Raw genomic sequence first — 68,545 nt, 5'->3', positions numbered from 1 at the left:
TTGCACTACTTGAGCAATCCCGCTGAAAGCTGTGTAGCCTCTCGTGACGTCACAGATGGTGGAGAATACAGGCACGCTCAAGCGTTAATAGTGCATGTCAGAGGAGGATACCGAAGGTTTGATCACCCAGTTTTCCAAGTTGGCCGTAGGCTCCCCGCCGACTGAAATGGAGGACATATTGAAAGCCCTTGTTGCTGGCCAGCAAGCCCAGATGCAAGCAAACGTGGCTCTCTTGGAGGAGCAAAAGAAAGCCAACCTTCTGAAGGCAGAGGAATTGCAGTTGCAGAGACAGAGGGTGGTCCAAAATACCCGCCCAATAAAGGCAAGTGACTTTATATCTAAGATGGGAGCTACCGATGACATTGAGGCATACCTGCATGCATTTGAGGCCACGGCCACTAGGGGAAGCCTGGCCCAAGCAACAGTGGGTTGGTCTGTTAGCCCCCTTTCTAACCGGGGAATCGCTGAATGCTGTCCGGGACCTGGGCCCTGACCAGGTTACTGACTATGATGCCCTGAAGTCTGAGATCCTCAGCAGATATGGACTCACAAAGTTTGGTATGGCCCAGCGCTTTCACAGCTGGACCTTCCAACCAGACCAACCTCCTCGGGCGCAGATGCATGAACTTGTCCGAATCGCAAGGAAATGGCTGGATCCGCAGAGGAATACAGCAGCGGCGGTGGTGGAGGCCGTTGTGGTGGATCGTTACCTACGCGCCCTGCCTTATGAGGCAAAACGGTTCATCAGTCAACAGGCCTTGACCACGGCTGATCTGACCGTGGAAGCTGTGGAAAAGTACCAGGCCACAGCGGAGATGCTGAATGCTTCCCGAAAAGACCCCAGGAGTGCGGCCCCACCACAAATGGGAAGAACCCGTCCAAAGGACCCCAAGGTCTCGAACCCAGCCACGTCAGGACTTATCCCGGCTCCAGGGGGAGCCAGAAACCAGGCGGGTCCAAGAAGAGTACACCAGGAGGGGGAAACTCGACAGTGTTACCGGTGTGGGGAGATGGGACATATCTCCTGGCAGTGTGGGAAACCAGCCGAGGAACCTATGCCCACTGCGGAGTCCTCCAGCTCAGCACCCACACACCGTTTTGCCTCGCTCTTGGGAGTCGTAGATGGCGGCCCAGATCGACCCCCCCACCTGCCCGGTAACTGTGAATCACCATGATGTGGAGGCCTTACTGGATTCTGGTAGCCGGGCCACCCTGGTGCGTAAGGATTTGGTGGGCCCAACGTGTCTGACCCCCGGGAAAGTCCTCCCAGTTTCCTGTGTCCATGGGGACACCAGAGAATACCCCATTACTGAACTTACAATGACCAGCACACGGGGAACCATACACACGACGGCGGGGGTGGTTGATTCCCTCCCCGTCCCTGTCCTAATTGGACGAGACTGCCCAGCCTTTTACCCACTCTGGAGAGAGTCTCAGGAGAGGATAACCCGAGTACCTCGGAAACGGAGAGGCAAGACTCATCCTGGGAAGGCTCCGGTGCAATCCTCCGAATTACTCACTCCCGCCCGGGCTCTGATAGGGATGGCAGGTGCCCAGACCGACACAGAGACGGAGCTACAGAATCTGGACAAGGAACTGTCTGGTCTGAAGGCGACCGCTGAGAGGTATCGTTTGTTAAAGCAACAGTTAGACATGAAGACAGAAGAGTTAGATATCCTCCAGGCTAAACTCCAACAGAGCTCCTTCCATAAGCAACAGGAGGAGCTGGAGAGGCTGCGCAGGACCATCGAGGAGTGTGAGGAGACCCTGCGCAGTAGTAAGGAGGTCCAGAAGAAGGCAGAGGAGAAGTACAAGGTGTTGGAGAACAAGATGAAGAATGCGGAGGCAAAGAGAGAGAAGGAACTGAAAGCTGCTCAACAGAAGCTAAACTCTGCTAAAACCAAGGCTGATGCGTTCAGTAAGAAACTCAAGGAGAGACAACAGGAGGCTGAGTCCCTGGTCCTAGAGGTGGAGGAGTTGAAGAGAGAGCAGGCTGGCAAGCACCACGGCAATGCGGACGCCCTCTCCCGGCGTGATGCCTTCTTCGCTGCCTTTACCCGACGAGGACGTCGGTCCCGAGGAGGGGATGTGTGATGTCACGAGAGGCTGTGTCCTGGAGGGACGTTACATCCCCCTGAGGTGGCTGCAAACCCAGACAGCTATGGCTCCATCTGCTGGTATGGTCGGGAACTCCACCCCTCTATGGCCAATCTTCCCACGCAGCTGAAACAAATGAGGAGCTGATGAGCTGAAGGTTTGGGAAGTGAAGGGACACACGGAGGGAGTGTGTGGGGGTGAAGAGACACAGTCTCCAACCTGGGCTCTCTGGAGGACAAGAGTGCTGCACGTCCACTTCCATGAGGAATATAAGGATTTGGAGATACTTACCTTTGGGAAATACTCACCTTTGGATATATGCACCTGTGGAAATACGTGAGAGACATTTGGAAGGACTTTTTGCTGGGTTGGCCACTAGCTGCAACGTGGACTACAGTAAGGCTGGGGAAAAGTTATCTGAGCGAGGGAGAATCATGATTTTGGATGTGGAAGAGACATCCCTGAACTGTTAACCCTTAAAGAGCCACAAGAGAACAGAATTGTGTTATATTTTCGTTAATTTCCCAAGACCTATAATAAAATCCTTGTTTTGTTTGAACCTTGTCTCCTTGCACTACTTGAGCAATCCCGCTGAAAGCTGTGTAGCCTCTCGTGACGTCACAAACTGTATCTGCTTCTGAGAGGATTCTAGCTAGACTAGATTAGATTATAACCACATGCATGTCTTAGTCTGGCTGGCCTCAAACTGATATGTTAGACACAGCAGCTGTGGGAAGAGACTACGTGTCCACTGATATGCACCTGCTGCACTCTCTATAAAGTATTTCAGAATGCATGCATATTACATCTTTCAAACTGTGGAAAGGTTTGTGCACTTTTTCAAACATGTCCCCAACCATAAAACTGTAGTTAGCAGCACTTCACACAAATGGGTATGCTTAAATAGTTAACAAGGTGGCAGTTGCACCTTCCACAAGTTGCACTAACAGAAACCACTTAGTAGCCGCTGTTTATAAATTGGAAATTACAATAACAGGTGATGAAATTAGTTATCCTAACCATAATTGCCTTGGCCCAATCTCTGAGTGATATAGTGATACACTGAGGTGAGAACACTGATGTGTGACTAGGCACTTTCCCACAGTATCTTGAAGCCCACCCAACACCCTCCTTTGTGGAAATATTAAACAGTGAGAAGAAGGCCAGTCAGTGGGTTAACTAACAAGGAAACCACAGTGTGAAGCTGTGTGTCTTTAGAAACTCACACCAAGTTGGGGGGGAACATTGTTTCACTTGCAAGACTCATGACTCTCCACCCACAGAGTTGTGTCGGAGATACAGCAGCTGTGGGAAGAGACTAGGGGGAACATGACAGAATGGAGGGAAATAATTATTTCTCAGCTTGACCATTTCTTCAGTCAGTCAGCAAATGTTGGTAGGTTGCATGGAAAAAAGCACCATGGCAATAAACAGTCAAAAAACACACACTGAAATGAGTATATCTACATAATGCATACAAAATCTTAATGCAGAGATCCCTCTGCAGCCCGTGTCACCAAAAGAGGAATGATATGTAAATCATCACATTGGAATCCAAGCGACACCAATCTTTAAGGGTGTGAGAACTCAAGTAGTCCTCCTCACAGTGAGGGGGCAGTAGTGAGCAGGCACTTGGCATCTCTGGAGAGGAAGCAGCACCCAGGCCTCCTCTTGCCCCAGGTCTGCTGCAGCTCCTCGCGGTCCAGTTTGTTGAGGTTCTGGGAGCACAGCCACAGGTCCTGGACCTGTTCTGACAGGCCGTCCAAACTAGAGTCGTCCCAGGGGCTGGCTGCCTGACAACCTGAAGAAAGAGAGAGAGGGAACAAATTAGAGGGACTAAGAGAGAGCCTGAGAGTCAGACTGAGAACCAATAGACTACTATAGGCCTACTGTAACTTGAAGGTTGAGATAGGTCAAAGGTCGCTGGGTGGGGAGGAGGCTGTGGAGTCCCGCTTAGGTCACCGCCGGGTTCCCGGACAGGTCCACAGACACCACGGAGGGACAGACAGGCAGGACACACATAACATACAGATCTCAGTACTGGATAGTCAGGTCACATGATCCAGAGGTAGTGTACAGTGCAGACTCTTGGAAAAGACCCAGGCAGCTCAACTAGCTAAATACAGAAGGACAAGGGTGATATACATTGAGAGAAACCACAAACACACTCCTGGCAAGGGTGGCTACGCTGCCGTCCGCCATTTCCAGTCAGGCTCAGGTTGGTCAGGAGCAGTCATCCTGTGGAACACACAAAGGACCAATCAGAACCATGTTTTCTGTGCCTCCTCCTCCATTTCAGCAAGGGACCAATCAAGACCAAGATCTTATGGTATGCCCTCATCCAGGTAGTTAGTACTATGTCTATCACCCAATATGTCAGTGCTGAGTTCTCAGCTTGGCCTCCAGCTTAAACATGACTAATCAACATGAATCCTACTTACAGGGGGACCATCACTACATTCGTTCCTCTATTGAAGACCATCTTGCCATAGCTCCCCATTAAGTCAAATGGTGTATACACTTTAAGATACAATTAAGATCCTACCATTGTATCCTAATTATCATATCATCCTGAGACATAAGTGTTTGGGTTGTTTTTAAAAAATGTATATTTTATTGTAAGGGCAAAATTGTCCTCTGTAGTGGTCATTAGGACGTGAATATGAAAAACATTTACATTACAGTCAATGGGTACAGTAGGTGAAAAACATAGTTGCAGCCCCACACGTGATATCATTGAAAAGCCCAGAATGTCCTCTCAAAGGGACAAAAGGACTTAATACAGTGGCTTGTGTGGCCTCAGAGATACGGACCAAGAACTGATGTCCACTGCAGAGGACAAATATGAAATGCTAGGAGGATGTCAGCACATGCTTCTTGGCTTGAATACCAAAGGCAAAGTTGTGCAGCAGATAAGTGCATGCCATGCTGTACTTCCCTTTCAACCTGTGAAATGTTTTATAGAGCTTGCAAGGCGCCTGCCTCAGACCTGTGGTTTAGGTTTACTGGTTAGCAGACCACGGATCACAAGCGCTTTACAGAGAAATAAGAGTCATCACCAGAAACACAACCAATTGTTTTAAAAATTCAGTTAAAAACTTATTTTAATTTACAGATATATTTATTGTAATTGCAATCTTTATCGTGTACCTTCCTGGCCAAATTTCCTCTACTTAGTATATACCTAGACACTGATAGTTTGTGCAGTTATTTAGCCAAACAACCCACATAAAGAAAACTACAGTTTACTATAGAATACTACCGTACTTACTACAGAATTCTATAGTAAACTGTAGAATCCTGTACTCCACACTAGCTCAGTCATGTAGTGCTTACTATAGAATTGTGTAGTAATCAAATCAAATCGTATTGGTCGCATACACATATTTAGCAGACATTATTGCGAGTGTAGCGAAATGCTTGTGTTCCTAGCTCCAACAGCGCAGTAATATCTAACAATTCTCAACAATACACATACATCTAAAAGTATACTGGATAATTCTATACTACACACTGTAGTATCCCTTGATCGTGTAGGGCTTACTATAATATTTTGTAGTATACTATAATCCACACTATTGTATCCCTCGATTACATAGTGCTTACTTTATAATGTTTAGGTCGATTGAACTGCTAGCTAGCTTTACTGCTAGCTTTGTTGATGCTGTTTTGATTTGAACGTGCTGTCCTTGGAGAGATCATGACGGGGATTTCCTCTGACATTCCCCCTTCGATCGTGTAGTGCTTACTATAGAATTGTGTAGTATACTATACTGCACACTGCCCATATAAAAAATATATATATTATACTATGGTCTAAATACTGCATTATTACTAAATGTATATTCTATAGTATTCACTGTAGTGTTTTTGCGGATATGACATTAGTATACTGTTGTATTTACTGTAGGGCTTTTGGGACATGACTATAGCATATTATAGTAACACCTGTTGACTAGGGTTAGCCAAACTCGCCAAAACATAAGACACAGGTTCGTGACACGCCCCCTATTGAGTTGGGTCATCACTTCTGAGTAATGCAACGGCGCAGACAACACCTTACATTTCAGATATAAAGAACAATCAAAGTTCATTAAAGCTTAGAGGATTAGGTTTGACAGATAAATAACACACATTTACAAGAGTACACCAAAATAGCTTTGATCTGTTACTACCACTAGATAGCTTTTTGAAATACAACAGTGCTTTCACAGATATTCAGATGACCAAGTTCACAAGAGGACCAAAACAGTGACAAACAATACTGTATTTCTGATGGTAGAAAATAAAGAACAGTTAACCAAGACACATTTATTGGAGGTCGCTGCCAATAAACTGCCTGGACCTCAAACCAGAAAAACCTCTAAACTGAGGTTTATGGTGATGCGCATCTACTGTGGGACTCTAGTTAAAGATCAGGCGGAGGCAGAGATGCAGTCTTTCAGTGGTGGAAAAAGTACCCAATATTTGTACTTGAGTAAAAGTAAAGATACCTTAATAGAAAATGACTCAAGTAAAAGTGAATGTCACCCAGTAAAATACTACTTGAGTAAATGTCTAAAAGTATTTGGTTATAAATATACTTAAGATTAAAAAGTAAAAGTATAAATCATTTCTAAATTGTTATGTTAACCATATCAGTGTAAAGCCGCTGGTTTGCTTAATGATTGTCTGACAAACACACAAATAGTCTGCCTTTTTATGTAATCAATAAATGACTTGATCTGATCTTTTGACGGTTAAGAACGTTACTGCCATATATTATTCACAATTTACCTGTATTTCAGACAATATTTGTCAAATTACACAGACCACTAGAAGACAGCCTCACAAGTCAGTCAGACCATTTTCCAACCACAAAAACCTAGCCTGGCCTGGCCTGCACACCCACTGCTGCCTGTCAGGCTACTGCAGAAAGAGGGGGTGGTGCTGTGACCATCACTGAACAGAGGATACAAGGCCATATAGGGACACAGCACAGCCAGAGTCTTACAAGTGAGTATCATATGTCAGTGTTTCCCACAGAGTTTGTCTTGGTGGGGTGTAGATGCTTCTGAAACAACATTCATATATGCATGTATCCGTTAGAAATCAGACCTGTCTAACTCCACCTGAAAAACACCTATTATTCATATTTTATGGTGAAAATAATGCCCTTATTTGCTGTATACTTTGGAACTAACTAATTAGGCCAACGCAGTTTCAGAAGTAAATATAAATGGCGAGCTTGATCAAATGTCTCTGGAGGTGTTGGCAGAATGTTTAAACTTTTCCAGTGACAGTTTCTGAAAGAAAAAAAACTATAGAAAATTGTTGTAAACCTGTAAACAGATCATTTGAATTGAATAATATTTAGCATTTACTTTTTCCCGAACCTAAATATAATGCACTGTCTACTCCTCCCCAAAAATACAAATTTACAGTAGGCCCACTTACAGTGGTAGCCTATACACTTCAATGCAAAATATCAACTGTCTGCTCATCTGTTAAATTCTACTGTATATTAAAGCCGCTGCCTTTCGGATGCATAGAGCAAAATACTTGAAATAATAGCCTATCTAATAGGCCTGATTAAATGAGAGATGCGCATGGTAATTTGTTGTAGGCTAAAGATACTCCGGGAATATGAACCCATCATGACCAGAAAAGGTTTGAATCCTGGAGCCGACAAGGTGGAAAGTCTGCCGTTCTGCCTTTGAGCAAGGCAGTTAACCACCAACAACAACTGCTCCTCGGACGCAGATGACATCGATTAAGACAGCCCCCGCACCTCTCGGATTCAGAGGGGTTTGGGTTAAATGCTGAAGACACATTTCGGTTTATAAATGAGGCCCCAGACTTTCATAGCTTCACTTGCTTTCCAGCTGAGAGTATTTCCCCAGCAAATAATATAAACTACTTGAAATATTACACTAACTTTATACAAACTAACTAAGTAAATACAAATTACCTATAATAAGTAACCAGGAAAGCAGGTTGAGGATGCCCTTCCAAGGCGTTCGCTGCCGCCTTAAGCCCCTCCCACATTATATGATTGGAGGACACTTCCAGGTGGTGCAGCCATGGCATTGAAACGGCGACCAGCTCTGGGAAGAGGTCGTTGTGGAGACGGTTGCCAGACAGCTGGGTGAGTCTGGCCTGCAGTTTGAGGGCGTGGAGGAGAGGGAGGAGGGAGTCAAGCTGAGGCAACACACTGACAGAGGGACTGCCGTCCTGCACCTTACACAGACGAACCACATGCTTGTTCTCTACTGGACACACGACAAACACATACACAGCATGGATTAACAATGCACGTCAGGTGTTCAAATAACAGAAATAGTTCCTAAATCCACATTCAAGTCAATGATCTGTGATGGGTGAACCAGTCTAGTAATTATATTTCTATGTTAGAAATCATTCAATACCCAGTCGTTCACATACACGGCCTATTCAATTATGAAAAATACAAGAGAGCTCTAAATTGACTTTGGTGGAAAATTATTCCCTTGCGCCAGAGTCTGTGGCATATCTTTGACAGTTTGTTCACCTCTTTTGGACCATAATATGTCTTCATCTCCATACTGTCATCCCTAATATTAATCAACGTCTAAATATGAATCAAGACAGAATCTTGATGAATGATGTTCCGGTAATAGTCTAATCTGTCCTGCCACAGGAGTAATGTGACTTGACGCCGTGTCTCTCGCTCCGACCTGGGTTCAAATACTATTTGTTGTGCTTGATTGAGGTTGCCTGTTGCAATGGTATCAATAGGTCCAACAGTACAAACCCTGCTCTCCAAGCACTGTAGGCAGGCTAAAACAAATGCTCAAAGTACTTACATTTACGTCATTTAGCAGACGCTCTTATCCAGAGCGACTTACAAATTGGTGCATTCACCTTATAGCCAGTGGGATAACCACTTTAAAATATGTTATTATAATTTTTTTATTTTTATTTTTTTTTGGGGGGGGTAAGTAGAAGGATTACTTTATCCTATCCCAGGTATTCCTTAAAGAGGTGGGGTTTCAAGTGTCTCCGGAAGGTGGTGAGTGACTCCGCTGTCCTGGCGTCGTGAGGGAGCTTGTTCCACCATTGGGGTGCCAGAGCAGCGAACAGTTTTGACTGGGCTGAGCGGGAACTGTGCTTCCGCAGAGGTAGGGGGGCTAGCAGAACAGAGGTGGATGAACGCAATGCCTTCGTTTGGGTGTAGGAACTGATCAGAGCCTTAAGGTACGGAGGTGCCGTTCCCCTCACAGCTCCGTACGCAAGCACCATGGTCTTGTAGCAGATGCGAGCTTCAACTGGAAGCCAGTGGAGTGTGCGGAGGTGCGGGGTGACGTGAGAGAACTTGGGAAGGTTGAACACCAGACGGGCTGAGGCATTCTGGATGAGTTGTATGGGTTTAATGGCACAGGCAGGAAGCCCAGCCAACAGCGAGTTGCAGTAATCCAGACGGGAGATGACAAGTGCCTGGATTAGGACCTGTGCCGCTTCCTGTGTAAGGCAGGGTCGTACTCTCCGAATGTTGTAGAGCATGAACCTACAGTATCGGGTCACCGCCTTGATGTTAGCGGAGAACGACAGGGTGTTGTCCAGGGTCACGCCAAGGCTCTTCGCACTCTGGGAGGAGGACACAACGGAGTTGTCAACCGTGATGGCGAGATCATGGAACGGGCAGTCCTTCCTTGGGAGTAAGAGCAGCTCCGTCTTGCCGAGGTTCAGCTTGAGGTGGTGATCCGTCATCCACACTGATATGTCTGCCAGACATGCAGAGATGCGATTCGCCACCTGGTTATCAGAAGGGGGAAAGTAGAAGATTAGTTGTGTGTCGTCTGCGTAGCAATGATAGGAGAGGCCATGTGAGGATATGACAGAGCCAAGTGACTTGGTGTATAGCGAGAATAGGAGAGGGCCTAGAACTGAGCCCTGGGGGACACCAGTGGTGAGAGCACGTGGTGCGGAGACAGATTCTCGCCACGCCACTTGGTAGGAGCGACCGGTCAGGTAGGACGCAATCCAAGAGTGAGCCGCGCCGGAGATGCCCAACTCGGAGAGGGTGGAGAGGAGGATCTGATGGTTCACAGTATCAAAGGCAGCAGACAGGTCTAGAAGGACAAGAGCAGAGGAGAGAGAGTTAGCTTTAGCAGTGCGGAGAGCCTCCGTGACACAGAGAAGACCAGTCTCAGTTGAATGACCAGTCTTGAAACCTGACTGCTTTGGATCAAGAAGGTCATTCTGAGAGAGATAGCAAGAGAGTTGGCTAAAGACGGCACGCTCAAGAGTTTTGGAGAAAAAAGAAAGAAGGGATACTGGTCTGTAGTTGTTGACATCAGAGGGATTGAGTGTTGGTTTTTTGAGAAGGGGTGCAACTCTCGCTCTCTTGAAGACGGAAGGGACATAGCCAGCGGTCAAGGATGAGTTGATGAGCGAGGTGAGGTAAGGGAGAAGGTCACCGGAGATGGTCTGGAGAAGAGAGGACGGGATAAGGTCAAGCGGGCAGGTTGTTGGGCGGCCAGCCGTCACAAGTCGCAAGATTTCATCTGGAGAGAGAGGGGAGAAAGAAGTCAACGCATAGGGTAGGGCAGTGTGAGCAGGACCAGCAGTGTCATTTGACTTAACAAACGAGGATCGGATGTCGTCAACCTTCTTTTCAAAATGGTTGATGAAGTCATCCACAGAGAGGGAGGGGGGATTCAGCAGGGAGGAGAAGGTGGCAAAGAGCTTCCTAGGGTTAGAGGCAGATGCTTGGAATTTAGAGTGGTAGAAAGTGGCTTTAGCAGCAGAAACAGATGTAAATGTAGAGAGGAGGGAGTGAAAAGATGCCAGGTCCGCAGGGAGTCTAGTTTTCCTCCATTTCCGCTCGGCTGCCCGGAGCCCTGTTCTGTGAGCTCGCAATGAGTCATCAAGCCACGGAGCTGGAGGGGAGGACCGAGCCGGCCGGGAGGATAGGGGACATAGAGAGTCAAAGGATGCAGAAAGGGAGGAGAGGAGGGTTGAGGAGGCAGAATCAGGAGATTGGAGGGAGAAGGATTGAGCAGAGGGAAGAGATGATAGGATGTAAGAGGAGAGAGTAGCGGGAGAGAGAGCGAAGGTTGTGACGGCACATTACCATCTGAGTAGGGGCAGAGTGAGTAGTGTTGGAGGAGAGCGAGAGAGAAAAGGATACAAAGTAGTGGTCGGAGACATGGAGGGGAGTTGCAGTGAGATTAGTAGAAGAACAGCATCTAGTAAAGATGAGGTCAAGCGTATTGCCTGCCTTGTGAGTAGGGGGGGATGGCGAGAGAAATGAGTCAAAGGTAGACGTAGGGAGGTTGAAGTCACCCAGAACTGCGAGGGGTGAGCCATCCTCAGGAAAGGAACTTATCAAGGCGTCAAGCTCATTGATGAACTCTCCAAGGGAACCTGGAGGACGATAAATGACAAGGATGTTAAGCTTGAATGGGCTAGTGACTGTGACAGCATGGAATTCAAATGAGGAGATAGACAGATGGGTCAGGGGAAAAATAGAGAATGTCCACTTGGGAGAGATGAGGATTCCTGTGCCACCACCCCGCTGACCAGATGCTCTCGGGGTATGCGAGAACACATGGTCAGACGAGGAGAGAGCAGTAGGAGTAGCAGTGTTTTCAGTGGTAGTCCATGTTTCCGTCAGCGCCAAGAAGTCGAGGGACTGGAGGGTAGCATAGGCTGAGATTAACTCTGCCTTGTTGGCCGCAGAACGGCAGTTCCAGAGGCTGCCGGAGACCTGGAACTCCACGTGGGTGGTGCGTGCAGGGACCACCAGGTTAGAGAGGCAGCAGCCACGCAGTGTGAGGTGTTTGTATAGCCTGTGCGGAGAGGAGAGAACAGGGATAGACAGAGGCATAGTTGACAGGCTACAGAAAATGGCTACAATAATGCAAAGGAGATCGGAATGAAATGAACTAAACATCTGGGAAAGCGAGAGAGCGGGGCCTCTTGACAGATTTGAAATAGTATTTGAACCCAGGTCATCTCTCACTCTGTCTCTCTGACCTGCTGAGTGCTGTGGTGGGTCTGGGGTGACGTGGAAGGTCGGGGGTCGTCGTCGGTCTTCCTCAGAGAGGAACCCCTACTGGAGGACAACGACACTGCAGAACGAGAGAGAAAAAAACACACGTTGTTGTTCTACTGGCTACTAATGCCCCTTATAGTTTATAGTAACATTAAACATTAGTGACTCACTTACAAGTGCCTTTCAAGACACACATGGCAAGCAAAACGGAAACTTAAGTCACTCAGCAAAATTATATAAGAGAAAGAAAGAAGGAAATGAAAGGGTGGATCTGCTTGGGCTCCTTCTGTTGTTAGCTTCCATTTGGGTCCTACAGGGAATTACAGGGATGGTTGTATGTGTGTGTCATCAGTGCAGCTGCTACACACCTCTGCTAGCCATCTCAGTCTTGGTTGAGTGACGGTTCTGACTCCTGGCCCCTGATTACATCGTAGTCAAGTCCCAGCTTCCATCCTGCTCCTCCCCCACTCTCCCCTTCTTCTTTGGCTGAACATGTCATCCTCCAGCCAATCGTCTGTCAGATAATGCTCCTCAGGAACAAGCGCTGGCCTGCTATTGGACGACGAACTGCGGCTGCGATAGGTTCTGGGGATCTTGAAGGCAGGTCTTGGCACTGTGGTACTCCTCTCTGCTGGAGACAGAGGGCGCCGCAGCCTCTCTCACTTCAGGAACAGAAGAGCTTGTTTCCTGACTGGGGGGCACTTCCTGTGCAGTGGGGGCTGCTGGGAAACATAGGTGTGGGCGAACAGCCTGCAGAGGGCTGATGGCGCCGTCCAAGTCACTGTGGTCGGAGGAGCTGCTGTCATCCTGAGGAAGACAGACAGACAAGCAGACAGAGACAGACATACAGATTATTTGTCAATAGGTACAGTGCCTCAGTTCTAAAACTGCCTCACAACAAGTGACTCTTGATGACTTCAACAAGGAATAAAACACCTCCAGACCTGCTGCGCTTGTCTTAGTACATACTGACAGATTCTATTACAGTCTGAAAGTGTTGGGTCATTGAGAATTGGTTTGATTTGAAACCAATTACATGTGACTCGTTTCAGGAAATTAGGCTTATGTCACGCGTCACTACTTCACTGGACAGGCATTTGAACGGAAACATTTATTTTTTATCAAAATGAGTTTTTGGGGCAGAAATGCCTTCTGGAACATGCAAACTTTCATGTGCCTTCATAACAAACTTGTATGCCATCTGTAAATACAAATAAAATAGTTAAATTATGAGTATAGTTGGTTTAGCCACGGAAAAAGACAGGAACCTTCCCGCTAGTCATGATTGGCTGAGATAATGGATGGGCTGGACATTACCTTTTAATAATTTTGCAGACGCTCTTATCCAGAGCGACTTACAGTTAGTGAGTGCATACATGTTTAGTTTTTTTGTTTGTTTTTCATACTTGCCCCCCGTGGGAATCGAACACACAACCCTGGCGTTGCAAGCGCCATGGTCTACCAACTGAGCTACATGGGGCCTGCAGAGAGAGGAGTTCATAGCACGCTTCTGTCTATAACATGAGCTGCTCAGTATGTGTAGGTAATCCTTTCTAACGCTGTTATTTTGAAAGATATCACGAAGATCTGCATAATTCTTGCTAATGCACTCCACTTTCTGGAGGACCGAGTTTTGAAATCAGTGGAATGCCCGGTGGAAGCAGAGCATGACAGCTAAGGATATGTAGAAAATTCTGCCGTTTGATTGCAAATAATGCGAAGGGAGTCGAAAAGAGAACACAAAGAAGAAGGCTGTTGTGTAAAACACCTGCTTCTGACGCAGCCCACACATTTTTTTAATATGCAGATGACACCACTGTTGTGGGTTTCCTCCACCCAGACCAAGCCTCGCTTCAAGGTTGACAGAGAAACTGCAAAATTCGTCCAGTGTTGCGCAGATAACTTTCTTGAAATAAACATTAAGAAAACAAAAGAGATGGAAATTGATTTCAGAACGAACAAAACTCCACTACCTCCTACGAAGATCAATGGGGAATCAGTCGATAGAGTGCCCACATATACAGTGGGGAGAACAAGTATTTGATACACTGCCAATTTTTTAGGTTTTCCTACTTACAAAGCATGTAGAGGTCTGTAATTTTTATCATAGGTACACTTCAACAGTGAGAGACGGAATCTAAAACAAAAATCCAGAAAATCACATTGTATGATTTTTATGTAATTAATTTGCATTTTATTGCATTTACATTTAGCAGACGCTCTTATCCAGAGCGACTTACAGTTAGTGAATACATTTTTATTTTTTTTATACTGGCCCCCCGTGGGAATCGAACCCACAACCCTGGCGTTGCAAACGCCATGCTCTATCAACTGAGCTACATCCCTGCCGGCCATTCCCTCCCCTACCCTGGACGACGCTGGGCCAATTGTGCGCCGCCCATGAGTCTCCCGGTCGCGGCCGGCTGCGACAGAGCCTGGATTCGAACCAGGATCTCTAGTGGCACAGTTAGCACTGCGATGCAGTGCCTTAGACCACTGCGCCACTCAGGAGTTGCATGACATAAGTATTTGATACATCAGAAAAGCAGAACTTAATATTTGGTACAGAAACCTTTGTTTGCAATTACAGAGATCATACGTTTCCTGTAGGTCTTGACCAGGTTTGCACACACTGCAGCAGGGATTTTGGCCCACTCCTCCATACAGACCTTCTCCAGATCCTTCAGGTTTCGGGGCTGTCACTGGGCAATACAGACTTTCAGCTCCCTCCAAAGATTTTCTATTGGGTTCAGGTCTGGAGACTGGCTAGGCCACTCCAGGACCTTGAGATGCCTCTTACGGAGCCACTCCTTAGTTGCCCTAGCTGTGTGTTTCGGGTCGTTGTCATGCTGGAAGACCCAGCCACGACCCATCTTCAATGCTCTTACTGAGGGAAGGAGGTTGTTGGCCAAGATCTCACGATATATGGCCCCATCCATTCTACCCTCAATACGGTGCAGTCGTCCTGTCCCCTTTGCAGAAAAGTATCCCCAAAGAATGATGTTTCCACCTCCATGCTTCACGATTGGGATGGTGTTCTTGGGGTTGTACTCATCCTTCTTCTTCCTCCAAACACGGCGAGTGGAGTTTAGACCAAAAAGCTCTATTTTTGTCTCATCAGACCACATGACCTTCTCCTATTCCTCCTCTGGATCAACGAGATGGTCATTGGCAAACTTCAGACGGGCCTGGACATGCGCTGGCTTGAGCAGGGGGACCTTGCGTGCGCTGCAAGATTTTAATCCATGACGGCGTAGTGTGTTACTAATGGTTTTCTTTGAGACTGTGGTCCCAGCTCTCTTCAGGTCATTGACCAGGTCCTGCCGTGTAGTTCTGGGCTGATCCTCACCTTCCTCATGATCATTGATGCCCCACGAGGTGAGATCTTGCATGGAGCCCCAGACCGAGGGTGATTGACCGTCATCTTGAACTTCTTCCATTTTCTAATAATTGCGCCAACAGTTGTTGCCTTCTCAACAAGCTGCTTGCCTATTGTCCTGTAGCCCATCCCAGCCTTGTGCAGGTCTACAATTTTATCCCTGATGTCCTTACACAGCTCTCTGGTCTTGGCCATTGTGGAGAGGTTGGAGTCTGTTTGATTGAGTGTGTGGACAGGTGTCTTTTATACAGGTAACGAGTTCAAACAGGTGCAGTTAATACAGGTAATGAGTGGAGAACAGGAGGGCTTCTTAAAGAAAAACTAACAGGTCTGTGAGAGCCGGAATTCTTACTGGTTGGTAGGTGATCAAATACTTATGTAATGCAATAAAATGCAAATTAATTACTTTAAAATCATACAATGTGATTTTCTGGATTTTTGTTTTAGATTCCGTCTCACAGTTGAAGTGTACCTAAGTATGTAAGTAGGAAAACCTGCAAAATCGGCAGTGTATCAAATACTTGTTCTCCCCACTGTAACTACCTGGGAATCGAAATAGACAATAAACTGAAATTCAATGACTGTGCCATTGCAAAGATAAAGATATTGTAACAGACAATGTTTTTTTTTTTTACACAAACATAACCATTATAATGTCGATCGCCATATCTTACAGATGTTCTATAAATCTGTCCTGCAGGGTGTGCTGTTCTTTGGTCTGAAATGCTTGTTTGGAAACATACGAGTGGAAGACCAAGTCAAGCTTCAGTGCTTGATTAAGACTGCGGGAAGGATAATTGCTATAGAACAAGAATCAGCCACCAACCTGTACACAAAACTCATCCTCCTAAAACTTGAAAGCATTTTACAGGACAGTACTCCTCCCCTTCACTCAAAATTCAGTCACAACAGCAGCCGGACAAGGGGAAAGAGACTTCTTCAAAATAAAATTCAAACAGATAGATATGGAGACTATTTTATTCCAACAGCCATTAGGCTGTATAATAGATAGTCTGTTAGTCCCTCCAGTATACAGCATATTGTACTTTCTCTTTAGATGTGTAGCTATAGCACTTTGAATGAATTCTATTGTGTAGTTTCTGTGTTTTCATGTTTTATGTACATTCTTTTTAAGCACATGAATCTGAACCTGTCTCCGGATTACATCTTCAAACTAAGGGCAACCATGGCATCCATGACAGAGAGGGAGAAGCGTTCATCCGTGTATACGGGTAAGAGAGTCTAGCTAGCTACATTTTCAGATATTATATGTTTCAAATTTTGTCAGAAAGTCGTTTTCATTGCAAGTTAAAGCGTACTATTAGCTAGCTAGCTAATGATAGCTGGCTGTCTGGCTAGCTAACGTTACGTGTATGATCTGTGTAGTAATATTATTTGTATCGCCGAGCCATTTGCATTTCTAGTTATAGCCTAATGTTAGGCTATATGAACCTAATGAACCTAGCTAGTTGGTTAGCTTTAGCTACCAGCAGATTCATGCAGGGTAGTAACATTATGAGTTGGGATTATGGTTAATTATTTAGATTGCTAGCTGGCTACATGTCTAAACAAACGACTCCACTATGCAAGTAACCATATCACTATACTGTTTGCACCTTCTGTATCCTGTGCGTGTGACAAATACATTTTGAGTGTGCGTTTACCAGAGACTATAACCTGCACTAAAGTCAAATTAGGATATAACGTTAGGCCAACGAGACAGTGTTCAAATTCAAAAAATTATCCAGTAGAATGCCCTGCATTTATTTCATCACACTCACAACCATAAGCTATTTTCTGTAATTAGCTTGCTATTAACTTGTATATAATGATCTTGTAGTGAGTTTATTTTCCTGTAATAATGAACGCAAATTAGCTAAAGTTAAGATGTTGTCAGCTATATATTATGGTCATTACTTGAACTGGCTAGACAGCTAACTTAACATTAGCTAGCTAGCTATCAAGCTAGAAACGATCCAAAACATTGTTTAGAAAGTTGCTTTTAGTTGCCTGGTTTGCTAGACTGACATATACTAAATTCATTTTTAAACGGATGGATTTATTGTTGTTAAAATACACCAGTTATGCTATTTTGGCCACCAGGCTGCCATTTTTCTGTTTCTACTTTTTCATAACGACAACGACAAGTCTGATGTCGGACGACAATAGAATGTTCATGATGTCACTGCAACTGTCTACAGACATGTCAATAGCCATAGTATAAACCAGCCTTTAGTCTGGAAATCTTTGTTTAGTACACTACCATTATAGCACATGGCCTCACATGTGAATCCTTAAAGAGATGGGCGGGGCTAAGGCTTAAGAGGGTGAGAACAATGATGAATAGTTGTAGACAAAGAAGAGCTCTCCAGTAGGTGTACCAAAACATTCAAGGGCCATTTTCTCAAAAGTGGGGTTACAAGTTTATTAACTTTCAAAGCAGAATTACTTTCCCATTGTTCCTCTAGTTCTGAGTCTCTACTTTTATCCAATGTAAAAAACACAATTTCAAATGCTGCTACATGAGACCGAATCGAGCCGGTCGGTCACATATTAAACTTGAAATCCCTGCAAGCTCCTGCACGTCATTTCTAGCTGACACCTTTGCTAACAGGTATTGTGTTCATTCAAAACATGCACAAGACAGTTCACAGAATTGTCAATTTAAAGAAATGTATCCAATTTATTCATCACTACATTTCACTAACATTAAATAGTTAATCCTGAGATTCTTACCTTTGCCTTGTTTCGGCAGTCTCGTCCAGATCATCATGGCATTTGTAGTTCTTTACAATAGCCACGTTAGCAGCTAATTAGCATTTCATTTTTGGGGGGTAAATACAGGCGAATATATTGATAAGTCACCTTGTCGTAGAGAGATTTTCATGGTTATGAAAATGTCAAGCCAGGGTAAGCCTACATGAAACACAGCCCTTATTTTAAGTATTTCTAAAATTCCCTATGGGAAAAATGAATACTGGAAAAACGATTGGAACCATTTCCCTGTTTGACCACTAGGTTTTATGGGTATTATGACTTATACTGTGGTACTCTATCAAACAGCTGGCTGTCCTGTAGAGCGTCAAAGAGCGTGGGGGGGGCAGCAGGGACTGTGGAACAGAAAGAGTAGGGTCCTAATCCAGGCACTTGTCATCTCCCGTCTGGATTACTGCAACTCGCTGTTGGCTGGGCTCCCTGCCTGTGCCATTAAACCCCTACAACTCATCCAGAACGCTGCAGCCCGTCTGGTGTTCAACCTTCCCAAGTTCTCTCATGTCACCCCGCTCCTCCGCACACTCCACTGGCTTCCAGTTGAGGCTCGCAACTACTACAAGACCATGGTGCTTGCCTACAGAGCTGTGAGGGGAACGGCACCTCCTTACCTTCAGGCTCTGATCAGACCCTACACCCAAACGAGGGCACTATGTTCATCCACCTCTGGCCTGCTAGCTCCCCTACCTCTACGGAAGCACAGTTCCCGCTCAGCCCAGTCAAAGCTATTCGCTGCTCTGGCACCCCAATGGTGGAACAAGCTCCCCCATGACGCCAGGACAGCGGAGTCACTGACTACCTTCCGGAGACACTTGAAACCCTACCTCTTTAAGGAATACCTGGAATAGTATAAAGTAATCCTTCTTCCCCCACCCCCCATAAAAAATAAATAAAAAAAGTGGTTGTCCCACTGGCTATCATAAGTTGAATGCACCAATTTGTAAGTCGCTCTGGATAAGAGCGTCTGCTAAATGATGTAAATGTAAATGTAGAAACATTAACTACACAGCAGAACTGTTAATGTCCTTACAGTAACAGACATGTATATAGTGGGACACGCATTCTTTTCTGGAAATTAAGCGGATTTTACACCTCAAAAACGGTGTGTGAGTGAGGAATAAACATCAGTAAAACTACTTGAATATTCAGCAGGGTTGGGGTCAATTCCATTTTAATTCCAGTCAATTCAGGAAATACACTGACATTTCAATTCCAAAATACCCTGATATACAGGCCAAATATTCGACCCAGTTTCAAACTCAATATGATTGGCTGGACCTTGGCTATGGGTGGGGCTGGTTGCCAAGTGGGAGGGCTTATGCCCTCCAAGGCCCACCCATGGCTGCACCCCTGCCCAGTCATGTGAATTCCATAGATTAGGGTCTAATTTATTTATTTCAATTGACTGATTTCCTTCTATGAACTGTAACTCAGTAAAATCTTTGAAATTGTTGCATGTTGCGTTTTTATATTTTTGTTCAGTATATAATACCAGACAAACCATCAAAAGCAAAGCCATCATTGGCAGATTTGGCACTTACCCGACTGACTTTCTTCTGCCTCTAGAGACCATCTTGTCATACTCCTCTAGATCGTTGTCTACGGAAAGGCAAGAGAAAGCATATCAGAAATAATCTGCCAAAGCAGTGCCAATTTCCCTAACTTTATTCAGCAACATGCTGTACGCTAAGCTAAATTATTTATTAAACTGAGGCAACAGGTGTTATTCTGTCATATAACCCCCACCCCCGAGAAGCTAGCCATGTTTTCAGCACTCACCTCTGATAGAGAAAGAGAGAGAGAGAGAGAGAGAGAGAGAGAGAGAGAGAGAGCGAATGAGAGAAATAATTGAAAATGGAATAGAAAAAGTCTAGTGTAAATAACCTGTGGTTTCTGCTGTCTGTAGAATATAACATTTAATCTACATAGGCCCAGTGCTTTTCATTGTATAGACAAAACACTTAGTGGTGAATCCCTATGGTGAGCTCAGTGACAGTGGACCACTCCCTACCTGTAGTTTGGGTTGGCCAGCCCCCTCTGCACAGCGCAGGGCCATGTAGTAGCTACAGTCCACATCCTCCATGGTCCTCCCTCTCTCCTCCTGGGCCACGGCCATGTTAAGCCACGTGTTACACTCCTGACACACACACAAAATGGGATACTGTATGTGAGCGTGGATTAAAAGCAAGCTCAGCCAATGCAGATATGGATAGTGTGCACCAAAATAAACCTTTCTATGTGACAAGTCATCAGACTAAGCCCCATACTGTCCAGGCCTGAATCCCCTTTCAAGGAGCGGGACCCTAACCTTGTAAGAAATCTTATGAGATTATGCTTATAAGAAATCCCGCTATACCCTCCGACGAACCATCAAACAGGCAAAGAGTCAATACAGGACTAAGACTGAATCGTACTACACTGGCTCTGATGCTTGTCGGATGTGGCAGGGCTTGAAAACTATTACAGTTGTCACCCTCCATTTGGCAAATCTGACCATAACTCTATCCTCCTGATTCCTGCTTATAAGCAAAAACTAAAGCAGGAAGAACCAGTCGCTCGGTTAATAAAAAAGTGGTCAGATGACGCAGATGCTAAGCTACAGGACTGTTTTGCTAGCACAGACTGGAATATGTTCCGGGATACTTCAGATAGCATTGAGGAGTACACCACATCAGTCACTGGCTTCATCAATAAGTGCATCGATGACGTGGTCCCCACAGTGACCGTACGTACATACCCCAACTAGAAGCCATGGATTACAGGCAACATCCGCACTGAGCTAAAGGGTAGAGCCGCCGCTTTCAAGGAGCGGGACCCTAACCCGAATGCTTATAAGAAATCCCGCTATACCCTCCGACGAACCATCAAACAGGCAAAGAGTCAATACAGGACTAAGACTGAATCGTACTACACTGGCTCTGATGCTTGTCGGATGTGGCAGGGCTTGAAAACTATTACAGACTACAAAGGGAAGCACAGCCGCGAACTGCCCAGTGACACAAGCCTACCAGACGAGCTAAATCACTTCTATGCTCGCTACGAGGCAAGCAACACTGAAGTATGCATGAGAGCATCAGCTGTTCCGGATGACTATGTGATCACGCTCTCCGTAGCCGATGTGAGTAAGACTTTTAAGCAGGTCAACATTCACAAGGCCGCAGGGCCAGACGGATTACCAGGACGTGTACTCCGAGCATGTGCTGACCAACTGGCAAGTGTCTTCACTGACATTTTCAACATGTCCCTGACTGAGTCTGTAATACCAACATGTTTCAAGCAGACCACCATAGTCCCTGTGCCCAAGGACACTAAGATAACCTGCCTAAATGACTACCGACCCGTAGCACTCACGTCTGTAGCCATGAAGTGCTTTGAAAGGCTGGTCATGGCTCACATCAACACCATTATCCCAGAAACCCTAGACCCACTCCAATTTGCACACTGCTCCAACAGATCCACTGATGATGCAATCTCAATTGCACGCCACACTGCCCTTTCCCACCTGGACAAGAGGAACACCTACGTGAGAATGCTATTCGTTGACTACAGCTCAGCGTTCAACACTATACTAAACACCTCCCTCTGCAACTGGATCCTGGACTTCCTGACGGGCAGCCCCCAGGTGGTACGGGTAGGTAACAACACGTCTGCCACGCTGATCCTCAACACAGGGGCCCCTCATGGGTGCGAGCTCAGTCCCCTCCTGTACTCCCTGTTCACCCATGACTGCATGGCCAGGCACGACTCCAACACCATCATTAAGTTTGCCGACGACACAACAGTGGTAGGCCTGATCACCGACAACGATGAGACAGCCTATAGGGAGGAGGTCAGAGACCTGGCCGTGTGGTGCCAGGATAACAACCTCTCCCTCAATGTGATCAAGACAAAGGAGATAATTGTGGACTACAGGAAAAGAAAGAGGACTGAGCACGCCCCCATTCTCATCGACGGCGCTGTAGTGGAACAGGTTGAGAGCTTAAAGTTCCTTGGTGTCCACATCACCAACAAACTATCATGGTCCAAACACACTAAGACAGTCGTGAAGAGGGCACGACAAAACCTATTCCCCCTCAGGAGACTGAAAAGATTTGGCATGGGTCCTCAGATCCTCAACAAGTTCTACAGCTGCACCATCGAGAGCATCCTGACTGGTTGCATCACCGCCTGGTATGGCAACTGCTCGGCCTCCGACCGCAAGGCACTACAGAGGGTAGTGCGTACGGCCCAGTACATCACTGGGGCCAAGCTTCCTGCCATCCAGGACCTCTATACAAGGTGGTGTCAGAGGAAGGCCCTAAAAATTGTCAAAGACTCAAGCCACCCTATTCATAGACTGATCTCTCTGCTACCGCACAGCAAGCGGTACCGGAGCGCCAAGTCTAGGTCCAAAAGGCTTCTCAACAGCTTCTACCCCCAAGCCATAAGACTCCTGAACAGCTAATCATGGCTACCCGGACTATTTGCACTGTAAGTAAGCATTTCACTGTAATGTCTACACCTGTTGTATTCGGCGCATGTGGCAAATACAATTTGATTGGATTAGATTAGTGAGCATTTCTCCTTTGTCAAGATGATCCATCCAAATAACAGGTGTGGCATATCATGAAGTTGATTAAACAGCATGATCATTACATAGGTGCACCTTGTGCTAGGGGACAATCAAAGGCCACTCTAAAATGTGCAGTTGTGTCACACAACACAATGCCACACGTCTCAAGTTGAGGGAACTTGCAATTTGCATGCTGACTGCAGGATTGTCCACCAGAGCTGTTGCCAGAAAATTGAATGTTAATTTCTCTACCATAAGCCGCCTCCAACATCGTTTTAGGGAATTAAGGCTGTGTGTCCAACCGACCTCACAACCACAGACCAAATGTAACCACGGCAGCGCAAGACCTCCACATCCGGCTTCTTCACCTGCGGGATTGTCTGTGACCAGGCACACGGACAGTTGATGAAACTGAGGAGTACTTCTGTCTGTAATAAAGCCCATTTGTGGGGAAAACGTATTCTGATTGGCGCCCCTGCCCAGTCAAGTGAAATCCATAGATTAGGGCCTAAAGAATGTATTTCAATTGACTGATTTCCTGCTATGAACTGCAACTCAGTAAAACCTTTAAAATTGTTGCATGTTGCGTTTATATTTTTGTTCAGTATATTATCATTTGTTCTGATTTCTCTGGTAGCTGCAGCACCCTCAGCACACCTACATGCCGCTCCTATGGCAGAGGTGGTGTTTGTTTTGGTTCTACAAAGCTGTTGTGTCCATCATAACGTTAAACAATCAATGAATTGCATTCATTCTTGCAACATGCGATCAATTATCAGTTAAAAACATGCATTTTTATTATCTATGCTTCCAGCGCGCAGATGATAGACAGCTCGTGTTCGGAGCACGTCTCTAGAGCCGCTGAACCAGTGGAGCGTGTATTAAGCAGGTCAAATGAACGACTAAAATGAAGGAGTCCCTCAGAAAAACGAATCATGACAGTCGTTCGTGAAGTGCACATCACTATCAGTTATCAGACAGATAATGGTATTAACCCAGCAGACGATCTCCCACATCCACACAAACAAGGTAATTATCACGTGCCTTAATTATGTCTTCGTGTGTAATGTAGCCTTATCAGTAAATCTCACCATCGTTGGACGGGTGCATCAGATGGGGTTAAACTCATAGCAGGCAGGCATCTCTCTCGCTCTAGCTCCCTTCAGCTTCAACCAACCAGAAGCTGCAGATCGTTCTTCGTTTGCGGAGCCTTTAATATATATATTTTTAAAGCACTTTTTCCACCCTGTTAGTTTGTTGTAATTATCCATTTAAGAAAACAAGCCCTTCCTACAAGGACACCCCATTCAGGAAGTGTCATAATTTCTTTGCTGTGAAAACAATGGTGCAAAGCTAAATAAATATAAACACTCAGTTGTATCTATTGTTCCATGTTTCATGTTGTTAGTCCCACTCATACATTTCCACCCTGTTAGGCTAAATTATAGAGAAAATTAACAAAACGTCAGTGTTCACCATTATGTTAGCTCAGTCTTGTTCATTCGCCGAGCTATGGCTAATTAGGCTTCAAATTTCCACTCTGTTAGGTTCCACCCTTTTAGGAGTATGCACCCAAGAGGTTGGAATAAACCATGCCTGAGCTTGTCCTTTTTCTGATAGAATACAAAAAATAAATATGTTATTTTCCCAAAAAAGTTATGAGGACCAAATTTGTAGGAATGACCCAGCTGGGAATCAGCTGGCTTAAAATGCTACAGGTTGAGAGCCAGGTTGAAGCAAAGCTTCCTGGAGTCTGCTGGGCGTGTAAGTGGGTCCTGAGGAAGGTTAAGAACATGATGCCTAAACAGAGGACAATTAAGGTGACAAACAGAATGACATCTGACGCCCACACCATTCTCAGAAAAGCTGCTTTTTAACATACTTAATTAAAACATTTTGAAAGGAAAACTATTTTACTCATATTGTAATTAACTATAAGTCATATTTCATAGAAATCTGGAAACACTGGACAGTTACTTTAAGCCACCTACCAAGCAATCAAGATTAATCTGATAATCACTCTGGTTTTAATGGATCCTACATGATGCAGGGCTTGTAACCAATCTGTGTTAGCCCTCAAGGCTGTTGAAATGTGTGGTAAATAGGCCTGTAGGTTTAAGAATGTATGAGCCTTCATAATGTCTTAAGGTTTACAATATTTTAATGTGTTTCTACTCTACAGGAAAATATCAAACAACAGCTGGAGGCCATTTGTGATCGAATTGGCTTCCTCCAATCTTTGTGCAAAAAATGCGTGGATAAGTTTATCAGTGTGATGCTGCTGACTGAATAACTTTTCAACTACGGATAGTTTTTCGCTAACATTAAGCTCTGCAAGTGAGTACTGTAAAAATACATTATTGTTCAACGTAATTTGTGAAAGGGGTGGAAATAGCTTTTCATCAGAGAGGCATGGTACCATAGTAGCAATGTCATGTTTGATTTAATTGATTGTATGGAGTCTCTCTATAATTCATATTTCTATACATTTTTCAGACTAAAGCCCTTGCTGAATGTCATTTAAAGTAACGGTACAGTGAAAATATAACTTTAAAAAGTTCATATTCTATTAACTCATACCCAAATAATGTTGTTGACTCATCCTATACTTGTATTTGTAGCAAAAGCATAAATTGGAAAATAAAACACTTAAAAAAAAACATCTCAAACTTGTATCTCAAACAGACCGTTTAAAAAATTCTTGCTATTTCCTCATAGAACATGATGTCATCTCCCTGAGGAGGATGAGCTGGCCAATCAGTGGTCTACTTGCGTTAAAATGTGTAATGACCGGTATACGCCCACACCATTCACAGAAAAGCAGCTTTTTAACATAACTAATTAAACATTTTTGTGAAAACTATTTCACTCATATTGTTATTAATTATAAGTCATATTTAATAGAAATCTGGAAACACTGGACAGTTACTTTTTGGATTATTTACTTTAAACCACCTTCCAAACAATCACAATTTTTTTACAAAAACTGAGATTCTATGTAAAAAAGGTAGCCAAAATGCCAACATGAGTTCCTAGACATTTTAATGAAATGCTGTATCATCAAAGAAAAAAATATTATGATATGTTAATCAGTAAAAATTCTAATTAGATACATTTCTAGAGTTATGTTAGAGGTGTCAAAGAAGACTTGGAGTTGGACTCTATCAAATGAGGTTTATTTTTTGCCCGGCCAAAAAGTTCGCACAAACAAAATGTAAACAAACATGCAACATTCTCAACATTTTGGACTAAAATAGCAAAAGGTTTACATTTGTACATGATACAAAATGTACTGCAATTTAAGAATGACACATGCATTATTATAAACCGCATCAATCGAACCCTGGATGCTGATTGGCTGAAATCCGTGGTATATGAGACAATATACAACGGGTATGACGCAAAACAACTTACTTACAGTTCTAATTACATTGGTAACCTGTTTATAATAGCAACAAGGCACCTCGGGGGTTTGTGGTATAGGGCAATTATACCACAGCTAAGGGCTGTATCCAGGCGTTGCGTGGTGCAAAAGAACAGTCCTTAGCCATGGTAAATTGGCCATATACCACACTCCCTCTGGCCTTATTGCTTAATTATAATACATGTTCCCAAAACATTATTTCAGAACATAATCATTCCAACAATTTGATCATCCATTTATATGCTTGTGTTGTGACTAGTTTGAAAAAGAAAGAGCAAGAGGCTGGCAGCATAGCATTGTCTTGACAACAGAACATCCATCTTCTCACTTTGGAATCTGGATACTGGCTGCTTGGTCAGTAGCTCAGGTCCAAAACTTCCTTTGGTCTAAAGATACACAAAAAGACCACATGAGTGGAAGATCAGAAGACATAACCCCACATTTTCATATTAATGAATACATTCTACTCAATAGTGTTTCAAGTAACAAGCACAATTATCATCGCTATACTCTTTAGTTGTCTGAACAGTGACTTAAGGGTATGTCGAACGGTTTCTTGTACTCACTTGCAGGCCTTAATGTTAACGCAGATGGTCCTCACATCATCGCTTGTGCTAAGCTCCTCAATCAGCACCCACAAGTGTTTTTTCACCAGGCCTTTACACATAGATTTTAGGAAGCCAACATTATCGCAAACGGACAATAGCTTCTGCTTTAGCTCCTCCTATTGACGAGAAATCATCATCAACATCAGTTGACATTTTCAGGGAAATATCACAGTAAATAATCAATAGTGCAATTTCATGAAGAGACACTCTTATGGATTGTAATGCTATGGTAGCTACCGGGCTAGAGGAAGTGGAGATGGATTTCTTCACTTTGTTCAGTGCCCACTTACACACCCAGCAGGTTCCCTTTAGCTGTTGCTCCTTTGGAAAGCACAAACAGACAAGAAAGTACATGGTAAAACAATTATAATAATCTGTCGCTGTGCCCCTGAGCAAGGCACTTAACCCTAATTGTTTCAGGGGCTCTGTACAAAGGCGATCCTGGCCGCGACGAAACTCCCTGCGGGTGTCTTACACACTTAAGACAAATATAAGCACCCCCCAAATTATTATTATTGATTAAATTATGGTGTGATGTATTCAGTGTTATGGTTTAAGTACATTTGAATATGTAATGTGAGTGTGAAAAAGTCTGTTTGGACAATAGTTTCTTCAGTCAATGTATGTCTTTAATTACATTTACGTCTATGGTTAAGTGCTGTTGCACAGTAGCAGGTTGAGTATTACAATAGGAAGTTGGAGAAATGTCTGCTAGTCCATAACATTTTGACCATAGCATACTATTACCATGTGCTTTTCCGGCTGTGCTTCCACTACTTCCTGGTCATCAGGGTCAACCTCTTGGCATTGCCCATGGATCTCCCAAACTGTGAAGAAAAAATGATACAACAGTCACTCCCATGATGGGTCCTTTACTTGAATTGTACTGAAACCAAAGGTGAACTTGGAGTTGATTTAGGCCCCCCTACCCACAGTTCCCCTTGCACCCTGACCCAATGTATGTGCTGCATATACAGTAGTTACTACTTGAGTTAACAAATGAAATCTTACCTGAACAAGCCAGCAGACAGAGGGCAAGGAGGAACAGAGATGTCTTCATGATTTGCGGTGGTAGAGATGTGAAGAGTAAAGTCGTGTTGGGGTTTGGTAAAGAGACTTAGGAATCAGACAAGCCCTTTTATACATAGAGGCCCCTCTATCTACAGCCCCCTGTACAAACCCCACCTACGACCTATTGATAGTACATCTCACATTGACCACAACACACAAACCTTACAAGTAAACAGGATGTTACTTGGAAGGATGTCATCTTTTCTAGTGGTTTAGTATATACTGATGAGGAGTAATCTTCATATAACCTTTTTCCATCTATCCAAAGTCTGATCTTCATTTTAATTTCATTTTAATTAGTTAATTACAGATTAAGCCATGTACTGTATGTAATGGAAAGAGCAGGTGTTCTTAATGTTTTGTACACTCAGTGTATGTTTTCAGCAGAATACAACCCATTGACATATTGATTAAAACTTGTTCAGCTAGCTTAGAAGTGATACATTTAGGGCTATATCTACTAGCCTAACATATGGAGTTGTTTTAAGATAGTAATAACATGGACCATTTAGCTATTCTAATTTGTATTTTAGGACACCTGTAGGCATATGAAAAATATGAAAAAATTATTTGATGAAGCATTACATTTGCCCCTACTGCTATAGAAACCCATTGTATAACACAACAATAAATTGCAAAATAAATCAAAAGGACGTATGTTTTGAAGTGTCTGAAATGCATCTGAGCGATATAGGAAAGCTCAGGATAACATCAGGGACAAAACAAACAGAGAACGCATTTACACTGCTTCAGAGTCCAATGGTGGCGAGCTTTACACAACTCCAGCCAACGCTTGGCATTGTGCATGATGATCTTAGGCTTGTGTGCGGCTGCTGTCCATGGAAAACCATTTCAAAATGCTGTTTTCCAGACATCGACTCTAGGGGATTTAATTAAGAAATGACACCACATTCCAACTTCTTGTTGCAAGCCATTCTAGTGATCCTGACAATAAGTCAAACACTACTGAGAATGATCGTATGTACACAAGGGGTTTTATTGAGAAATTAACAAGACCAGAAAAGTTTAAATAATACTTTCAGTAATGCTTCAATTAAATTTAAGAATTCGATTCCTCCTAGTCCTAAACCAGTTGGATATAAATGTAATGTAAAGCTAAGATATGGCAGTATATTCCTCAAATAAACAGTCAACAATGTATAGCCCATGTGTATCCCTTGTGTAGGCCATGACGATCATTATTGAATTTGCTAATATGGTTATTGTATGTTTGTTTTATGTCTCGGCTAATCAAATTTCCCTACAGGGATTAAAAAGTATAATGTATTCTAATCTAATCTAATTGAAAGTAAAGATCAGTCCCTCCAGAATTCCGCATATTATGCGAGGGCTTGTAATTTGATGAATCACCACACTATTTTTGCTAGCTACAGATTGTAACACCAGATAATGTCTCTCAATCAATGAGAGAAGATTTGAAAAAGACAAAGATGGTGGTGTACACATTGTTGGATTCATTCATGGAGCAAGGTCCTCCGAAACACGACCCTGCCGCACCGCACCGCTTGTTGACACACTGCTGGTTTAACCCTGAAGCACCAATGTGTCGGAGGAAACACCGTACAACTGGCGACCAAAGTCAGCTTGCAGGAGCACGGCCCGCCACAAGGAGTCGCTAGAGCGCGATGGGACAAGGAAATCCTGGCCGGCCAAACCTTCCCCTAACCTGGATGACGCAGGTCCAAATGTGCGTCGCCTTATGGGTCTCCCGGTCACGGCCGGCTGTGACACAGCCTGAGATTGAACCCGGGGCTGCAGTGCCTTAGACCGCTCTGCCACTCGGGAGGCGACACCATTCTTTAAGGGTGTAAGAACTCAAGGAATCCTCCTCAGAACAAGGGGGCAGTATTGAGCGGGCACTTGACATCTCTGGAGAGGAAGCAGCACCCGGGCCTCCTCTGGCCTCAGGTCTGCTGCAGGGCCTCACGGTCCAGTTTGTTGAGGTTCTGGGAGCACAGCCACAGGTCCTGGACCTGTTCTGACAGGCCGTCCAAGCTAGAGCTGTCCCAAGGGCCGGCTGCCTGACAACCTGAAGAAAGAGAGAGAGGGAACAAATTAGAGGGACTAAGAGAGAGCCTGAGAGTCAGACTGAGAACCAATAGACTACTATAGGCCTACAGTACCTTGGAGTTTGAGATAGGTCAAAGGTCACTGGGTGGAGAGGATGCTGTGGAGTCCCGCTGAGGTCACCGCCGGGTTCTCTGACAGGTCCACAGACACCACGGAGGGACAGACAGGCAGACACCTGGACAGCAGGACACACAGAACATACAGATCTCAGTACTGGACAGTCAGGTCACATGAACCAGAGGTAGTGTACAGGGCAGACACTTGGAAAAGACCCAGCAGCTCAGCTAGCTAAATACAGAGAAACCACAAACACACACCTGGTGAGGGTAGCCACGCTGCTGTCCATCAGTCCATTTCCCACCAGGCTCAGATTGGTCAGGGAGCAGTCATCCTGTGGTAAACACAAAGGACCAATCAGAACCATGTTCTCCGTGACTCCTCCTCCATTTTTTAAGCAAGGGACCAATCATTTACATTTACATTTTAGTCATTAGTTAGTGCTACGTCTATCATGAGTTTGCAAGAAAGGCATTTCACTGTACTTGTGCATGTGACATTAAAACTTGAAACTTCTAGCTAGACTAGAGCATAACTACATGCATGTTTTAGTCTGGCTGGCCTCAAACTCATAGGATAGACACAGCAGCTGTGGGAAGAGACTACGTGACCACTGATATCCACTTGCTACACTTTCTATAAAGTATTTCAGTATGCATGCATACTACATCTTTCAAACAGTGAAACGTTTTGTGCATGTTTAAAAAAATGTCCCCAACCATAATAGTGTGGTTGAGCACTATTAAACGTTTTTTTAGGGGGGGCATCTAAAGCTAATTTCCTGCATTTTTACACAATCCATAATGCTGTCACTATTTAGAACAAAAAGTAAGCAAAAATACCCACAGTCATCAAGCTAGGTAAGGGATCATTATTTAAATATGTTTAAGTGATTAATAGGACTGAACTAGATCAAAGTTGATTCAATAATAAATATTGAGTTGCACCTTTAACCAATAGCCTAACAAATAAATAACTCTTGAAAAAATACACACACTTTAGATTGTCTTTATTAAGGCCTCTACGCCCGACATCCTCTATATAAAATTTCAGCCAGACCAACCAGCCAACCCGAGCCGTCTACACGCCCGACCCCCACCAGTCTAGTCAATAACTCAACTATCTCCCAACACATTTTCCTTCCCAGTTCACACTTTTTTTTTATTATTCCCAAGGGAAAGGTTTGGAAACAAAAACAAAAAACCCACATACATAATGGTTTTAAACTGTCAAGAGGAGTAAAACAAGGTTGTCCACTATCGGCATATCTCTTTATTATGACCATCAAAATGTTTTCTATTAAAATCAGATCCAACAATAATATCAAGGATTTAGAAATCCAGGGCTTAACAACAAAGGTGTCATTGTACGTTGATGATTCACATTTTCTTTTAAATCCACAACTTGGATCCCTCCACAGCCTAAGAGGATCTAGATAATTTTTCTAACCTCTCTGGATAACAACCAAATTATGATAAGTGTACTATATTACGTATTGGATCACTAGAAAATACCACTTTTACATTACCGTGTAGTTTACCAATAAAATGGTCTGATTGTGATGTGGATATACTCGGTATACATATCCCTAAATAAATAAATGATCTCACTCCAAAAAACTTTAATAGAAAGTTAGCAAAAATAGATAAGATCTTGCTACAATGGAAAGGTAAATACCTGTATACTTGTGGAAAAATCACCCTGATTAACTCTTTAGTAATATCCCAGTTTACCTATTTGCTTAGGGTCTTGCCTACACCTAGCAAACACTTTTTTTTAAATTATATGAGAAAAAATATTCCATTTTATTTTGAACGGCAAACCAGACAATGTTAAACGGGCCTATTTATATAATTAATATGAATTCGGAGGGCAGAAATTATTAAATATTAAAGCATTATAACTCTCACTAAAGGCTTCAGTCATACAAAAGTTATACTTAAATCCAAACTGGTTCTCTAGTAAATTAGTAAGAATGTCTCACCCTGTTCAAGAATGGCCTTTCCCCCTTTATTCAGATTACAATCTCTCACTTTCAGTTATTTGAAAAGGAAATAATCTCCCAAATATTGTTATTTTTAAAACAAGCCATAGAAAGTAGGTTGCAATTTCAATTTAATCCACCAGAAAGGATAGAACAAATAATGCAACTAATATTATGGTTAAACTCAAATATATAAATGGATACAAAAAATGTTTTTTGAAAAAATGTTTTAAAAAGGTATAATCTTCATAAATGATATCATAGATAGGACTGGTGGAGTTATGTCGCACTTGCAGCTAACAAAAACATATGGAAATGTCTGCTCTACCCAAAATTACAACTAACTAATTGCAGCATAACTGCAAAAATGGAAGTGGAAAGTGGAAGGGTGTCACGATCGTTGAGAGACGGGTCAGACCAAGGTGCAGCGTGAAAAGCGTACATGTTTATTAACTAAATAAACATACAACAAAACAAGAAACAACGTAACGTGAAGTCCTCAGCTGCCTCTGAGTGGGAATCATACCCGGCCAGACATAGCAATAGAAAAACTAGAACCTAAACATAGAATATTAACATAGAATTCCACACCCTGACTCAACAAACAAGAGTTCTATAGGTCAGGGTGTGACAAAGGGAGAAAAAGTATGGAACTTGTCTGTCGGCCCTGCATTAAAGACCATAATTGGTTAAAGAAAATTGTGATAATAAAAAAAGTATATCAGTTTAATTTAAGGACCAAAAAAATTGACAGCCATGCCATATAGATTGCAAAATAGTTGGGAAGAGATTTGTTGACATACCGATTACATGGCACATGGTTTATGAACTGATACGCAAAACAACACCAGATTCAATACTTTGAATTTTTCAACTGAAATTATAATACATAATTATTGCAACCAATAGAATGTTATTTATATTATACACAATGTATTCCTTCAATTCTGACCAGTTTCCCAGTCCCTGCCGATGAAAAACATCCCCACAGCATGATGCTGCCACCACCATGCTTCACTGTGGGGATGGTGTTCTCGGGGTAATGAGAGATGTTGGGTTTTGACAGACATAGCGTTTTCCTTGATGGCCAAAAAGCTCAATTTTAGTCTCGTCTGACCAGAGCACCTTCTTCCATATGTTTGGGGAGTCTCCCACATGGCTTTTGGCGAACACCAAACGTGTTCTTTAAGCAATGGCTTTTTTCTGGCCACTCTTCCGCAAAGCCCATGTCACGATCGTTGACACATGATGAAGCAGACCAAGGCGCAGCGTTGAATGTGAACATATTTATTTAAAAAATGATCACACGACCAAAACAACAAAACGATGACGTGACAGTCAATGGTCAAATAACAAACCAAACACGAACAAAATCCCACAAACCCGAATGAAAAACAGACAGTTTAAATATGGCTCCCAATCAGAGACAACCCACGACAGCTGACACTCGTTGCCTCTGATTGGGAGTCACTCTGGCCAACATAGAAATAAACACCCATAGATCTACACACCCTGGCTCAACATAACAGTGTCCCCAGAGCCAGGGCGTGACAGTACCCCCCCCCTAAAGGCGCGGACTCCGACCGCGTCAACCAAAACCCACAGGGGAGGGACCGGGTGGGCACTCCGCCTAGGCGGCGGATCCGGCTCCGGGCCTGATCCCCGCTCCCTCTCCAACCCCCCAAAGTACCCCTGGTCCGGTCTGGCCCCGCTGGCCGGAGCTGGACTGCACACTGGTGGAGCGGATTGCTCTAGCTCCGGCGTGAAGCATCTGACCGGTGCCGGACCAGCCACCGGTGGAACAGGCACGGGCCGTGCCGGACTGACGACGCACACCGCTGGCTTGGTGTGGGGAGCAGGAGCGGGCCGAGCCGGCCTGTCGGGCGCACCCCTGACTTGGTGCGGGGAACAGGCACGGGCCGTGCCGGACTGACGACGCACACCACTGGCTTGGTGTGGGGAGCAGGAGCGGGCCGAGCCGGGCTGTCGAAGCGCACCCCTGACTTGGTGCGGGGAGCAGGAACGGGCCGAGCCGGGCTGACGAGCGCACCACTGACTTGGTGCGGGGAGCAGGAACGGGCCGAGCCGGGCTGACGAAGCGCACCACTGACTTGGTGCGGGGAGCAGGAACGGGCCGAGCCGGGCTGTCGAAGCGCACCCCTGACTTGGTGCGGGGAGCAGGAACGGGCCGAGCCGGGCTGTCGAAGCGCACCCCTGACTTGGTGCGGGGAGCAGGAATGGGCCGGACTGGGCTGGCGACGCGCACCGTAGACTTGGTGCGAGTGGCAGGAACAGGCCGGACCGTACTGGGAACACACACCACTGGCCCTACGTGGGGATCAGGAACAGGCCGGACCCGACTGGCAACACACGCCAGTACCTCTCGCCGTGCCTCTACATCCTCCCTCCCCCTGGTGACCAGTGACTCCCGTAACCTGGCGGCCTCCTGCTGCCCCGTCGTCCACGGCGTTAGCCCCCCCTAAAATGTTTTGGGGCTTGTCTCTCCCCCGTGCTAATGGCCTCCATCCCTCTTGCCAGACTCTCACTCATCTCCTCCCAGGTCCATCCTCTCTCCTCGTCACGCTGCTTGATTTTCTGTCACGATCGTTGACACATGATGAAGCGGACCAAGGCGCAGCGTTGAATGTGAACATATTTATTTTTAAAATGATCACACGACCAAAACAACAAAACGATGACGTGACAGTCAATGGTCAAATAACAAACCAAACACGAACAAAATCCCACAAACCCGAATGAAAAACAGACAGTTTAAATATGGCTCCCAATCAGAGACAACCCACGACAGCTGACACTCGTTGCCTCTGATTGGGAGTCACTCTGGCCAACATAGAAATAAACACCCATAGATCTACACACCCTGGCTCAACATAACAGTGTCCCCAGAGCCAGGGCGTGACAGCCCAGCTCTGTGGAGTGTACGGCTTAAAGTTGTCCTATGGACACATACTCCAATCTCCGTTGTGGAGATTTGCAGCTCCTTCAGGGTTATCTTTGGTCTCTTTGTTGCCTCTCTGATTAATGCCCTCCTTGTCTGGTCCGTGAGTTTTGGTGGGTGGCCCTCTCTTGGCAGGTTTATTGTGGTGCCATATTCTTTCCATTTTATAATGTGTCTCAGAGAGATCCGTCATTACCAAAGCTCCACTGAGCTGCTCATCCGCAATGTGCCCTTCCAGCGCCTGGGGAGAAAAATCGCCCAGTTCTTCAAGACCGACCTGCGCTTCCAGAGCTCCGCCGTGATGGCCCTGCAGGAGGTTAGCGAGGGTTACCTGGTCGGTCTGTTCGAGGACACTAAACTGTGTGCCATCCACGCAAAAAGGGTGACCATCGTGCCCTAGGACATCCAGCTGGCCCGCCTTATTTGCAGAGAGCGCGCGTAAATTATGACCTGATCTCCAAAATCCCACCTCAATATTTCCATCAAAAAGGCACAATTGATCTACAGTGGGGGAAAAAAGTATTTAGTCAGCCACCAATTGTGCAAGTTCTCCCACTTAAAAAGATGAGAGAGGCCTGTTATTTTCATCACAGGTACACGTCAACTATGACAGACAAAATGAGATTTTTTTTCTCCAGAAAATCACATTGTAGGATTTTTTATGAACTTATTTGCAAATTATGGTGGAAAATAAGTATTTGGTCAATAACAAAAGTTTCTCAATACTTTGTTATATACCCTTTGTTGGCAATGACACAGGTCAAACTTTTTCTGTAAGTCTTCACAAGGTTTTCACACACTGTTGCTGGTATTTTGGCCCATTCCTCCATGCAGATCTCCTCTAGAGCAGTGATGTTTTGGGGCTGTCGCTGGGCAACACGGACTTTCAACTCCCTCCAAAGATTTTCTATGGGGTTGAGATCTGGAGACTGGCTAGGCCACTCCAGGACCTTGAAATGCTTCTTACGAAGCCACTCCTTCGTTGCCCGGGCGTTGTGTTTGGGATCATTGTCATGCTGAAAGACCCAGCCACGTTTCATCTTCAATGCCCTTGCTGATGGAAGGAGGTTTTCACTCAAAATCTCACGATACATGGCCCCATTCATTCTTTCCTTTACACGGATCAGTCGTCCTGGTCCCTTTGCAGAAAAACAGCCCCAAAGCATGATGTTTCCACCCCCATGCTTCACAGTAGAAATTGTGTTCTTTGGATGCAACTCAGCATTCTTTGTCCTCCAAACACGACGAGTTGAGTTTTTACCAAAAGGTTCTATTTTGGTTTCATCTGACCATATGACATTCTCCCAATCCTCTTCTGGATCATCCAAATGCACACTAGCAAACTTCAGACGGGCCTGGACATGTACTGGCTTAAGCAGGGGGACAAGTCTTGCACTGCAGGATTTGAGTCCCTGGCGGCGTAGTGTGTTACTGATAGTAGGCTTTGTTACTTTGGTCCCAGCTCTCTGCAGGTCATTCACTAGGTCCCCCCGTGTGGGGGATTTTTGCTCACCGTTCTTGTGATCATTTTGACCCCACGGGGTGAGATCTTGCGTGGAGCCCCAGATCGAGGGAGATTATCAGTGGTCTTGTATGTCTTCCATCATGGTTGATGTGTACCGATGATGGAAATTACATGTATGTCTTCCATCATACAGTCTCCTGAGTGGCGCAGTGGTCTAAGGCCCTGCATCGCAGTGCTAACTGTGCCACTAGAGATCCTGGTTCGAATCCAGGCTCTGTCGCAGCCGGCCGCGACCGGGAGACTCATGGGCGGCGCACAATTGGCCCAGCGTCGTCCAGGGTAGGGGAGGGAATGGCCGGCAGGGATGTAGCTCAGTTGACAGAGCATGGCGTTTGCAACGCCAGGGTTGTGGGTTCGTTTCCCACGGGGGGCCAGTATAAAAAAAAAAAATGTATTCACTAACTGTAAGTCGCTCTGGATAAGAGCGTCTGCTAAATGACTAAAATGTAAAATCATAGTTGACGTGTACCTATGATGGAAATTACAGGCCTCTCTCATCTTTTTAAGTGGGAGAACTTGCACAATTGGTGGCTGACTAAATACTTTTTTTCCCCACTGTATTTATACATGGTCCTCTGTAGCTCAATTGGTAGAGCATGGCGCTTGTAACGCCAGGGTAGTGGGTTCCATCCCTGGGACCTCCCATACGTAAACATGTATGTGCACATGACTGTAAGTCGCTTTGGATAAAAGCGTCTGCTAAATGGCATATTATTATTATTATAATGGATTAAATGGTGCTCTGTGGGATGTTAAAAGTTTCTGATATTTTTTTATAACCAAACCCTGATCTGTACTTCTCCACAACTTTGTCCCTGACCTGTTTGGAGAGCTCCTTGGTCTTCATGGTGCCGCTTGCTTGGTGGTGCCCCTTAATTAGTGGTGTTGCAGACTCTGGGGCCTTTCACAACAGGTGTATATATACTGAGATCATGTGACACTTAAATAAAGTACACCTGTGTGCAATCTAATTAATCATAGCAAAGGGGGTGAATACATATGCACACACCACTTTTCCGTTATTTATTTTTTAGAATTTCTTGAAACAAGTTGTTTTTTTCATTTCACTTCACCAATTTTGACTCTTTTGTGTATGTCCATTACATGAAATCCAAATAAAAATCCATTTAAATTACACGTTGTAATGCAATTAATAGGAAAAACGCCAAGGGGGATGAATACTTTTGCAAGGCACTGTATCTGCAATATCAAAGTTGATCTACCCCCTAAGAAATAAATTAAACAAAAAAACTAAACAAAAACAGATACACCTCAAATATACATTAACACATAGAAACAGCAAATCCTCCATCTAATTCATCTCAAAGGACAAATAGTAATGTAGAGCTCTTTTTACTTGCACACAATATATCTTGGTCGACCCGTCCTGTCCCTGGGGTCCACCACCCTGCAGCACCCCAACCCAACACACCCCACTCATCTTTTAGGATCTTAGTGAAACATTCATTATTGGTTTTGGGTGTGTTAGGCCAAGGCCAGAGTGACAACCCACAGGACGGCAGACACCAGGGCCAGGACTGAGCAGCCCAGCAGCTAGGGATTGCCTAAATCCCTCCTTTTGTCGTACTGTATTCCATATAAGTCATCCAGACCTTATGAAAGTTACCCAGTATACCTTTAATCTTGTAATAAATCAAATCTAGTAATACATAACTTGACACTGTGAGAGGATAACCAACCTTCCAATTAATGGTAATGCGTTTGTTAGCCACTATAAATGCTTGGTTACACAGTTTCTTCAGATAACAGTCTCCAGTATCAACATTTCCAAGTAAAAAAGGGGAGAATCTGTAGACATGCTGAGATAAAAGAACATACTCTTTGCCAGAATTCAGAAAGCCTTCACAGGACCATAACATATGCAAATATGTCCCCTTTTGTGTTTTACACCTCCAGCAGAGGAATTACATTTCTGTGCATGTATTTCGGTTTCACTGGCATATAGTACGTTCTATGGATGGTCTTAAACTGCAGTAATTTATGTCTGAGATGATATCAACATGACTGAGCATTCAAACATATCTGTATCCATTCATCGTCATCAATAGCTTCTACCAGGTCTTCCTCACATTTTTGTTTTGTGTCATCGGGTAAAGCCTCTATCAACCCTTGATACAGTTTGGAAATCAACTTTGGAGGTTTGTCAGACTGCCTTAAAAGAGCATCTCACTTGTCCAGTGTTTGCTGCATAGAGAGAATGAAGTGTTGTATCTGCAAAAATTCACCTCCATCACAGACTGGTCTTCCCAAGTGATGTCAATTAGCCTATCAGAAGCTTCTAAAGCCATGACATCATTTTCTGCAATTTTCCAAGCTGTTTAAAGGCACAGTCAACTTAGTGTATGTAAACTTCTGACCCACTGGAATTGTGATACAGTGAATTATAAGTGAAATAATCTGTCTGTAAACAATTGTTGGAAAAATTACTTGTGTCATGCACAAAGTAGATGTCCTAACCGACTTGCCAAAACTATAGTTTGTTAACAAGAAATTTGTGGAGTGGTTGAAAAAACGAGTTTTAATGACTCCAACCTAAGTGTATGTAAACTTCCGTCTTCAACTGTATCTGCTTCTGAGAGGATTCTAGCTAGACTAGATTAGATTATAACCACATGCATGTCTTAGTCTGGCTGGCCTCAAACTGATATGTTAGACACAGCAGCTGTGGGAAGAGACTACGTGTCCACTGATATGCACCTGCTGCACTCTCTATAAAGTATTTCAGAATGCATGCATATTACATATTTCAAACTGTGGAAAGGTTTGTGCACTTTTTCAAACATGTCCCCAACCATAAAACTGTAGTTAGCAGCACTTCACACAAATGGGTATGCTTAAATAGTTAACAAGGTGGCAGTTGCACCTTCCACAAGTTGCACTAACAGAAACCACTTAGTAGCCGCTGTTTATAAATTTGAAATTACAATAACAGGTGATGAAATTAGTTATCCTAACCATAATTGCCTTGGCCCAATCTCTGAGTGATATAGTGATACACTGAGGTGATAACACTGATGTGTGACTAGGCACTTTCCCACAGTATCTTGAAGCCCACCCAACACACTCCTTTGTAGAAATATTAAACAGTGAGAAGAAGGCCAGTCAGTGGGTTAACTAACAAGGAAACCACAGTGTGAAGCTGTGTGTCTTTAGAAACTCACACCAAGTTGGGGGGGAACATTGTTTCACTTACAAGACTCATGACTCTCCACCCACAGAGTTGTTTCGGAGATACAGCAGCTGTGGGAAGAGACTAGGGGGAACATGACAGAATGGAGGGAAATAATTATTTCTCAGCTTGACCATTTCTTCAGTCAGTCAGCAAATGTTGGTAGGTTGCATGTAAAAAAGCACCATGGCAATAAACAGTCAAAAAACACACACTGAAATGAGTATATCTACATAATGCATACAAAATCTTAATGCAGAGATCCCTCTGCAGCCCGTGTCACCAAAAGAGGAATGATATGTAAATCATCACATTGGAATCCAAGCGACACCAATCTTTAAGGGTGTGAGAACTCAAGTAGTCCTCCTCACAGTGAGGGGGCAGTAGTGAGCAGGCACTTGGCATCTCTGGAGAGGAAGCAGCACCCAGGCCTCCTCTTGCCCCAGGTCTGCTGCAGCTCCTCGCGGTCCAGTTTGTTGAGGTTCTGGGAGCACAGCCACATGTCCTGGACCTGTTCTGACAGGCCGTCCAAACTAGAGTCGTCCCAGGGGCTGGCTGCCTGACAACCTGAAGAAAGAGAGAGAGGGAACAAATTAGAGGGACTAAGAGAGAGCCTGAGAGTCAGACTGAGAACCAATAGACTACTATAGGCCTACTGTAACTTGAAGGTTGAGATAGGTCAAAGGTCGCTGGGTGGGGAGGAGGCTGTGGAGTCCCGCTTAGGTCACCGCCGGGTTCCCGGACAGGTCCACAGACACCACGGAGGGACAGACAGGCAGACACCTGGACAGCAGGACACACAGGACATACAGATCTCAGTACTGGACAGTCAGGTCACATGAACCAGAGGTAGTGTACAGGGCAGATACTTGGAAAAGACCCAGGCAGCTCAACTAGCTAAATACAGAAGGACAAGGGTGATATACATTGAGAGAAACCACAAACACACTCCTGGCAAGGGTGGCTACGCTGCCGTCCGCCATTTCCAGTCAGGCTCAGGTTGGTCAGGAGCAGTCATCCTGTGGAACACACAAAGGACCAATCAGAACCATGTTTTCTGTGCCTCCTCCTCCATTTCAGCAAGGGACCAATCAAGACCAAGATCTTATGGTATGCCCTCATCCAGGTAGTTAGTACTATGTCTATCACCCAATATGTCAGTGTTGAGTTCCCAGCTTGGCCTCCAGCTTAAACATGACTAATCAACATGAATCCTACTTACAGGAGGACCATCACTACATTCGTTCCTCTATTGAAGACCATCTTGCCATAGCTCCCCATTAAGTCAAATGGTGTATACACTTTAAGATACAATTAAGATCCTACCATTGTATCCTAATTATCATATCATCCTGAGACATAAGTGTTTGGGTTGTTTTTTAAAAATGTATATTTTATTGTAAGGGCAAAATTGTCCTCTGTAGTGGTCATTAGGACGTGAATATGAAAAACATTTACATTACAGTCAATGGGTACAGTAGGTGAAAAACATAGTTGCAGCCCCACACGTGATATCATTGAAAAGCCCAGAATGTCCTCTCAAAGGGACAAAAGGACTTAATACAGTGGCTTGTGTGGCCTCAGAGATACGGACCAAGAACTGATGTCCACTGCAGAGGACAAATATGAAATGCTACGAGGATGTCAGCACATGCTTCTTGGCTTGAATACCAAAGGCAAAGTTGTGCAGCAGATAAGTGCATGCCATGCTGTACTTCCCTTTCAACCTGTGAAATGTTTTATAGAGCTTGCAAGGCGCCTGCCTCAGACCTGTGGTTTAGGTTTACTGGTTAGCAGACCACGGATCACAAGCGCTTTACAGAGAAATAAGAGTCATCACCAGAAACACAACCAATTGTTTTAAAAATTCAGTTAAAAACTTATTTTAATTTACAGATATATTTATTGTAATTGCAATCTTTATCGTGTACCTTCCTGGCCAAATTTCCTCTACTTAGTATATACCTAGACACTGATAGTTTGTGCAGTTATTTAGCCAAACAACCCACATAAAGAAAACTACAGTTTACTATAGAATACTACCGTACTTACTACAGAATTCTATAGTAAACTGTAGAATCCTGTACTCCACACTAGCTCAGTCATGTAGTGCTTACTATAGAATTGTGTAGTAATCAAATCAAATCGTATTGGTCGCATACACATATTTAGCAGACATTATTGCGAGTGTAGCGAAATGCTTGTGTTCCTAGCTCCAACAGCGCAGTAATATCTAACAATTCTCAACAATACACATACATCTAAAAGTATACTGGATAATTCTATACTACACACTGTAGTATCCCTTGATCGTGTAGGGCTTACTATAATATTTTGTAGTATACTATAATCCACACTATTGTATCCCTCGATTACATAGTGCTTACTTTATAATGTTTAGGTCGATTGAACTGCTAGCTAGCTTTACTGCTAGCTTTGTTGATGCTGTTTTGATTTGAACGTGCTGTCCTTGGAGAGATCATGACGGGGATTTCCTCTGACATTCCCCCTTCGATCGTGTAGTGCTTACTATAGAATTGTGTAGTATACTATACTGCACACTGCCCATATAAAAAATATATATATTATACTATGGTCTAAATACTGCATTATTACTAAATGTATATTCTATAGTATTCACTGTAGTGTTTTTGCGGATATGACATTAGTATACTGTTGTATTTACTGTAGGGCTTTTGGGACATGACTATAGCATATTATAGTAACACCTGTTGACTAGGGTTAGCCAAACTCGCCAAAACATAAGACACAGGTTCGTGACACGCCCCCTATTGAGTTGGGTCATCACTTCTGAGTAATGCAACGGCGCAGACAACACCTTACATTTCAGATATAAAGAACAATCAAAGTTCATTAAAGCTTAGAGGATTAGGTTTGACAGATAAATAACACACATTTACAAGAGTACACCAAAATAGCTTTGATCTGTTACTACCACTAGATAGCTTTTTGAAATACAACAGTGCTTTCACAGATATTCAGATGACCAAGTTCACAAGAGGACCAAAACAGTGACAAACAATACTGTATTTCTGATGGTAGAAAATAAAGAACAGTTAACCAAGACACATTTATTGGAGGTTGCTGCCAATAAACTGCCTGGACCTCAAACCAGAAAAACCTCTAAACTGAGGTTTATGGTGATGCGCATCTACTGTGGGACTCTAGTTAAAGATCAGGCGGAGGCAGAGATGCAGTCTTTCAGTGGTGGAAAAAGTACCCAATATTTGTACTTGAGTAAAAGTAAAGATACCTTAATAGAAAATGACTCAAGTAAAAGTGAATGTCACCCAGTAAAATACTACTTGAGTAAATGTCTAAAAGTATTTGGTTATAAATATACTTAAGATTAAAAAGTAAAAGTATAAATCATTTCTAAATTGTTATGTTAACCATATCAGTGTAAAGCCGCTGGTTTGCTTAATGATTGTCTGACAAACACACAAATAGTCTGCCTTTTTATGTAATCAATAAATGACTTGATCTGATCTTTTGACGGTTAAGAACGTTACTGCCATATATTATTCACAATTTACCTGTATTTCAGACAATATTTGTCAAATTACACAGACCACTAGAAGACAGCCTCACAAGTCAGTCAGACCATTTTCCAACCACAAAAACCTAGCCTGGCCTGGCCTGCACACCCACTGCTGCCTGTCAGGCTACTGCAGAAAGAGGGGGTGGTGCTGTGACCATCACTGAACAGAGGATACAAGGCCATATAGGGACACAGCACAGCCAGAGTCTTACAAGTGAGTATCATATGTCAGTGTTTCCCACAGAGTTTGTCTTGGTGGGGTGTAGATGCTTCTGAAACAACATTCATATATGCATGTATCCGTTAGAAATCAGACCTGTCTAACTCCACCTGAAAAACACCTATTATTCATATTTTATGGTGAAAATAATGCCCTTATTTGCTGTATACTTTGGAACTAACTAATTAGGCCAACACAGTTTCAGAAGTAAATATAAATGGCGAGCTTGATCAAATGTCTCTGGCGGTGTTGGCAGAATGTTTAAACTTTTCCAGTGACAGTTTCTGAAAGAAAAAAAACTATAGAAAATTGTTGTAAACCTGTAAACAGATCATTTGAATTGAATAATATTTAGCATTTACTTTTTCCCGAACCTAAATATAATGCACTGTCTACTCCTCCCCAAAAATATAAATTTACAGTAGGCCCACTTACAGTGGTAGCCTATACACTTCAATGCAAAATATCAACTGTCTGCTCATCTGTTAAATTCTACTGTATATTAAAGCGCGCTGCCTTTCGGATGCATAGAGCAAAATACTTGAAATAATAGCCTATCTAATAGGCCTGATTAAATGAGAGATGCGCATGGTAATTTGTTGTAGGCTAAAGATACTCCGGGAATATGAACCCATCATGACCAGAAAAGGTTTGAATCCTGGAGCCGACAAGGTGGAAAGTCTGCCGTTCTGCCTTTGAGCAAGGCAGTTAACCACCAACAACAACTGCTCCTCGGACGCAGATGACATCGATTAAGACAGCCCCCGCACCTCTCGGATTCAGAGGGGTTTGGGTTAAATGCTGAAGACACATTTCGGTTTATAAATGAGGCCCCAGACTTTCATAGCTTCACTTGCTTTCCAGCTGAGAGTATTTCCCCAGCAAATAATATAAACTACTTGAAATATTACACTAACTTTATACAAACTAACTAAGTAAATACAAATTACCTATAATAAGTAACCAGGAAAGCAGGTTGAGGATGCCCTTCCAAGGCGTTCGCTGCCGCCTTAAGCCCCTCCCACATTATATGATTGGAGGACACTTCCAGGTGGTGCAGCCATGGCATTGAAACGGCGACCAGCTCTGGGAAGAGGTCGTTGTGGAGACGGTTGCCAGACAGCTGGGTGAGTCTGGCCTGCAGTTTGAGGGCGTGGAGGAGAGGGAGGAGGGAGTCAAGCTGAGGCAACACACTGACAGAGGGACTGCCGTCCTGCACCTTACACAGACGAACCACATGCTTGTTCTCTACTGGACACACGACAAACACATACACAGCATGGATTAACAATGCACGTCAGGTGTTCAAATAACAGAAATAGTTCCTAAATCCACATTCAAGTCAATGATCTGTGATGGGTGAACCAGTCTAGTAATTATATTTCTATGTTAGAAATCATTCAATACCCAGTCGTTCACATACACGGCCTATTCAATGATGCAAAATACAAGAGAGCTCTAAATTTACTTTGGTGGAAAATTATTCCCTTGCGCCAGAGTCTGTGGCATATCTTTGACAGTTTGTTCACCTCTTTTGGACCATAATATGTCTTCATCTCCATACTGTCATCCCTAATATTAATCAACGTCTAAATATGAATCAAGACAGAATCTTGATGAATGATGTTCCGGTAATAGTCTAATCTGTCCTGCCACAGGAGTAATGTGACTTGACGCCGTGTCTCTCGCTCCGACCTGGGTTCAAATACTATTTGTTGTGCTTGATTGAGGTTGCCTGTTGCAATGGTACCAATAGGTCCAACAGTACAAACCCTGCTCTCCAAGCACTGTAGGCAGGCTAAAACAAATGCTCAAAGTACTTACATTTACGTCATTTAGCAGACGCTCTTATCCAGAGCGACTTACAAATTGGTGCATTCACCTTATAGCCAGTGGGATAACCACTTTAAAATATGTTATTATAATTTATTTTTTTTTTTTTTTTTGGGGGTAAGTAGAAGGATTACTTTATCCTATCCCAGGTATTCCTTAAAGAGGTGGGGTTTCAAGTGTCTCTGGAAGGTGGTGAGTGACTCCGCTGTCCTGGCGTCGTGAGGGAGCTTGTTCCACCATTGGGGTGCCAGAGCAGCGAACAGTTTTGACTGGGCTGAGCGGGAACTGTGCTTCCGCAGAGGTAGGGGGGCTAGCAGAACAGAGGTGGATGAACGCAATGCCTTCGTTTGGGTGTAGGAACTGATCAGAGCCTTAAGGTACGGAGGTGCCGTTCCCCTCACAGCTCCGTACGCAAGCACCATGGTCTTGTAGCAGATGCGAGCTTCAACTGGAAGCCAGTGGAGTGTGCGGAGGTGCGGGGTGACGTGAGAGAACTTGGGAAGGTTGAACACCAGACGGGCTGAGGCATTCTGGATGAGTTGTATGGGTTTAATGGCACAGGCAGGGAGCCCAGCCAACAGCGAGTTGCAGTAATCCAGACGGGAGATGACAAGTGCCTGGATTAGGACCTGTGCCGCTTCCTGTGTAAGGCAGGGTCGTACTCTCCGAATGTTGCAGAGCATGAACCTACAGTATCGGGTCACCGCCTTGATGTTAGCGGAGAACGACAGGGTGTTGTCCAGGGTCACGCCAAGGCTCTTCGCACTCTGGGAGGAGGACACAACGGAGTTGTCAACCGTGATGGCGAGATCATGGAACGGGCAGTCCTTCCTTGGGAGTAAGAGCAGCTCCGTCTTGCCGAGGTTCAGCTTGAGGTGGTGATCCGTCATCCACACTGATATGTCTGCCAGACATGCAGAGATGCGATTCGCCACCTGGTTATCAGAAGGGGGAAAGGAGAAGATTAGTTGTGTGTCGTCTGCGTAGCAATGATAGGAGAGGCCATGTGAGGATATGACAGAGCCAAGTGACTTGGTGTATAGCGAGAATAGGAGAGGGCCTAGAACTGAGCCCTGGGGGACACCAGTGGTGAGAGCACGTGGTGCGGAGACAGATTCTCGCCACGCCACTTGGTAGGAGCGACCGGTCAGGTAGGACGCAATCCAAGAGTGAGCCGCGCCGGAGATGCCCAACTCGGAGAGGGTGGAGAGGAGGATCTGATGGTTCACAGTATCAAAGGCAGCAGACAGGTCTAGAAGGACAAGAGCAGAGGAGAGAGAGTTAGCTTTAGCAGTGCGGAGAGCCTCCGTGACACAGAGAAGACCAGTCTCAGTTGAATGACCAGTCTTGAAACCTGACTGCTTTGGATCAAGAAGGTCATTCTGAGAGAGATAGCAAGAGAGTTGGCTAAAGACGGCACGCTCAAGAGTTTTGGAGAAAAAAGAAAGAAGGGATACTGGTCTGTAGTTGTTGACATCAGAGGGATTGAGTGTTGGTTTTTTGAGAAGGGGTGCAACTCTCGCTCTCTTGAAGACGGAAGGGACATAGCCAGCGGTCAAGGATGAGTTGATGAGCGAGGTGAGGTAAGGGAGAAGGTCACCGGAGATGGTCTGGAGAAGAGAGGACGGGATAAGGTCAAGCGGGCAGGTTTTTGGGCGGCCAGCCGTCACAAGTCGCAAGATTTCATCTGGAGAGAGAGGGGAGAAAGAAGTCAAAGCATAGGGTAGGGCAGTGTGAGCAGGACCAGCAGTGTCATTTGATTTAACAAACGAGGATCGGATGTCGTCAACCTTCTTTTCAAAATGGTTGACGAAGTCATCCACAGAGCGGGAGGGGGGGAGGAGGATTCAGCAGGGAGGAGAAGGTGGCAAAGAGCTTCCTAGGGTTAGAGGCAGATGCTTGGAATTTAGAGTGGTAGAAAGTGGCTTTAGCAGCAGAAACAGATGTAAATGTAGAGAGGAGGGAGTGAAAAGATGCCAGGTCCGCAGGGAGTCTAGTTTTCCTCCATTTCCGCTCGGCTGCCCGGAGCCCTGTTCTGTGAGCTTGCAATGAGTCGTCAAGCCACGGAGCAGGAGGGGAGGACCGAGCCGGCCGGGAGGATAGGGGACATAGAGAGTCAAAGGATGCAGAAAGGGAGGAGAGGAGGGTTGAGGAGGCAGAATCAGGAGATTGGAGGGAGAAGGATTGAGCAGAGGGAAGAGATGATAGGATGTAAGAGGAGAGAGTAGCGGGAGAGAGAGCGAAGGTTGTGACGGCACATTACCATCTGAGTAGGGGCAGAGTGAGTAGTGTTGGAGGAGAGCGAGAGAGAAAAGGATACAAAGTAGTGGTCGGAGACATGGAGGGGAGTTGCAGTGAGATTAGTAGAAGAACAGCATCTAGTAAAGATGAGGTCAAGCGTATTGCCTGCCTTGTGAGTAGGGGGGGATGGCGAGAGGGTGAGGTCAAAAGAGGAGAGGAGTGTAAAGAAGGAGGCAGAGAGAAATGAGTCAAAGGTAGACGTAGGGAGGTTGAAGTCACCCAGAACTGCGAGGGGTGAGCCATCCTCAGGAAAGGAACTTATCAAGGCGTCAAGCTCATTGATGAACTCTCCAAGGGAACCTGGAGGACGATAAATGACAAGGATGTTAAGCTTGAATGGGCTAGTGACTGTGACAGCATGGAATTCAAATGAGGAGATAGACAGATGGGTCAGGGGAAAAATAGAGAATGTCCACTTGGGAGAGATGAGGATTCCTGTGCCACCACCCCGCTGACCAGATGCTCTCGGGGTATGCGAGAACACATGGTCAGACGAGGAGAGAGCAGTAGGAGTAGCAGTGTTTTCAGTGGTAGTCCATGTTTCCGTCAGCGCCAAGAAGTCGAGGGACTGGAGGGTAGCATAGGCTGAGATTAACTCTGCCTTGTTGGCCTCTACGCCCGACATCCTCTATATAAAATTTCAGCCAGACCAACCAGCCAACCCGAGCCGTCTACACGCCCGACCCCCACCAGTCTAGTCAATAACTCAACTATCTCCCAACACATTTTCCTTCCCAGTTCACACTTTTTTTTTATTATTCCCAAGGGAAAGGTTTGGAAACAAAAACAAAAAACCCACATACATAATGGTTTTAAACTGTCAAGAGGAGTAAAACAAGGTTGTCCACTATCGGCATATCTCTTTATTATGACCATCGAAATGTTTTCTATTAAAATCAGATCCAACAATAATATCAAGGATTTAGAAATCCAGGGCTTAACAACAAAGGTGTCATTGTACGTTGATGATTCACATTTTCTTTTAAATCCACAACTTGGATCCCTCCACAGCCTAAGAGGATCTAGATAATTTTTCTAACCTCTCTGGATAACAACCAAATTATGATAAGTGTACTATATTACGTATTGGATCGCTAGAAAATACCACATTTACATTACCGTGTAGTTTACCAATAAAATGGTCTGATTGTGATGTGGATATACTCGGTATACATATCCCTAAATAAATAAATGATCTCACTCCAAAAAACTTTAATAGAAAGTTAGCAAAAATAGATAAGATCTTGCTACAATGGAAAGGTAAATACCTGTATACTTGTGGAAAAATCACCCTGATTAACTCTTTAGTAATATCCCAGTTTACCTATTTGCTTAGGGTCTTGCCTACACCTAGCAAACACTTTTTTAAAAATTATATGAGAAAAAATATTCCATTTTATTTTGAACGGCAAACCAGACAAAGTTAAACGGGCCTATTTATATAATTAATATGAATTCGGAGGGCAGAAATTATTAAATATTAAAGCATTATAACTCTCACTAAAGGCTTCAGTCATACAAAAGTTATACTTAAATCCAAACTGGTTCTCTAGTAAATTAGTAAGAATGTCTCACCCTGTTCAAGAATGGCCTTTCCCCCTTTATTCAGATTACAATCTCTCACTTTCAGTTATTTGAAAAGGAAATAATCTCCCAAATATTGTTATTTTTAAAACAAGCCATAGAAAGTAGGTTGCAATTTCAATTTAATCCACCAGAAAGGATAGAACAAATAATGCAACTAATATTATGGTTAAACTCAAATATATAAATGGATACAAAAAATGTTTTTTGAAAAAATGTTTTAAAAAGGTATAATCTTCATAAATGATATCATAGATAGGACTGGTGGAGTTATGTCGCACTTGCAGCTAACAAAAACATATGGAAATGTCTGCTCTACCCAAAATTACAACTAACTAATTGCAGCATAACTGCAAAAATGGAAGTGGAAAGTGGAAGGGTGTCACGATCGTTGAGAGACGGGTCAGACCAAGGTGCAGCGTGAAAAGCGTACATGTTTATTAACTAAATAAACATACAACAAAACAAGAAACAACGTAACGTGAAGTCCTCAGCTGCCTCTGAGTGGGAATCATACCCGGCCAGACATAGCAATAGAAAAACTAGAACCTAAACATAGAATATTAACATAGAATTCCACACCCTGACTCAACAAACAAGAGTTCTATAGGTCAGGGTGTGACAAAGGGAGAAAAAGTATGGAACTTGTCTGTCGGCCCTGCATTAAAGACCATAATTGGTTAAAGAAAATTGTAATAATAAAAAAAGTATATCAGTTTAATTTAAGGACCAAAAAAATTGACAGCCATGCCATATAGATTGCAAAATAGTTGGGAAGAGATTTGTTGACATACCGATTACATGGCACATGGTTTATGAACTGATACGCAAAACAACACCAGATTCAAAACTTTGAATTTTTCAACTGAAATTATAATACAAAATTATTGCAACCAATAGAATGTTATTTATATTATACACAATGTATTCCTTCAATTCTGACCAGTTTCCCAGTCCCTGCCGATGAAAAACATCCCCACAGCATGATGCTGCCACCACCATGCTTCACTGTGGGGATGGTGTTCTCGGGGTAATGAGAGATGTTGGGTTTTGACAGACATAGCGTTTTCCTTGATGGCCAAAAGCTCAATTTTAGTCTCGTCTGACCAGAGCACCTTCTTCCATATGTTTGGGGAGTCTCCCACATGGCTTTTGGCGAACACCAAACGTGTTCTTTAAGCAATGGCTTTTTTCTGGCCACTCTTCCGCAAAGCCCATGTCACGATCGTTGACACATGATGAAGCAGACCAAGGCGCAGCGTTGAATGTGAACATATTTATTTAAAAAATGATCACACGACCAAAACAACAAAACGATGACGTGACAGTCAATGGTCAAATAACAAACCAAACACGAACAAAATCCCACAAACCCGAATGAAAAACAGACAGTTTAAATATGGCTCCCAATCAGAGACAACCCACGACAGCTGACACTTGTTGCCTCTGATTGGGAGTCACTCTGGCCAACATAGAAATAAACACCCATAGATCTACACACCCTGGCTCAACATAACAGTGTCCCCAGAGCCAGGGCGTGACAGTACCCCCCCCCTAAAGGCGCGGACTCCGACCGCGTCAACCAAAACCCACAGGGGAGGGACCGGGTGGGCACTCCGCCTAGGCGGCGGATCCGGCTCCGGGCCTGATCCCCGCCTGATCCCCGCTCCCTCTCCAACCCCCCAAAGTACCCCTGGTCCGGTCTGGCCCCGCTGGCCGGAGCTGGACTGCACACTGGTGGAGCGGATTGCTCTAGCTCCGGCGTGAAGCATCTGACCGGTGCCGGAAAGCCACCGGTGGAACAGGCACGGGCCGTGCAGGACTGGCGACGCACACCACTGGCTTGGTGTGGGGAGCAGGAGCGGGCCGAGCCGGGCTGTCGAAGCGCACCCCTGACTTGGTGCGGGGAACAGGCACGGGCCGTGCCGGACTGACGACGCACACCACTGGCTTGGTGTGGGGAGCAGGAGCGGGCCGAGCCGGGCTGTCGAAGCGCACCCCTGACTTGGTGCGGGGAGCAGGAACGGGCCGAGCCGGGCTTGACGGCGCACCACTGACTTGGTGCGGGGAGCAGGAACGGGCCGAGCCGGGCTGACGGAGCGCACCACTGACTTGGTGCGGGGAGCAGGAACGGGCCGAGCCGGGCTGTCGGGCGCACCCCTGACTTGGTGCGGGGGAGCAGGAACGGGCCGAGCCGGGCTGTCGAAGCGCACCCCTGACTTGGTGCGGGGAGCAGGAACGGGCCGAGCCGGGCTGTCGAAGCGCACCCCTGACTTGGTGCGGGGAGCAGGAATGGGCCGGACTGGGCTGGCGACGCGCACCGTAGACTTGGTGCGAGTGGCAGGAACAGGCCGGACCGTACTGGGAACACACACCACTGGCCCTACGTGGGGATCAGGAACAGGCCGGACCGGACTGGCAACACACGCCAGTACCTCTCGCCGTGCCTCTACATCCTCCCTCCCCCTGGTGACCAGTGACTCCCGTAACCTGGCGGCCTCCTGCTGCCCCGTCGTCCACGGCGTTAGCCCCCCCTAAAAAAATTTTGGGCTTGTCTCTCCCCCGTGCTAATGGCCTCCATCCCTCTTGCCAGACTCTCACTCATCTCCTCCCAGGTCCATCCTCTCTCCTCGTCACGCTGCTTGATCCAGTCGAGGTGGGATTTTCTGTCACGATCGTTGACACATGATGAAGCGGACCAAGGCGCAGCGTTGAATGTGAACATATTTATTAAAAAAATTATCACACGACCAAAACAACAAAACGATGACGTGACAGTCAATGGTCAAATAACAAACCAAACACGAACAAAATCCCACAAACCCGAATGAAAAACAGACAGTTTAAATATGGCTCCCAATCAGAGACAACCCACGACAGCTGACACTCGTTGCCTCTGATTGGGAGTCACTCTGGCCAACATAGAAATAAACACCCATAGATCTACACACCCTGGCTCAACATAACAGTGTCCCCAGAGCCAGGGCGTGACAGCCCAGCTCTGTGGAGTGTACGGCTTAAAGTTGTCCTATGGACACATACTCCAATCTCCGTTGTGGAGATTTGCAGCTCCTTCAGGGTTATCTTTGGTCTCTTTGTTGCCTCTCTGATTAATGCCCTCCTTGTCTGGTCCGTGAGTTTTGGTGGGTGGCCCTCTCTTGGCAGGTTTATTGTGGTGCCATATTCTTTCCATTTTATAATGTGTCTCAGAGAGATCCGTCATTACCAAAGCTCCACTGAGCTGCTCATCCGCAATGTGCCCTTCCAGCGCCTGGGGAGAAAAATCGGCCAGTTCTTCAAGACCGACCTGCGCTTCCAGAGCTCCGCCGTGATGGCCCTGCAGGAGGTTAGCGAGGGTTACCTGGTCGGTCTGTTCGAGGACACTAAACTGTGTGCCATCCACGCAAAGAGGGTGACCATCGTGCCCTAGGACATCCAGCTGGCCCGCCTTATTTGCAGAGAGCGCGCGTAAATTATGACCTGATCTCCAAAATCCCACCTCAATATTTCCATCAAAAAGGCACAATTGATCTACAGTGGGGGGAAAAAGTATTTAGTCAGCCACCAATTGTGCAAGTTCTCTATGACTATGACAGACAAAATGAGATTTTTTTTCTCCAGAAAATCACATTGTAGGATTTTTAATGAACTTATTTGCAAATTATGGTGGAAAATAAGTATTTGGTCAATAACAAAAGTTTCTCAATACTTTGTTATATACCCTTTGTTGGCAATGACACAGGTCAAACTTTTTCTGTAAGTCTTCACAAGGTTTTCACACACTGTTGCTTGTATTTTGGCCCATTCCTCCATGCAGATCTCCTCTAGAGCAGTGATGTTTTGGGGCTGTCGCTGGGCAACACGGACTTTCAACTCCCTCCAAAGATTTTCTATGGGGTTGAGATCTGGAGACTGGCTAGGCCACTCCAGGACCTTGAAATGCTTCTTACGAAGCCACTCCTTCGTTGCCCGGGCGTTGTGTTTGGGATCATTGTCATGCTGAAAGACCCAGCCACGTTTCATCTTCAATGCCCTTGCTGATGGAAGGAGGTTTTCACTCAAAATCTCACGATACATGGCCCCATTCATTCTTTCCTTTACACGGATCAGTCGTCCTGGTCCCTTTGCAGAAAAACAGCCCCAAAGCATGATGTTTCCACCCCCATGCTTCACAGTAGAAATTGTGTTCTTTGGATGCAACTCAGCATTCTTTGTCCTCCAAACACGACGAGTTGAGTTTTTACCAAAAGGTTCTATTTTGGTTTCATCTGACCATATGACATTCTCCCAATCCTCTTCTGGATCATCCAAATGCACACTAGCAAACTTCAGACGGGCCTGGACATGTACTGGCTTAAGCAGGGGGACAAGTCTTGCACTGCAGGATTTGAGTCCCTGGCGGCGTAGTGTGTTACTGATAGTAGGCTTTGTTACTTTGGTCCCAGCTCTCTGCAGGTCATTCACTAGGTCCCCCCGTGTGGGGGATTTTTGCTCACCGTTCTTGTGATCATTTTGACCCCACGGGGTGAGATCTTGCGTGGAGCCCCAGATCGAGGGAGATTATCAGTGGTCTTGTATGTCTTCCATCATGGTTGATGTGTACCGATGATGGAAATTACATGTATGTCTTCCATCATAGTTGACGTGTACCTATGATGGAAATTACAGGCCTCTCTCATCTTTTTAAGTGGGAGAACTTGCACAATTGGTGGCTGACTAAATACTTTTTTCCCCCACTGTATTTATACATGGTCCTCTGTAGCTCAATTGGTAGAGCATGGCGCTTGTAACGCCAGGGTAGTGGGTTCCATCCCTGGGACCACCCATACGTAAACATGTATGTGCACATGACTGTAAGTCGCTTTGGATAAAAGCGTCTGCTAAATGGCATATTATTATTATTATTATTATTATAATGGCTTAAATGGTGCTCTGTGGGATGTTAAAAGTTTCTGATATTTTTTTATAACCAAACCCTGATCTGTACTTCTCCACAACTTTGTCCCTGACCTGTTTGGAGAGCTCCTTGGTCTTCATGGTGCCGCTTGCTTGGTGGTGCCCCTTAATTAGTGGTGTTGCAGACTCTGGGGCCTTTCACAACAGGTGTATATATACTGAGATCATGTGACACTTAAATAAAGTACACCTGTGTGCAATCTAATTAATCATAGCAAAGGGGGTGAATACATATGCACACACCACTTTTCCGTTATTTATTTTTTAGAATTTCTTGAAACAAGTTGTTTTTTTCATTTCACTTCACCAATTGTGACTCTTTTGTGTATGTCCATTACATGAAATCCAAATAAAAATCCATTTAAATTACACCTTGTAATGCAATTAATAGGAAAAACGCCAAGGGGGATGAATACTTTTGCAAGGCACTGTATCTGCAATATCAAAGTTGATCTACCCCCTAAGAAACAAATTAAACTAAAAAACTAAACAAAAACAGATACACCTCAAATATACATTAACACATAGAAACAGCAAATCCTCCATCTAATTAATCTCAAAGGACAAATAGTAATGTAGAGCTCTTTTTACTTGCACATCTTGGTCGACCCGTCCTGTCCCTGGGGTCCACCACCCTGCAGCACCCCAACCCAACACACCCCACTCATCTTTTAGGATCTTAGTGAAACATTCATTATTGGTTTTGGGTGTGTTAGGCCAAGGCCAGAGTGACAACCCACAGGACGGCAGACACCAGGGCCAGGACTGAGCAGCCCAGCAGCTAGGGATTGCCTAAATAGGTACTGTATCTCCCTGACGTGGGCATATTTTCAATACAGACTCCTTTTGTCGTACTGTATTCCATATAAGTCATCCAGACCTTATGAAAGTTACCCAGTATACCCTTAATCTTGTAATAAATCAAATCTAGTGATACATAACTTGACACTGTGAGAGGATAACCAACCTTCCAATTAATGGTCATGCGTTTGTTAGCCACTATAAATGCTTGGTTACACAGTTTCTTCAGATAACAGTCTCCAGTATCAACATTTCCAAGTAAAAAAGGGGAGAATCTGTAGACATGCTGAGATAAAAGAACATACTCTTTGCCAGAATTCAGAAAGCCTTCACAGGACCATAACATATGCAAATATGTCCCCTTTTGTGTTTTACACCTCCAGCAGAGGAATTACATTTCTGTGCATGTATTTCAGTTTCACTGGCATATAGTACGTTCTATGGATGGTCTTAAACTGCAGTAATTTATGTCTGAGATGATATCAACATGACTGAGCATTCAAACATATCTGTATCCATTCATCGTCATCAATAGCTTCTACCAGGTCTTCCTCACATTTTTGTTTTGTGTCATCGGGTAAAGCCTCTATCAAACCTTGATACAGTTTAGAAATCAACTTTGGAGGTTTGTCAGACTGCCTTAAAAGAGCATCTGACTTGTCCAGTGTTTGCTGCATAGAGAGAATGAAGTGTTGTATCTAAAAAAATTCACCTCCATCACAGACTGGTCTTCCCATTGACTCAAATGATGTCAATTAGCCTATCAGAAGCTTCTAAAGCCATGACATCATTTTCTGGAATTTTCCAAGCTGTTTAAAGGCACAGTCAACTTAGTGTATGTAAACTTCTGACCCACTGGAATTGTGATACAGTGAATTATAAGTGAAATAATCTGTCTGTAAACAATTGTTGGAAAAATTACTTGTGTCATGCACAAAGTAGATGTCCTAACCGACTTGCCAAAACCATAGTTTGTTAACAAGACATTTGTGGAGTGGTTGAAAAAACGAGTTTTAATGACTCCAACCTAAGTGTATGTAAACTTCCGTCTTCAACTGTATCTGCTTCTGAGAGGATTCTATCTAGACTAGATTATAACCACATGCATGTCTTAGTCTGGCTGGCCTCAAACTGATATGTTAGACACAGCAGCTGTGGGAAGAGACTACGTGTCCACTGATATGAACCTGCTGCACTCTCTATAAAGTATTTCAGAATGCATGCATATTACATATTTCAAACTGTGGAAAGGTTTGTGCACTTTTTCAAACATGTCCCCAACCATAAAACTGTAGTTAGCAGCACTTCACACAAATGGGTATGCTTAAATAGTTAACAAGGTGGCAGTTGCACCTTCCACAAGTTGCACTAACAGAAACCACTTAGTAGCCGCTGTTTATAAATTGGAAATTACAATAACAGGTGATTAAATTAGTTATCCTAACCATAATTGCCTTGGCCCAATCTCTGAGTGATATAGTGATACACTGAGGTGATAACACTGATGTGTGACTAGGCACTTTCCCACAGTATCTTGAAGCCCACCCAACACCCTCCTTTGTGGAAATATTAAACAGTGAGAAGAAGGCCAGAAGGTTAACTAACAAGGAAACCACAGTGTGAAGCTGTGTGTCTTTCGAAACTCACACCAAGTTGGGGGGGAACATTGTTTCACTTGCAAGACTCATGACTCTCCACCCACAGAGTTGTGTCGGAGATACAGCAGCTGTGGGAAGAGACTAGGGGGAACATGACAGAATGGAGGGAAATAATTATTTCTCAGCTTGACCATTTCTTCAGTCAGTCAGCAAATGTTGGTAGGTTGCATGGAAAAAAGCACCATGGCAATAAACAGTCAAAAAACACACACTGAAATGAGTATATCTACATAATGCATACAAAATCTTAATGCAGAGATCCCTCTGCAGCCCGTGTCACCAAAAGAGGAATGATATGTAAATCATCACATTGGAATCCAAGCGACACCATTCTTTAAGGGTGTGAGAACTCAAGTAGTCCTCCTCACAGTGAGGGGGCAGTAGTGAGCAGGCACTTGGCATCTCTGGAGAGGAAGCAGCACCCAGGCCTCCTCTTGCCCCAGGTCTGCTGCAGCTCCTCGCGGTCCAGTTTGTTGAGGTTCTGGGAGCACAGCCACAGGTCCTGGACCTGTTCTGACAGGCCGTCCAAACTAGAGTCGTCCCAGGGGCCGGCTGCCTGACAACCTGAAGAAAGAGAGAGAGGGAACAAATTAGAGGGACTAAGAGAGAGCCTGAGAGTCAGACTGAGAACCAATAGACTACTATAGGCCTACTGTAACTTGAAGGTTGAGATAGGTCAAAGGTCGCTGGGTGGGGAGGAGGCTGTGGAGTCCCGCTTAGGTCACCGCCGGGTTCCCGGACAGGTCCACAGACACCACGGAGGGACAGACAGGCAGGACACACATAACATACAGATCTCAGTACTGGACAGTCAGTTCACATGATCCAGAGGTAGTGTACAGTGCAGACTCTTGGAAAAGACCCAGGCAGCTCAACTAGCTAAATACAGAAGGACAAGGGTGATATACATTGAGAGAAACCACAAACACACTCCTGGCAAGGGTGGCTACGCTGCCGTCCGCCATTTCCAGTCAGGCTCAGGTTGGTCAGGAGCAGTCATCCTGTGGAACACACAAAGGACCAATCAGAACCATGTTTTCTGTGCCTCCTCCTCCATTTCAGCAAGGGACCAATCAAGACCAAGATCTTATGGTATGCCCTCATCCAGGTAGTTAGTACTATGTCTATCACCCAATATGTCAGTGTTGAGTTCTCAGCTTGGCCTCCAGCTTAAACATGACTAATCAACATGAATCCTACTTACAGGAGGACCATCACTACATTCGTTCCTCTATTGAAGACCATCTTGCCATAGCTCCCCATTAAGTCAAATGGTGTATACACTTTAAGATACAATTAAGATCCTACCATTGTATCCTAATTATCATATCATCCTGAGACATAAGTGTTTGGGTTGTTTTTTTTAAATGTATATTTTATTGTAAGGGCAAAATTGTCCTCTGTAGTGGTCATTAGGACGTGAATATGAAAAACATTTACATTACAGTCAATGGGTACAGTAGGTGAAAAACATAGTTGCAGCCCCACACGTGATATCATTGAAAAGCCCAGAATGTCCTCTCAAAGGGACAAAAGGACTTAATACAGTGGCTTGTGTGGCCTCAGAGATACGGACCAAGAACTGATGTCCACTGCAGAGGACAAATATGAAATGCTAGGAGGATGTCAGCACATGCTTCTTGGCTTGAATACCAAAGGCAAAGTTGTGCAGCAGATAAGTGCATGCCATGCTGTACTTCCCTTTCAACCTGTGAAATGTTTTATAGAGCTTGCAAGGCGCCTGCCTCAGACCTGTGGTTTAGGTTTACTGGTTAGCAGACCACGGATCACAAGCGCTTTACAGAGAAATAAGAGTCATCACCAGAAACACAACCAATTGTTTTAAAAATTCAGTTAAAAACTTATTTTAATTTACAGATATATTTATTGTAATTGCAATCTTTATCGTGTACCTTCCTGGCCAAATTTCCTCTACTTAGTATATACCTAGACACTGATAGTTTGTGCAGTTATTTAGCCAAACAACCCACATAAAGAAAACTACAGTTTACTATAGAATACTACCGTACTTACTACAGAATTCTATAGTAAACTGTAGAATCCTGTACTCCACACTAGCTCAGTCATGTAGTGCTTACTATAGAATTGTGTAGTAATCAAATCAAATCGTATTGGTCGCATACACATATTTAGCAGACATTATTGCGAGTGTAGCGAAATGCTTGTGTTCCTAGCTCCAACAGCGCAGTAATATCTAACAATTCTCAACAATACACATACATCTAAAAGTATACTGGATAATTCTATACTACACACTGTAGTATCCCTTGATCGTGTAGGGCTTACTATAATATTTTGTAGTATACTATAATCCACACTATTGTATCCCTCGATTACATAGTGCTTACTTTATAATGTTTAGGTCGATTGAACTGCTAGCTAGCTTTACTGCTAGCTTTGTTGATGCTGTTTTGATTTGAACGTGCTGTCCTTGGAGAGATCATGACGGGGATTTCCTCTGACATTCCCCCCTTCGATCGTGTAGTGCTTACTATAGAATTGTGTAGTATACTATACTGCACACTGCCCATATAAAAATATATATATTATACTATGGTCTAAATACTGCATTATTACTAAATGTATATTCTATAGTATTCACTGTAGTGTTTTTGCGGATATGACATTAGTATACTGTTGTATTTACTGTAGGGCTTTTGGGACATGACTATAGCATATTATAGTAACACCTGTTGACTAGGGTTAGCCAAACTCGCCAAAACATAAGACACAGGTTCGTGACACGCCCCCTATTGAGTTGGGTCATCACTTCTGAGTAATGCAACGGCGCAGACAACACCTTACATTTCAGATATAAAGAACAATCAAAGTTCATTAAAGCTTAGAGGATTAGGTTTGACAGATAAATAACACACATTTACAAGAGTACACCAAAATAGCTTTGATCTGTTACTACCACTAGATAGATTTTTGAAATACAACAGTGCTTTCACAGATATTCAGATGACCAAGTTCACAAGAGGACCAAAACAGTGACAAACAATACTGTATTTCTGATGGTAGAAAATAAAGAACAGTTAACCAAGACACATTTATTGGAGGTCGCTGCCAATAAACTGCCTGGACCTCAAACCAGAAAAACCTCTAAACTGAGGTTTATGGTGATGCGCATCTACTGTGGGACTCTAGTTAAAGATCAGGCGGAGGCAGAGATGCAGTCTTTCAGTGGTGGAAAAAGTACCCAATATTTGTACTTGAGTAAAAGTAAAGATACCTTAATAGAAAATGACTCAAGTAAAAGTGAATGTCACCCAGTAAAATACTACTTGAGTAAATGTCTAAAAGTATTTGGTTATAAATATACTTAAGATTAAAAAGTAAAAGTATAAATCATTTCTAAATTGTTATGTTAACCATATCAGTGTAAAGCCGCTGGTTTGCTTAATGATTGTCTGACAAACACACAAATAGTCTGCCTTTTTATGTAATCAATAAATGACTTGATCTGATCTTTTTGACGGTTAAGAACGTTACTGCCATATATTATTCACAATTTACCTGTATTTCAGACAATATTTGTCAAATTACACAGACCACTAGAAGACAGCCTCACAAGTCAGTCAGACCATTTTCCAACCACAAAAACCTAGCCTGGCCTGGCCTGCACACCCACTGCTGCCTGTCAGGCTACTGCAGAAAGAGGGGGGTGGTGCTGTGACCATCACTGAACAGAGGATACAAGGCCATATAGGGACACAGCACAGCCAGAGTCTTACAAGTGAGTATCATATGTCAGTGTTTCCCACAGAGTTTGTCTTGGTGGGGTGTAGATGCTTCTGAAACAACATTCATATATGCATGTATCCGTTAGAAATCAGACCTGTCTAACTCCACCTGAAAAACACCTATTATTCATATTTTATGGTGAAAATAATGCCCTTATTTGCTGTATACTTTGGAACTAACTAATTAGGCCAACACAGTTTCAGAAGTAAATATAAATGGCGAGCTTGATCAAATGTCTCTGGAGGTGTTGGCAGAATGTTTAAACTTTTCCAGTGACAGTTTCTGAAAGAAAAAAAACTATAGAAAATTGTTGTAAACCTGTAAACAGATCATTTGAATTGAATAATATTTAGCATTTACTTTTTCCCGAACCTAAATATAATGCACTGTCTACTCCTCCCCAAAAATATAAATTTACAGTAGGCCCACTTACAGTGGTAGCCTATACACTTCAATGCAAAATATCAACTGTCTGCTCATCTGTTAAATTCTACTGTATATTAAAGCCGCGCTGCCTTTCGGATGCATAGAGCAAAATACTTGAAATAATAGCCTATCTAATAGGCCTGATTAAATGAGAGATGCGCATGGTAATTTGTTGTAGGCTAAAGATACTCCGGGAATATGAACCCATCATGACCAGAAAAGGTTTGAATCCTGGAGCCGACAAGGTGGAAAGTCTGCCGTTCTGCCTTTGAGCAAGGCAGTTAACCACCAACAACAACTGCTCCTCGGACGCAGATGACATCGATTAAGACAGCCCCCGCACCTCTCGGATTCAGAGGGGTTTGGGTTAAATGCTGAAGACACATTTCGGTTTATAAATGAGGCCCCAGACTTTCATAGCTTCACTTGCTTTCCAGCTGAGAGTATTTCCCCAGCAAATAATATAAACTACTTGAAATATTACACTAACTTTATACAAACTAACTAAGTAAATACAAATTACCTATAATAAGTAACCAGGAAAGCAGGTTGAGGATGCCCTTCCAAGGCGTTCGCTGCCGCCTTAAGCCCCTCCCACATTATATGATTGGAGGACACTTCCAGGTGGTGCAGCCATGGCATTGAAACGGCGACCAGCTCTGGGAAGAGGTCGTTGTGGAGACGGTTGCCAGACAGCTGGGTGAGTCTGGCCTGCAGTTTGAGGGCGTGGAGGAGAGGGAGGAGGGAGTCAAGCTGAGGCAACACACTGACAGAGGGACTGCCGTCCTGCACCTTACACAGACGAACCACATGCTTGTTCTCTACTGGACACACGACAAACACATACACAGCATGGATTAACAATGCACGTCAGGTGTTCAAATAACAGAAATAGTTCCTAAATCCACATTCAAGTCAATGATCTGTGATGGGTGAACCAGTCTAGTAATTATATTTCTATGTTAGAAATCATTCAATACCCAGTCGTTCACATACACGGCCTATTCAATGATGCAAAATACAAGAGAGCTCTAAATTGACTTTGGTGGAAAATTATTCCCTTGCGCCAGAGTCTGTGGCATATCTTTGACAGTTTGTTCACCTCTTTTGGACCATAATATGTCTTCATCTCCATACTGTCATCCCTAATATTAATCAACGTCTAAATATGAATCAAGACAGAATCTTGATGAATGATGTTCCGGTAATAGTCTAATCTGTCCTGCCACAGGAGTAATGTGACTTGACGCCGTGTCTCTCGCTCCGACCTGGGTTCAAATACTATTTGTTGTGCTTGATTGAGGTTGCCTGTTGCAATGGTACCAATAGGTCCAACAGTACAAACCCTGCTCTCCAAGCACTGTAGGCAGGCTAAAACAAATGCTCAAAGTACTTACATTTACGTCATTTAGCAGACGCTCTTATCCAGAGCGACTTACAAATTGGTGCATTCACCTTATAGCCAGTGGGATAACCACTTTAAAATATGTTATTATAATTTATTTTTTTTTTTTTTTGGGGGGGTAAGTAGAAGGATGACTATATCCTATCCCAGGTATTCCTTAAAGAGGTGGGGTTTCAAGTGTCTCCGGAAGGTGGTGAGTGACTCCGCTGTCCTGGCGTCGTGAGTGAGCTTGTTCCACCATTGGGGTGCCAGAGCAGCGAACAGTTTTGACTGGGCTGAGCGGGAACTGTGCTTCCGCAGAGGTAGGGGGGCTAGCAGAACAGAGGTGGATGAACGCAATGCCTTCGTTTGGGTGTAGGAACTGATCAGAGCCTTAAGGTACGGAGGTGCCGTTCCCCTCACAGCTCCGTACGCAAGCACCATGGTCTTGTAGCAGATGCGAGCTTCAACTGGAAGCCAGTGGAGTGTGCGGAGGTGCGGGGTGATGTGAGAGAACTTGGGAAGGTTGAACACCAGACGGGCTGAGGCATTCTGGATGAGTTGTATGGGTTTAATGGCACAGGCAGGGAGCCCAGCCAACAGCGAGTTGCAGTAATCCAGACGGGAGATGACAAGTGCCTGGATTAGGACCTGTGCCGCTTCCTGTGTAAGGCAGGGTCGTACTCTCCGAATGTTGTAGAGCATGAACCTACAGTATCGGGTCACCGCCTTGATGTTAGCGGAGAACGACAGGGTGTTGTCCAGGGTCACGCCAAGGCTCTTCGCACTCTGGGAGGAGGACACAACGGAGTTGTCAACCGTGATGGCGAGATCATGGAACGGGCAGTCCTTCCTTGGGAGTAAGAGCAGCTCCGTCTTGCCGAGGTTCAGCTTGAGGTGGTGATCCGTCATCCACACTGATATGTCTGCCAGACATGCAGAGATGCGATTCGCCACCTGGTTATCAGAAGGGGGAAAAGGAGAAGATTAGTTGTGTGTCGTCTGCGTAGCAATGATAGGAGAGGCCATATGAGGATATGACAGAGCCAAGTGACTTGGTGTATAGCGAGAATAGGAGAGGGCCTAGAACTGAGCCCTGGGGGGACACCAGTGGTGAGAGCACGTGGTGCGGAGACAGATTCTCGCCACGCCACTTGGTAGGAGCGACCGGTCAGGTAGGACGCAATCCAAGAGTGAGCCGCGCCGGAGATGCCCAACTCGGAGAGGGTGGAGAGGAGGATCTGATGGTTCACAGTATCAAAGGCAGCAGACAGGTCTAGAAGGACAAGAGCAGAGGAGAGAGAGTTAGCTTTAGCAGTGCGGAGAGCCTCCGTGACACAGAGAAGACCAGTCTCAGTTGAATGACCAGTCTTGAAACCTGACTGCTTTGGATCAAGAAGGTCATTCTGAGAGAGATAGCAAGAGAGTTGGCTAAAGACGGCACGCTCAAGAGTTTTGGAGAAAAAAAGAAAGAAGGGATACTGGTCTGTAGTTGTTGACATCAGAGGGATTGAGTGTTGGTTTTTTTGAGAAGGGGGAGCAACTCTCGCTCTCTTGAAGACGGAAGGGACATAGCCAGCGGTCAAGGATGAGTTGATGAGCGAGGTGAGGTAAGGGAGAAGGTCACCGGAGATGGTCTGGAGAAGAGAGGACGGGATAAGGTCAAGCGGGCAGGTTTTTGGGCGGCCAGCCGTCACAAGTCGCAAGATTTCATCTGGAGAGAGAGGGGAGAAAGAAGTCAAAGCATAGGTAGGGCAGTGTGAGCAGGACCAGCATTGTCATTTGACTTAACAAACGAGGATCGGATGTCGTCAACCTTCTTTTCAAAATGGTTGACGAAGTCATCCACAGAGCGGGAGGGGGGAGGAGGATTCAGCAGGGAGGAGAAGGTGGCAAAGAGCTTCCTAGGGTTAGAGGCAGATGCTTGGAATTTAGAGTGGTAGAAAGTGGCTTTAGCAGCAGAAACAGATGTAAATGTAGAGAGGAGGGAGTGAAAAGATGCCAGGTCCGCAGGGAGTCTAGTTTTCCTCCATTTCCGCTCGGCTGCCCGGAGCCCTGTTCTGTGAGCTTGCAATGAGTCGTCAAGCCACGGAGCAGGAGGGGAGGACCGAGCCGGCCGGGAGGATAGGGGACATAGAGAGTCAAAGGATGCAGAAAGGGAGGAGAGGAGGGTTGAGGAGGCAGAATCAGGAGATTGGAGGGAGAAGGATTGAGCAGAGGGAAGAGATGATAGGATGTAAGAGGAGAGAGTAGCGGGAGAGAGAGCGAAGGTTGTGACGGCACATTACCATCTGAGTAGGGGCAGAGTGAGTAGTGTTGGAGGAGAGCGAGAGAGAAAAGGATACAAAGTAGTGGTCGGAGACATGAAGGGGAGTTGCAGTGAGATTAGTAGAAGAACAGCATCTAGTAAAGATGAGGTCAAGCGTATTGCCTGCCTTGTGAGTAGGGGGGGATGGCGAGAGGGTGAGGTCAAAAGAGGAGAGGAGTGTAAAGAAGGAGGCAGAGAGAAATGAGTCAAAGGTAGACGTAGGGAGGTTGAAGTCACCCAGAACTGCGAGGGGTGAGCCATCCTCAGGAAAGGAACTTATCAAGGCGTCAAGCTCATTGATGAACTCTCCAAGGGAACCTGGAGGACGATAAATGACAAGGATGTTAAGCTTGAATGGGCTAGTGACTGTGACAGCATGGAATTCAAATGAGGAGATAGACAGATGGGTCAGGGGAAAAATAGAGAATGTCCACTTGGGAGAGATGAGGATTCCTGTGCCACCACCCCGCTGACCAGATGCTCTCGGGGTATGCGAGAACACATGGTCAGACGAGGAGAGAGCAGTAGGAGTAGCAGTGTTTTCAGTGGTAGTCCATGTTTCCGTCAGCGCCAAGAAGTCGAGGGACTGGAGGGTAGCATAGGCTGAGATTATCTCTGCCTTGTTGGCCTCTACGCCCGACATCCTCTATATAAAAATTTCAGCCAAACCAACCAGCCAACCCGAGCCGTCTACACGCCCGACCCCACCAGTCTAGTCAATAACTCAACTATCTCCCAACACATTTTCCTTCCCAGTTCCACACTTTTTTTTTATTATTCCCAAGGGAAAGGTTTGGAAACAAAAACAAAACCCACATACATAATGGTTTTAAACTGTCAAGAGGAGAAACAAGGTTGTCCACTATCGGCATATCTCTTTATTATGACCATCGAAATGTTTTCTATTAAAATCAGATCCAACAATAATATCAAGGATTTAGAAATCCAGGGCTTAACAACAAAGTGTCATTGTACGTTGATGATTCACATTTTCTTTTAAATCCACAACTTGGATCCCCTCCACAGCCTAAGAGGATCTAGATAATTTTTCTAACCTCTCTGGATAACAACCAAATTATGATAAGTGTATCTATATTACGTATTGGATCGCTAGAAAATACCACTTTACATTACCGTAGTCAGTTTACCAATAAAATGGTCTGATTGTGATGTGGATATACTCGTATACATATCCCCTAAATAAATAAATGATCTCACTCCAAAAAACTTTAATAGAAAGTTAGCAAAAATAGATAAGATCTTGCTACAATGGAAAGGTAAATACCTGTATACTTGTGGAAAATCACCCTGATTAACTCTTTAGTAATATCCCAGTTTACCTATTTGCTTAGGGTCTTGCCTACACCTAGCGAAACACTTTTTTAAAAATTATATGAGAAAAAAATATTCCATTTTATTTTGAACGGCAAACCAGACAAAGTTAAACGGGCCTATTTATATAAAATATGAATTCGGAGGGCAGAAATTATTAAATATTAAAGCATTATAACTCTCTACTAAAGGCTTCAGTCATACAAAAGTTATACTTAAATCCAAACTGGTTCTCTAGTAAATTAGTAAGAATGTCTCACCCTGTTCAAGAATGGCCTTTCCCCCTTTATTCAGATTACAATCTCTCACTTTCAGTTATTTGAAAAGGAAATAATCTCCCAAATATTGTTATTTTTAAAACAAGCCATAGAAAGTAGGTTGCAATTTCAATTTAATCCACCAGAAAGGATAGAACAAATAATGCAACTAATATTATGGTTAAACTCAAATATATAAATGGATACAAAAAATGTTTTTTGAAATTTTTTTTTAAAAAGGTATAATCTTCATAAATGATATCATAGATAGGACTGGTGGAGTTATGTCGCACTTGCAGCTAACAAAAACATATGGAAATGTCTGCTCTACCCAAAATTACAACTAACTAATTGCAGCATAACTGCAAAAATGGAAGTGGAAAGTGGAAGGGTGTCACGATCGGTTTGAGAGACGGGTCAGACCAAGGTGCAGCGTGAGCGTACATGTTTATTAACTAAATAAACATACAACAAAACAAGAAACAACGTAACGTGAAGTCCTCAGCTGCCTCTGAGTGGGAATCTTAACCCGCCAGACATAGCAATAGAAAAACTAGAACCTAAACATAGAATATTAACATAGAATTCCACACCCTGACTCAACAAACAAGAGTTCTATAGGTCAGGGTGTGACAAAGGGAGAAAAAGTATGGAACTTGTCTGTCGGCCCTGCATTAAAGACCATAATTGGTTAAAGAAAATTGTAATAATAAAAAAAGTATATCAGTTTAATTTAAGGACCAAAAAAATTGACAGCCATGCCATATAGATTGCAAAATAGTTGGGGAGAGAGATTTGTTGACATACCGATTACAGGCACATGGTTTATGAACTGATACGCAAAACAACACCAGATTCAAAACTTTGAATTTTTCAACTGAAATTATAATACAAAAATTATTGCACACCAATAGAATGTTATTTATATTATACACAATGTATTCCTTCAATTCTGACCAGTTTCCCAGTCCCCTGCCGATGAAAAACATCCCCACGGCATGATGCTGCCACCACCATGCTTCACTGTGGGGATGGTGTTCTCGGGTAATGAGAGATGTTGGGTTTTGACAGACATGAGCGTTTTCCTTGATGGCCAAAGCTCAATTTTAGTCTCGGCCTGACCAGAGCACCTTCTTCCATATGTTTGGGAGTCTCCCACATGGCTTTTTTTTTTCCAAACGTGTTCTTTAAGCAATGGCTTTTTTCTGGCCACTCTTCCGCAAAGCCCATGTCACGATCGTTGACACATGATGAAGCAGACCACGCAGCGTTGAAATGTGAACATATTTATTTAAAAAATGATCACACACGACCAAAACAACAAACGATGACGTGACAGTCAATGGTCAAATAACAAACCAAACACGTAACAAAATCCCACAAACCCGAATGAAAAACAGACAGTTTAAATATGGCTCCCAATCAGAGACAACCCACGACAGCTGACACTTGTTGCCTCTGATTGGGAGTCACTCTGGCCAACATAGAAATAAACACCCATAGATCTACACACCCTGGCTCAACATAAGAGTGTCCCCAGAGCCAGGGCGTGACAGTACCCCCTAAAGGCGCGGACTCCGACCGCGTATCAACCAAAACCCACAGGGGAGGGACCGGGTGGGCACTCCGCCTAGGCGGCGGATCCGGCCCGGGCCTGATCCCGCCTGATCCCCGCTTCCTCTCCAACCCCCAAAGTACCCCTGGTCCGTCCCGGCCCCGCTGGCCGGAGCTGGACTGTCCACACATGGTGGAGCGGATTGCTCTAGCTCCGGCGCGCGAGCATCTGACCGGTGCCGAAAGCCACCGGTGGAACAGGCACGGCCGCGGCAGGACTGGCGACGCACACCACTGGCTTGGTGTGGGGAGCAGGGAGCGGCCGAGCCGGGCTGTCGGAGCCACCTGACTTGGTGCGTGGAACAGGCACGGGCTGGCCGGGACTCGCGCACACCACTGGCTTGGTGGGGAGCAGGAGCGGGCCGAGCCGGGTGTCGGGCGCACCTCCTGACTTGGTGCGGGAGCAGGAACGGCGAGCGGGTTGACGGGTACACTCCGACTTAGTGCGGGAGCAGGAACGGGCCGAGCCGGTCGACGGGCGCACCACTGACTTGGTGCGGGAGCAGGAACGGGCGAGCCGGCTGTCGGGCCGCACTCCGACTTGGTGGGGGAGCAGGAACGGGCCGAGCCGGGTTGTCGGGCGCACCCTGACTTGGTGCGGGAGCAGGAGTGCCGAGCCGGGCTGTCGAAGCGCCACCCCTGACTTGGCGCGGGGAGCAGGAATGGGCCGGACTGGGCTGGCGACGGCACTACCGTAGACTGGTGCGGCGAAGTGGCAGGAACAGGCCGACCAGCACTGGGAACACACACCACTGGCCCTACGTGGGGATCAGAACAGGCCGGACCGGACTGGCAACATCTCACGCCAGTACCT

General features: G+C 44.6%; 1 protein-coding gene across 1 annotated transcript; it reads right to left on the bottom strand.

Moving 5' to 3' along the window:
• Window positions 1–26,375: 26,375 nt before the first annotated feature.
• LOC121539699 (antimicrobial peptide NK-lysin-like) lies at window positions 26,376–27,944 on the bottom strand. The gene is made up of 5 exons (XM_041848415.2): window positions 27,862–27,944; window positions 27,598–27,677; window positions 27,088–27,171; window positions 26,809–26,966; window positions 26,376–26,628 (listed from the first exon to the last, which is right to left on the bottom strand). Exons 1-5 carry the CDS (start codon window positions 27,908–27,910, stop codon window positions 26,598–26,600), a joined length of 402 nt encoding a protein of 133 aa, XP_041704349.2. The 5' UTR covers window positions 27,911–27,944; the 3' UTR covers window positions 26,376–26,597.
• Between the last annotated feature and the right edge of the window lie 40,601 nt (window positions 27,945–68,545).

This window comes from Coregonus clupeaformis, unplaced genomic scaffold (assembly GCF_020615455.1).
Source record: "Coregonus clupeaformis isolate EN_2021a unplaced genomic scaffold, ASM2061545v1 scaf0553, whole genome shotgun sequence".
Taxonomy (NCBI): domain Eukaryota; kingdom Metazoa; phylum Chordata; class Actinopteri; order Salmoniformes; family Salmonidae; genus Coregonus; species Coregonus clupeaformis.
This window is presented reverse-complemented; position numbering and strand designations above follow the sequence as displayed.

Bases quoted from the DNA above. Each gene is read 5' to 3' on its own strand.
- LOC121539699 (XM_041848415.2), bottom strand. From the start codon at position 27,910: ATGAAGACATCTCTGTTCCTCCTTGCCCTCTGTCTGCTGGCTTGTTCA. The intron at 27,678-27,861 runs GTAAGATTTCAT...TTTTCTTCACAG, and splicing joins CTGTCTGCTGGCTTGTTCAG to TTTGGGAGATCCATGGGCAA. The intron at 26,967-27,087 runs GTAGCTACCATA...TCTCGTCAATAG, and splicing joins TCTCCACTTCCTCTAGCCCG to GAGGAGCTAAAGCAGAAGCT.